This window comes from Aphis gossypii, unplaced genomic scaffold, assembly GCF_020184175.1.
Source record: "Aphis gossypii isolate Hap1 unplaced genomic scaffold, ASM2018417v2 Contig00251, whole genome shotgun sequence".
NCBI classification, from domain to species: Eukaryota; Metazoa; Arthropoda; class Insecta; order Hemiptera; family Aphididae; genus Aphis; species Aphis gossypii.
Window position 1 is genome coordinate 91,493 of NW_026083040.1, and position 64,041 is coordinate 155,533.

Here is a 64,041-nt window from a genome sequence, read left to right on the forward strand (position 1 = left end):
CATGTAAATCACATAAAGAGTGAATGTTATTTAAATTCATAATATTGTCTATAAATATAGAACAGCATAATATTAATTATAACCATTTATTTATTATACACAACTATATAATATATACATAAGTTTGTGTTATAATAGTATTAAACATTTTTTCATTCATACTAATATAATAATATTTACGTATAAATGAAAAATATCAAAATATTTTTAACTTTTTTTTTTTCCAGGTTGAATCGACGACCGGGAAGGGACCGCTTTCGCATTGCTTCCTCCCGGCCGCCATCGTTTATTGAAATCAAATACACAAGATTTGAGGGAAGAAAGGGCTAATCTCCCTAACTTTCCCCCTTACAGGCATAATGTACATGGTAATACTTAAGATTAGCTGAATAATATATACAAACACGAAAAAACATCGTATTAAATTTAAATTTAACAACTAATTAACAACATTGAACAGATAATTAATTAAACAAATTATTAATAAACAAAACTAAGAAAAACAGTCGTATCTTGATATGTTACGGAGCATTAGTCTGGCACACCTCCCTGACGAATCCTTTCCTCTTCTTCCTTAGTGGATAGAAACCTTTCCACCAGCCTGTACAAGAGCCACAATGATTCCGTTGCTTCCTCGATGGCAGCACTCCTACCTTCTGCATCGGGGGGAAGATCTACCTCAGCCGGACCACAGATAATCCTTAAAATATCTTCTACTGTTAGCTTGCGCCCCACGCGATCCATCAGCTCAGTTCGGAACGGTTCCCAGTAGGGACAATCCAAAAGTGTATGTTCCGCCGTGTCGACTGCAATTCCACACTGGACGCACAATGGACTAGGGGTCCTTCCAAATCGGTGTAGGTAATGCTGAATCATGAGACAGTATGTGTGATAGTCTCTGACTTTTACAGTATGGACACAAAGTGATGTCTGGAATCTATTAACTATGTTGTCATGTGGGTCAGTCAGTTTGGTCATTAGTACGAGACGTGTGTACATCTGTCCTCTACTCTGGTAGTGTTCTTTCATGGATGAGGTCAACATCTCTCTCGTGCATGAATCCAGTCTGTAGTGTCTCACTAATCTGCCTGCGGACAGAGATGGATAGTGTCTTGTTGCATCTCCTTACGTCGGGATCATGGACGTAGTAAGTCAGTGTAGTGTCCTCTAGAGTGCACTTCCTATGGAATGTCTGCACTACGGTGCTTAGTGACGCTTCATCTCCAAAAGGTCTGCCGGCGGCATACAGGAGAGGACTAGAGACGCCTCGCCCGACACGGTTCTGTAGGCCCTTATAACCCTAAGGGCGATGGATCTCTGGTGGTTCTGGCAGACGCCGAGACCGTGGCCGACCCGGTTGGGGCTGCATACAGAAGCTGGCTCTCCACCACAGAGGACAGAAAGCGCCTCTTCCACTGCCCCGGACCGTTAATGTTCGGCATAAGTCTGGCCAAAGCCGTCGCTGAAGCCATAGCCTTTCTGGCCACAAATTGTACGTGGTCTCTGAAAGTGAGCCTCGTGTCTAGTCTTATCCCGAGGTATCTAATCTCACTACTAAGCACGATGAGATGGCCTCCGATCCTGAGGCGAGGACGGGCGTACGCCAATTTCTTGGTCACTTTTGTGATGGGCCAACTTAAACCCTCGGCTTGTCATCCACCTGTCTACGTCCTCCAATACTTTATTCATATTTTCTTCCAGCTGAGTAGAAGTTACCGCTCTGCCAACCACAGCCAGGTCGTCCGCGAACCCAACTAAGTGTACGCCAGGAGGGACACTGCGACTAAGGAGGTCATCGTACACCACGTTCCATAACGTTGGACCTAATACGGAGCCTTGCGGTACTCTGCAAGTCACCTGTCTTGTCAACAGAGCTTCGCCCACTAGCAGACTCCTTCCCGACAACCAAGATCTGAGCATTAGGATCAGGTATTCGGGAGTACTCTTCCGTCTCAGCGCCTCGTCGATGACTGGCCACCTCAGAGAGTTGAATGTGTTCTTCACGTCCAAGGTGACCAGAACACACAACTCCTTGTCTCGACCAACGCCCGCCGCTACGCGCCTCGCCACAGACAAGACACTCTCCGCATGCCACCACGCGCGTCAAGGTGAGCTTCCAGGCGCTGGAGTCTCTGGAGTCTGGAGGCGCTTAGCCTCTCCAACAACTTTCCCGGCTTGTCCAAAAGGCAGATAAAAAAAAAGTGTGAAAGCAAAAAAATAGAGTGAGAAAGTGCTTTAGATCATGACAGTTTCGATTTATAGCTATATCCATGAACCATAAGCAATGAACTCAAGACATAATATGGTTCAATCACGGCTTTTCACTACACCAAAGTCATACCCGTACACCAATCCGAGGACAGACATGGTAACAGACATCTCTAAATTCCACACAGGTTTAAAGGCTGGTGGCACCCATGGAAATGGACATTTCTAATATTCGACTGAACGGGTTCCAGGAAGAATGATATTTAGACTGATTAAAATTGAATAAAAAAAAAATATGTAAATTTGTTATAGATTCATTATGGGATGTAAATGTATATAATATGGGTATGTATATATGTAAGAAAAAATATGAGAAAAAGAATACTTACGATAATTATTAAAACAAAGGGAAAGGGTTTTCGTAAATAATAAAAATAACAAGATCAGTTATAAACTGGCTGAAATTTTACAATGAATAAAAAAAAAAAAAAACCAAAAAACATGTTGTTGACATTTACAAAATATTGCGTAGATTCGTTAAAATATTATATACATACACGACTGTGAGAAACTGATGAGTCAAATAAAATAGATAGGGCGTTCATTAATAATAAAAAAATAAAATATGTGTGATCGTATTTGTGAGCCCTGGCAAAGCACAGAAAAACGAATTAACTATACAGATATAAATATAAGTGCTGCAGTGTATGTATATTATAACGAACATCTCGTAACAATGATATATGTATAAGTATTCGGATTCTTGTTAAAATTGTAATTAATTAATTAATTAAATTTAAAAAAAAAAAAGAGAAGGGGGGTAATGTAACGATTGTTACATATTTATTTATAAACATAATAATATTATACAACCGTATAGGTACATATTATATACTTACACATATTATATATTATATAGTATACGTGCATATATGTATATAGGTATATGTATGTGTATCGTAGACCAAAACATGTAAAATATATTATGATGAATGTACATTATGCCCCTCCTGTGCTGTCTCATATTTAACTATTGTAAAGCTACGGCTAAATAAGAATATATGAAAGAGACAGCCAGTTCCTCGCGTTAACACCAGCGCACACGAACTCCAAGCCAGCCCAACAGCTTGTAAACGTTTTAGTTAGGTAAGAATAAACTGGATATATTTAGAAGTATTTGGATCAATCCACATTTATTTGTATCCTGAGTACCATTTGCTCCCGAGCTACGGTTAACTTATATTCATAAGAAACCAACTTCTTCCCTGAATATCATATATTTAACGGGTCATCCCCGATCACGTTACAATAGGTTTCTCCAAACCATTGGAATACCAATTTTAAACTTCTTCTCTTCCCATTACTCCATCGCAGTAAGTGCTCTGTACAAGTTTTACATACAATATAAACAAAGCCCAAACGTTGTCTTGATCACCAAGTCCAACACCAAAGTACCCAAAATAAGCTCTTTTAACAAAATCAGAAATGGTCTTCCTGTTCTCTTTAAGAGTGTACTCACCACACACGTAGCAAAATACATCAGGATGATTGACACAACTACTTCGACTAGATGCCATTATTAAATTTCATTAACTGCTATACAAAGAACTTGGAACTGTCGAAATAGTAAAAAAAGAAAAAAATGTAGAAAAACAAACGAAATACTGCTCACGTACACAGGCTACACACTGATTAAAATTAAATTAAAATCGATTAAATTGATTCGCTCACGTTTTGTTTATCACCTATGTTTAATATATCAATCTATTTTTATATATTTTATAACTTATTGAAAATAAAATATAGTCACCAGTTAATCTTTGCAATAACGAAAAACAGATAAACACGGTGTGTATATTAACATTTGGAAAACACAGTTTTTAGATTTTAATCGTGACTAAACGAGCTAAAATTAAGCCGTCGCGATTTATCGCGTTCACTCGTGACAGAACGCATCTGTGTATTCCATTTGAATAGGTATAAACATCAAAATACCCATGTTCTATTTGGTGCGATTATTTGCCGCGATTGGAATCGCGTTCGAATTACTCTGTGTGTAACCAGCATTAGTCCAATACTTACTATAGACACTTCCAAAGATATATTTATAGTCATAACAAATCTCAATTAATAGAGCTGATAGAAAAAAACTAATTACATAATTGAAATCAGCACACCAAATATAGTTTTAATCAGTAAAAAAATTACAGGCACCAAAAAAAAAATTTTTGTTTGTTGGGCTGTGTAATAATTAGAAGCCCGGTGTAACAGGCGATTTTTACCCCCCTGTAAATTTTACCGAGGGGGTAAAAATCGCCTGAGGTAAAAATCGCCTACCGTAACAGGCGATTTTTACCCACCTACAAATTTTACTGAGGAGGTAAAAATCGCCTAACATAACCGGCGATTTTTACCCACCTATGAATTTTACCGTAGGAAGGTAAAAATCACCTGAGGTAGAAATCGCCTGTTATACTTAACTTAAGTTAAGTAAGTAATTTTTACACCCTAGCCACCCCTAGGGCCTAGATAGTTATAGCTCCTTTTCTTACTTGAAACAGTTACTTTATTATTTTTAAGACTTCAATTTAAGGTAATTTAAGGTAACTTGTAGGTACTTATAAATCGTTTCATCAAACTTAAATTGCAATATCGAAAATATGCCATCTTAGTACCTAGCCTTTATATAGTAAAATAGGTACCTACCCATATAATTACATTTATTTATTTTTACATATGAATAATTCTTTTGAAAAATGTTTACCATACGAGTATAATCATAAAGTATTTTACCTTTATTACCTTATTAGTTATTAACAGGGTTTGGGACAAAATTTGTCCCAATAGAAAATTGGATATCCAATATCCATCATAGATTTAGTGAAACATTGTAGATTATTATACAAATGCGTTTTATAGTGCGGGAAATTCAACTGTACAATTTTACTTGTTTATTTTTGATTTATTTGCTATATTGACGCATATTTAACTTTTTTTAACAATTTATGAATACCTAATAGAATTGTTTAAAATATATTAATTAAACTGTGAACAATTAATTCCAAAAATTTGTTTTAAGCATAGTTATACTATTTGTTAATTATCTGACGCAAAAATATTACACATTAATGTGATCTAAAAATACTCAAAAAAAGCAATTTGAATTAAACGATAAAAATAATGTAGTTATCCGAGCTGGATATAATCTTAATAGGAGAGCTTTCCTGTTTGAAAACATTAGAAAACATCGAATACTTCAATACAATCACAAAGGTAAAAATTGTATTAATAACAACAAATTTGTAGTTAATATTTACGCACATATAGTAATATTATATTATAAACAAATTATGTAAAACAAGAATTTTAAAATTAAATAACTATACATAAAATATTAATTATTGGAAAATACATCATAATAATATAATAGATATGAATTGAAAATAATAAAATAACGAATATCTCTTACATTTTTTTTAAGTTTGATTTGATTTTTAAACATCTAATTAATAAGCTTACTTTAGCATATTTGTTCACTTAATAAATTAATTACAAATTTTTTTATACAACACTTAAAACCACATCAAAGTGTACGTTACCTATATTTCTTATATATATACATCTTTCTGTATGATAAATATTTTTTTTTAAACTAAAGTTTTTGTTAAAAAGTTGCCAAGTGTTCGTTGCTGTGTATATAAACGTAAATTGATGTTTTAATAATTAAGTTGCAGCAAAAATCTCTACATCAGTACCCCAAACACCTACGAAAATAAAATTTACATGATCCATAATGTTATATTATATACTTAAAAAATGTATATCCATAAAACATAAGTTCTCGATAATTCTGTTGTATTTGGTTTGTATATAATACATTAGTAAAATAAATCTTACCATCATTATATATTTTATTTTTTTTTAGATAAATATAAATTTCATCCTCCTTGCCAACGTATTTATGGATATTTGTATTAGTCTTGACCACCTAGAGTAATTTAGAAACAAAATTGCTTAAAAAAAATATTATTTACATAGATTTTTTCTATTAAATTTGTACATTACATACCTCAGCAATATGTTTACGTATTTCTTTATGGTTTTCCTCTGTGCCTGTTATCCAATATGATAATGCCCTGTATAAACATTACCATCTCCTAAAATGTTTTTTGTTTCTGCGGGTTCACTTAAAAATTTTCCTCTTCCTTTGAATTTCAAGACTTCAGTTAGGTTTAATTTAATTGTTCGCATTTTAAAATCTGCCATGGTTTTGCAATTGGATTAAAAACTCGACTTTTATTCATTCCTGAAAGGCTCACCGTGTCATTATTTTAAAACCATTTGACTATTTTCTTGTTTTTCAGTATCATCTTTATCTTCATTAACTTCTGTATTCATATTTTCCTCTAATATCTGTCCTTCTAAATTATTTTTTAAATCAACTTCTTTCATATTATCAGATTCTTTAAAATGTTTTAGGTTACTAAGATGTTGTGTTTTGGCTAATGTTTTATTTTTGGATTTTAATGTAATGTATTTCCGTTGTTAATTGACACAATTGTATAAGGTCCTTCCCATGGTACATATTTCCAACCACCCTTTCTGTCATCTCTCTTTAAATTTCTTACCAAAACTTTGTCATTTTTTTTAAATATTTGACCTGTGTTATGCCGCTTTGAATATGACAGTCGTTGACGTTTTTGGGTCTCTCCGATATTTTTATGTGCGTGATTTTCCATAACGTTCCTCATGTTTATCATTTGATTTAACGTCTTATCAAAATCGTCTTTATTGAATGGATCTTCTGTCTTACATTTATCTTCTTCTTTTCCTTTTTCAATACTATCATCTAAATCATTGGTAGTATAGCTTCACGTTGGTATAGCATTTAAATGGGAATAGCCTGTTGAGGAATGCTGAGCAGTTCGGTGAGCAAATAAAACTCCTTGTAAAATAGAAGGCCATTTATTTACATTGTCTTGTAAAACTTTGAGCAAGCAATTTTTAATTGTTCGGTTTTGTCGTTCGACTAGACCATTTGCCTGTGGATGGTATGCAGATGTAACCCTTTGTTTAGTTCCTGTAAGCCGAGATAGCTCGATGTTAAGTGAATTCAAAAATTCCCGTCCTTGATCGTTGATTTGAATCCTGGGACACCCGTGTCGACAAATAACATCGTCATACAAAAATCTTGCTACCGAAACCGCAGTTTATCATATAACGGCCTAGCTTCGGACCATTTTGAAAAATAGTCGATAGCCACTATAACATATTTATAACCGTCCACCTCAGGAAGTGTCATTAGATCGACTCCAATTGTCGGAACACCTATAATAATATTAAATTATAAATTTATATTTCTCAATATAATTAATTTTTAAATTGTTGTTTTGGATTAATAATGTATTATTGTTATTTTTTGAAACACTATGCAATAAAAAATAGTTTTATTTTAGTGTCGAACTTATAAAATTTCAATTTACCTATTTATTGAAAATAATATTTTCCATTTTTTAATGGATACTTAGGTATAATAATAATTAATCATTAAAATATATAAAGTTACAAGTTCAACAAATTATTTACCTACTATAATATATTAAAAATTATTTTTCTTCCAGACTATCATATTATTGGGTCACATAAATATTGAGTTCTCATGTGAAAACCACAGAATATAAAAACATAAAACAACCAACCAAAAATATTATTATACAATAATATAATACCTAACTATCACGGTCCGAGATTAAACATTTTTTTACATATTATTTAGTGGTGACCATATGTTTTCATTTTCCAACAAGGCTTTAAATTTCATAGTTTAAATTTTGAGTGAAATGATGAATGTATTGATTATTTTAATGATACCTATGTTTTTTTCTGTTATCATATTTTGGGGCAGTAAAATTTTTTTGATTTTCTACTTCAACATAATTTATGGTAAAAAATTAAACAAAATAATGATATTTAGGAATAGTTAAAAAAATTCCTATGAAATTTGTTTTAACAAAAAAATTGTGTTTGTGTTTTAGTATAACTAAAAAAAAAAAATTATATTAATAATACCCATAAATATATGACATTTTCTTCAAATATTCATATTAGCTGTTTATATCTACCATGAAATTTTCTAAATATTTTGACTCTTTTTGAGCTAGTATTGTACATAATCAAATGTTTTTATTATTTTATTTTTAATTTAATTATTATAGATAAAACAAAATTCCACTTGGTTATAAAACTTGAAAATTTAATACAAGGTTTCTAATTAGATTTAATTTACGTAAAAAAGTTGAACGTAAATCCATAATATTTTTTATGATCATCCAAAACTAGAATTTTAAAAATATTCGCCAAAATCGTGAAAATTTGTAATTTATTTTGAAGTTGAAAATTTATAAAATGTACAATCAATTTGTATAACCTAGGATTGAAGAATTAAAACAAGGTTTCTTATAAAAAAAAAAATACTGCAACCAATAAATCTAAAAAAATTGTTTACACAATTTTTGTGTAAACAAAGTAAATATAATATGATCGGTGGCGGAGAAATGCATTATTGCTCTCTTGTACTCCAATGAACCTCTGCACCAATAACTACATCGAGGAATATTTTCAAAATATTATTTTGTCTACATTCAGGTCTGACAATATAACTTATAAATTTTTATATGTATCATATAATCTTAACTTGTTATCACATTACCTGTTTTGGAACTTCGATGGATTGCATTTCTGGAACAACTTTCAAAGTAGCTGGATTTACTTTCTGACAAGCAGCACATTCTTGAATGAAAGTACGAACGTCTTCTGCCATATGAAGCCAATAGAATCTAAATATTTATGTAATATAACAAAAAATTACATTAAAAATAACAGATTATGTATTAAAATATGTAAATACATACTGTATAAATATGCATTAAAACTTAACACTAACATATTTTCTTTAATATTTCGTAAAATATCAATTAAATTATGTGAAAGCAAAAATTGCTTATGTTGAGTCGTATGTAAAAATTAATTAATTTAATATTTCAATAAAATGTTAACCTTTTTTTTATCAAGCGTTGTGTTGTGTCTCGTCCTCTGTGAGATGATAATGCAGATGATTCTTCACTTTCGTTGGATCCGCAATGAATCATTTTAATTATTTTAATTTTTTCGGTATTATCGAATACAACACGTGCTTTAATTTTCTTATAAATTAATATTCCATCTTCAATAGCATAAGGTTTGCACTGTTTCCGAAAATTTGATTTATCATTCCGTTTCTGTATGTACGGTGGATAATTATTATTTATTAAAAATTGCATCACATCTCTTAATTCGGCACGCTTATACTTTCGTTCCGTGTCAATATCATTATTCTTTGCAGCATCAATGTTATCGTCAAATTCTAATAAAAATACATTAAAATGTTATAATATACGGTATTATATAATTAAACTACTTTAAAATTTAGCAGGTCACGTGGGATAATTAATAACATCTAAAAAAAAGTAGAGTGTATATTATAAATATTTGGTAAAAATATCAGGTGTATATAACAATTAATATTTTCTGAATTAAAACAAGAAAACTAAATTTATTTTATCGAAAACCGATGTTGAATAAAACAAGGCTGGGCAAGTTAACGATTTTTTTTAACTCGTTAAGTTATTTTAAAATAATAAAGTTAAGTTAAATTAAAATTTAATCATATTTTTTTCGTTAACTCGTTAAGTTAAAAGTTAACTTTGAAAAAAAAAGTAACTTAACTTAGTTTAAAGTTAAAATTTTCTAATTTGCAAATATAAAAAATTACACACATAATATTAGTTTTTCTACGCTCAAGAAAATTACTGGGGAAATTTTGTACAATGAATAATATTTGATACATAAAATTATTAACTAGCTATCAAAAAACCTACTTTTCCAAAATAAACCTCATTAATAATTTGCATTATTCTTTGCATTAAAATTAACTTAATTTAGATACTTTTAAATAAAATTAACTTTAAGTTAACACGTTATTTTTTTTAAAAAAATAACTTATTAAGTTGAAAGTTAATTTGTAAAAAAGTAACGAGTTAATTAACTTAATTAAAATTAACTTAATTTTAACTTTTAACTCGTTAATGCCCAGCCTTGGAATAAAATATACTCAGGTATTTCTATTTTTTTTCTATTTAAATTTCCCTGATTCTTTTGAAAAATATTAGAATTTTCTACTTTTTACATTTTTTTTGCCCCAGACACCAAGCTATTAATCCATCCTATTTACTCCTCTAAAAGCTTATACAACACTAAAATTATTTCAATTTGATAATTGTTCAATAATTATGTGTATTGTGTAGCTGTAGTATATCATTATAGTTGAATTTAATATTTGAAAGAAAAAAAAAACAGTTAACATTATTATATAATTCATACATTTTTGAAAAGTATTTACATTAAATCTTTAAACAAGACGTAAGTACTTACTTTTAATTCATCTAACCTATAGAAAACGAAAACACTCTAAATAAATAATATTTATTCCCATTTTTTTTAGTAAAATAATTTATCGATATCTTCTACTTCTACATTATTTCTATTTATAATTGCATATTTTGTATCTTTTTCCATGAATACACAATTATTATTACCTTTCTTATAATTGCAATCTTCTAAATTTCCATGTAGCACATCACTATACATATCACAATCGACAAAATCCAAAGAATTTAAATTCTCCCCTTCATTTTCATTTGTTTGATTGATATCATCCCATGGACGAAACATCCTGCTGAATCTTTATAAAATTAAAATAGAAATTTGTACTTGAATACATCCATTGAACCACTACATTACATCATCTTTATATACATTATAATTTTCAAACTATTTTGTTCAATCTTAAGCTAATAAATTGATAAATCATAATTTTTGTCAATATTTAAAATTGTACCTATGTTTTCTTATAATTTTTGAATCACTATAAAACTAACTTATGAGGAACTTATTATTACATTTTCAAGTATTTTGACTACTTTGTTTTTACCAAAAAAATGTTATCGATATTTATGATAAAAAAAATTATAATAATAAAACGAATATTTCAAGTGCCTATAAATAGCATTAAAATAAGCGAAATATTTTGAAAATTAAATCATGTGAAGAAAACGCCAATCTAAATAACTCATGAAATTATCCAGTATCTACGATTTATTCTTTTTAAATAATAACCAGGGCTCATAACTTTTAGCATTTGCATACATTTTTTTGTGAGGTCACACATGTGAGCTATAAATTTGTTTCTGATAACCAACAAGCTAGATACGAAATTTTATGTTGCATATTTTTGCATATTTCAGAGTATAAGTACTATTTTGCTTTTTATAGCTTTTTTTTGGATTTTTGCATGATTTTTATCATTTATTTTTTTAAAGTTTTTTTTGGTAGCCTTAAACATTTTTTCTTAAAAATAACAAGAAATTAAAAAATATATAATTATAAATTTCTGATTTATTTTAGATTGTGAATGGAGTGAGGAATGTATTGATTTTACAATGATGTGTTTTTTTTTTGTGTCTGTGGACAGCATTACTAGTCGAAATAATGCTTCAATTTAAAACTTCGGGGGTGGTTTCCGATGACAAAGTGAATATCCTTGGTGCATTATAGAGGTCATAATTTAAAAATTTCCAACAGTTTTCAAAAAAATCGAGAATAACAAAAAAAAAGTGACGGAAAAACGGGAATTTTTACGCAAAACCAGTTTTCGACCAAATCGATTTTCTTATATAGTTGTAACTCAAAAACTAATCACTGTAAATACTTGAAAATTTTACCAAATGTTTATATTAGTGTTATCTATATACAGTTAACTTTTCAAAATATTTCGCTTTTTTTTTGAGCTATTTATAAACCACTGAAATTTTTAATTTTTCTGAGAACATTTGTTTGAAATGTCGATAACCTACCTAACCTAGCCAAAAAAACTTGAAAACTTAATACAAGGTTCCTTATGAGTTGTTCTTATTGTAGTTAAAAAAATCAAAAATCGTTAGTCACAATTTTTTTTTTAAGCGTTAATAGTTAAAATTTTTACGAAATATGTCAAAATCGCCAAAATTTGCAAGTAATTTTGAAGTTGAAAAATCATAAAAATTTTTGTGTTTATATCTAAGGATAAAAAATTCAACACTAAGTTTTCCATAAGTTTTCCTTCAAGTAGCTATAGAGAAAACTCTGAGCGTCATTATAGGAAAAATGTTTTGAGCATTTGAGTTTTAAATTTTTTTGAAATCGCGTAACGATAACGGTTTATCCTCAAACGAGTCAAACAAATCATCTCCGTTCAGAATCATTTTTCGTATACAATGATACCTATCATTGCATTCAAATTTAATCCCATCCATTACAGTAACCTACTGTACGGCAGAGCGACATCTACGACTTACCCGCTTTTTTTTAGTATGACGCTTCCAGTTTTTTTTTTTACTATTTGAAGAAAAGCTTATGGAAAACTTAATGTTGAATTTTTTAACCTAAGATATAAATACAAAATTTTTATGATTCTTCAACTTCAAAATTACTTGCAAATTTTGGCGATTTTGACATATTTCGTAAAAATTTTAACTATTAACGCTTAAAAAAAAAATTGTGATTAACGATTATTGATTTTTTTGAACTACAATAAGAACTACTCATAAGGAAAGTTGTATACAATTTTCAAGTTTTTTTGGGCACCCAAAATTTTTTTATTGACACTTCAAATGCAAATACTTAGAAAATCACAAATTGCAGTTGTCTATAAATAAATCAAAAAAAAGCCAAAATATTTTGAAAATTTTACTTTATATATAAATTACACTGTTATGAACATTTGATGAAAATTTTAAGTATTCCCATTTGGTAATTAGTTTTTGAGTTATAACTAAATAAAAAAATTGATTTTGTCGATAACTGATTCTGCGCTAAAATTCCCGATTTTTCTTCATTTTTTTTTTGTTTTTTTCCGATTTTTTTAAAACTATCGCAAAATTTTTACTTTTGACCTCTGTAATGCACCAATGATATACACTTTACGTCTTTACATAATTTTAAAATCTCAATACATTCATCACTTCGTTTGAATCTAAAAATCAGTCTATCCGAATTTGGTATTGAAAACACCGGTTACTATTTAATCCAAATTGTATGGTTTATGCATTTACCGAAAGGGTTAAATATTTGAAATTTATTTGAAAAGTGTATTTATATATCATTAGCTCGTAAAAATATCGATTTATTCCAATATATTTCGGCCGAGAAATTCAGTGTTTCCGAAATTATTAGTGAACACTGCGGTATACTATGCCTATAGTATAATGTGTACAAGTACAATTCTATAAGCCCCAGCTAATAATGCCTTTGAATTACAACGATTACTTTCCATTAAATATAATATAAATTTAACACTTATGACTTTTACATACATAATGGTAAGGATAAATATGGGCTCGGGATAATTATTTACGTTGCTATAATAATTCACTGAATAAGTGTATAATTTTAAAATTGTTTATTGAATACCTCATAGGTACTATATTATTTTTAAAAAAAGCCAAACTGTTGAATTGGAGGTCTTTGGATTTTTTTAACATTCAGCATATTCTATACGACTATACCTAGCAATTAAAATTTTTACGTATTAAAAAATTATTTTACTAAATAATTGATTTAAGGGTAAATAATCAAAAACTATTTTAAAATATGCAATAAAAATCAATAAATCTTAAAAATATGCATTTGTAGAAATAAATCCCAAAATATGCAAAAATATGCACAATAAAGTTTTAAACTTTAACTCCAAACACCACAACACAAATTTTTACTAGATCAGATTTATTCTTTTTACTTCCCGAACAAATATGCAATTGCATAAATACCCGATCCCTGGTTATTACTTATTTTATTTAGTTATATTAAAAGTACATTAATTATAATATAATACCTAATTAAAATATTTTTATTTAGGTACTTACCCTTTACGGAGATTATAAATGAAGATTCTGATAAAAAAAAATCGATAATTTAAATATCGTACGCACAACACATATGTTTACATTAAAATATACACATTAAAAATTTGTAACACCGTGTTGAAGTCTTCAGAACGAAGGTGAATACGGGAATGAAAATAATAATCTGAAATTAGTCTAAAATGTCTTTAATGGGTCCTATATTATTATTTTTTGTCCCCTTCTTCCCTCATCTCTAAGATATCAGATATTGACATTGCATTACTTTTTTTTACCAAGAAGTTATAAGCTGTTAACTATAGTATAGTTGATATGGGTATGGGTTTAATGTTTATCAACATTTTTTGGTATGTTCTTTATGCATACTAAGCGCGTCTAACGCGTATGGCTCTACTTACTGTATAGTGTATTGTCACAAGTAACAATACATAACAATAGTCTATCTACCTGTCTAACTATTACGAACCGTTGAGTAGTATACGTATAGTAACGTTTTGGTTATCGCCAACCGCCATTATCGGTTACCTTTGACAGACGGGTCACTGTGACTCATAGAGTATTCTATGCTGTGACTGCCGTACCTTTAATATAATCCAAATTAAATTTTAACCTTATACTATTCTTTGAATTCTTTTTCGTAATTTATTTTATTGAAGTAGTATTTGTGGCGATTTTATTATTATAATACAGGCACATAGCATTGCATAATGTTTTTCACTTTTAACTTGGCTTTCAATGATTACATTCTTTGACAAACAAGACTATAGATTTCTGTTGCGGTTCTCCAAAGTGTCTTGGACTGTTGGATATTAGTTAAAAAGTTATCTAAAACGTTTGCATTTGTTATATATCAGCTATAATACATATGCTTTTCCGGTGTACAATTAGTACACACTAGATCAGCGGTTCCCAATCTTTTTCCCATCACGACGCATTATTATTAGTTATTATAAGTCACGGCACACTTTGGATAAATATTAGATCGTATATAATCAAGGGTTAAGTATTATCTACTTATCGAATAATAAGTTCAAATTGTCACGGCACACCTTTCAAATTTCACGACAAACTAGTGTGCCACGGCACGCCCTTTGGGAAACACTGCACTAGATATAGGTATTATGTTATGCAGTTATTACAAAAGCCAAGGGATAACCATGTTAAATTTGTAACATTAATATGAATATTTATTTTTTTTTTTTTTTTTATTATGATCAATTTTATTTTATGTTTTAACAAATTTTATCATTTTTTTATCGGTAATTACTTACCTAAGTATAATATATTATTGTAGGTACCTAGATACCCTACCTACATAAAAAATCAAATTAAAATGTAACTAAATGTATAATATTATGAAAAAAAACCATAAAATATTAAGCAAAATGTTAAAATATTAAGTAAAATTGTGTTCTTAATTTTAACATTCTAAACTTCAATAATTGATGTTATAAAAAAAAATTAAGTACATGAAATATACTAAAAAAAATATTAAAAACGGATAAGTTAGTTATAAGTTATAACTTTATAAGATAAGTTGGATAGCCACAATAATAAATTTAAGTAGTTCGCTAATTCGATAATTAGGTACCTACTATTATTAGTATTATTCAAGTATTTGGAACACATTAATTAATTTTTGCAGTTTTGTATAATTTATTAATTTCTGGTAAGTAATTCAAAAAGAAATGATCTATAAAAGTAGGTTTTTCTCATAATCTTCTTAAACGTTTAAAAATTAATCGATTAAGAAAAAAAAATTTTTCCAGTGTTTTCAAGCTTAATATTATACCATACACTAATATACCTACACAATACACATAATTACATAAATACAAAATATAAAACTAATTTTAATTATTAGTTACTTTTATTTCACAGAACCGCATGTATTTATGTAATGATAATAATCACAAACGAAAAATATTTCAACATTAATGTTATTATAACATTCAATATTCAGAATTCAATAATACTATATAGTAATACGCATTGCATTAATGGATACGTAAAAAATACTCTCATTTCTTATATCTTATCAAAATTAATAAAATATACAAGTAGGTATGTGGCTGATTTTATCACACGGTAAAAATGTGTAGTCTTCTAGTTGAGTAACAACTACCAGTTACACCTGGTGGTTTTTACACTTTGATATTGTAGTCTTAGGTGTTGTATAAAAAGCAATTACAATAAAGTAGGTAATAAAATGTGAAAATAAGCCAAAATAAGCTAGTATATTATTAAAATCAAATTATAACAAATGTTAGAGATATTCGTTATGTTATTATATTTTTTAATTCATACCTATTAGTATTCTTCAATAATTCATAAGTTTACATACTTACTTATTTAATTTTAAGATTATCAGAAGAGCAATGATGCTTTTGTGTTTTGTCAATTAGTTTCATAAATTAGTATTTTTTTGTAAAAACAAAATATATTGTCATTTTTCACCAGTAACAACAAAGTGAATTAATATCCGTTAAATATCATTCATATAATATACTCTATATGAATAAAAATGTGCAAGTACATACTTTTATCATTAATTCATAACATTATCTACCTATATTGGATAAATTCAGTATTTGCTGATATAATATTATTATTATATTTATTGCATATTTAGAAATCAGGCACGTTAAAATCATGCTCAATTTCATTTCTCATGAAAGGTAATAAAGCCACTGTTTCAAGTAAGTCTACTTAGTACATAGGGTTGTCAGTTAGCACCTAGGTATATAAATATTGTATAATTTTAAAACTTAAACCTAAATATAATTATATAATAATATAAGAAAAGGGACTATAAGCCTATAATTATCTAAGCCCTAGGATATAAAAATTACTCAATTCTTCGGCTATGGTAAAATTTGTAGTTAAGTAAAAATTGGTAATTCCACCAGGCAGTTTTTACCCCCAACGGTAAAATTCATATATAAGTGGGTAAAAATCACCCGTTATGTTTGGCGATTTTACCTCTGGCAATTTTTACCTCCTCGGTAAAATTTATAGGGGGGGTAAAAATCGCCTGTTACGGTAGGCGAGTTTTACCTCAGGTGATTTTTACCCACTAGGTAAAATTTATAGGGGGGGGTAAAAATCGCCTGTTACGGTAGGCGAATTTTACCTCAGGCGATTTTTACCCACTAGGTAAAATTTATAGGGGGGGTAAAAATCGCCTGTTACGGTAGGCGAATTTTACCTCAGGCGATTTTTACCCACTAGGTAAAATTTATAGGGGGGGTAAAAATCGCCTGTTACGGTAGGCGAATTTTACCTCAGGCGATTTTTACCCACTAGGTAAAATTTATAGGGGGGTAAAATGTATAGGGGGTATAATTCGCCGGTGACACCGGATTTGTAGGTTTTTGCATATTTTTTCCTTTTAACTTTTTTATATTTTTGTTAATAATCTCCACGAATAATACTAATTAGAATTCACTGTTAAATTTTTATTTTGCATATTTTTGCATATTTGACTATAAATGCATATTTGTTGCATATTTCAATGAATGTGCTGTTGCGAACAATTTTTGGTCGGTATAGGACGCGGAATTAACGACACAGTTTTAGGTATCTCAATTTAAAATACGTATTAACCTATGTAACATATTATAGATACATAACCTAACCTAATGATATAAACAATATTCAAATAAAATAATAATTTTCAACTTTGATTTTTATATCATATTTTTTTTAATCTGATCGTGTTTTACTATGCCATACTTTAATAAGTCATATTTATTAACTTTTATTATATATATATATATATATTAAATATTGAATTTGAATTCAACCAATTTTATTTTTTTATATTTTATTAATTTTATTTATATTTTCATATTATACGTATCAGTGCCGTAGCCAGAATATTTTTTTTTGGGGAGGGGGGCACCTCAAATTTTGTAACAATAGTTTTTTTACTACACATTACCGTTTTTTATGACTACTATTATATTAAAAAACTATGGTTCCATTGATTCCCATACATTTAACATAACAATGTATAAATAATATTGTAATTGTAAAATGTTAACCATATATTAATGCATTAGTTAGTATACCTAACTATATAAGTATATTAATAACATTATATCAATTGTATGTTTTGTAAACACAACATTTTGTTTTTTGTGGAAATATTATTTCTATTTACTAACAAGAATACAAGTTCATAACTTTTAACTTTTATCAAACATATTATATAAAACTAGTCTTAGTTAATAGAAAGGGGATAGTTAAAAATAAAGGAGATTGTGATGAACCTGAAAAAAAATGTTAAATGATTAAATAAAAACTCAACAAAATATTTCTTTATTTTATAATATAACAAATAGGTTAAAAAAAAATGTAAGTATTAAAAATAACACATTATTCTTTGATATTATAATAAAGTAGTAACAATGACCAACTGATAAAATAAAATAACAACTTAGTTTTAAAATAAATTATCTACAGACATAATTTTTTTAAAATTATATTAGGTATCTACTATCTTGTATCTAACTTACCTACTTATAATTTAAAATCTAAACGTCTCTCTTTTTTGTTTGCAAAAACATCAATTAATGAGTCTATGTCTAAATCTTTATCTCTATGTACATTGAGTAGTGCTAGTCCATTAAGTCTATTTTCACTAGTTGAATTTCTCAAATAAGTTTTTATACGCTTAAGAGTTGAAAAACTTCTTCTGGGCAATTTAATAATGTATCAAGGAATGACTATTTCTGTTTCCCACTTCATTTGCCATAATTCAAACTCTCCCTTTAAGGTTGAATTATAGGAATCTATATTTAAGTCATCTTTATAAAATTCTAAAGAGGTTTGTAAATCATCAAATATTTTATTTTTTATTTTAGATGGTTATAAACAAGAAAGTGAAGATATTAAATTAGAATTTGAATTAAATCTTTCATTAAAAGATGAAAGCAAATCATCTAAATATGGACAGAAAATTGATACCCTATAGTATGTGCAACAATCACCATTATTTACAGTATAATTTGCCCGGTGTTTTTGAGTTCCTACAGTCTGTGGGATAATAGGAGTCACGCCAACCTTTTCAACAATTTCAATAACACTATCAAATATTGTTTGAAACTCTACTTCATTTCATAAATTCTGTAATTTTGTAATTGTTGTTTCTATTAAATTAGTAGCGGTTATAATATCTATATTTTCTGTCTGTAAATATTTGTAAATTGTATATGTTATACCAAGTACTCTCTCCATTATAGAGCATGTAATCAAAAATTGGAAATTGCATAATGATTTGTGTAATAAAATAGCATTTTTGTCATTTTCTGAAGTCATGAGATCCTCTAATGCTAAAACAATTTCTAAATAACCATCGACAAATATTGAAAGAGCTTCGTTCCTTTCAACCCATCTAGTTTCACAATATTTTTTTAACCCAGAAAATGGTTTATTTTCTAATTTTGTTTTTAATATATAAGTTCTTTTTGCTGACATTCGAAAGAAAGAACTTACTTCTTGAATTATATTTAATGTGTTTCTGATTTGTTGAACTTTAGAAGCATCATTTAGACATAAATTTAAACAATGGGAGAAACAATGAGTATATAAAGCTTTAGGATATTCTTTTAATATAAGTACTTGAACTCCTCTAAATACTCCACCCATATTTGCTGCACCATCATACCCTTGGCCTCTCATTTGCTGTAAATTTAATCCTAATGCAGTCAATGTACTTATGATTTTCTTTGCTAGCTCTAATCCTGTAGTACTGTATACTGGTACAAACTGTAAAAAGTCTTCTCTTATTTTACCTACATCAGCATCAAAGTACCTTATACAAAGAGAAAACTGTTCAACTTTTCCAACATCAATAGTTTCATCTGCTAATATTACAAAAAAAATTGTTTTTTTTTATTCTGTTACAAATTGTAGTCTGAATTTGATCACATATAATTGAAATTAATTCATTTTGAATGTCAGCACTGATGTAAGTAGAATTTTTGCCACAATTTTTAATATGATTTAAAAATAAATCATCACCACTATCAATACGATAACATAATAGAGCTCTGAAATTACCATCGTTATGTAATGGCAAATTCAAATCTAAACTACCTGAATCACGACCACCTCGAAGGGCAAGTCCTTGACGCCCACAAATATTAATGTTTTTATTATAACTTTTAAAATATCCCTGTTCCTTTTTATTTCACTCTCATTTCTTTTATGTAATTGGATGTAGACATCGTTTTGTTTTTTATCAACTATTTTTAGGAATTCAGCAACTTTAACCATAGAAAATTTATGATACTCATTACTTTCATGTATTTTTAAGTACTCAATAGCATCTTTCTAATTAACGAATGGTTGATGAACAAATGACTTTGGAGGTGAATGCATACCTTTACCAGCTCCTTCTTTTTTGTAAAACAACACACAATATTTACAAAACACTCCATTTTCATGATCTGAATAGGCCAACCAATTCCAACGTTGTAACCAAGATAAATTAAATTTTCTTCCTTTTTTTTCAAACATTTTTATTGGAAAAGTATAATTGCTATCTGGTGTCCATGTATTTAATATAATGTCTCGACATTCAACATCCTCTATTTTTTTTAAACAATTCTTCTGGATGTATTTACCAATATCATTTTTGAAAATTTGCTTCCCCAAAGACATATCAGGTAACAGTAACTAAATATATACAATATACATTAACAAAATTACAAAAACATTAATTTACACACAAACACACAATCTCATATTTCCATTAATATATTAAAATAATAAATGGGAATATATCAGAATGACAGAATATATTTATGGATATTATACTATTCAGTGTTCAGTATTTGTTAATGTTATAAGTATTTATAAATGCAAATATAAATACATAGGTATATGTATATTATACATAGAATAGTAGAATATAATATAATAGAAATTAGTATAACTATTGAGTAATAAATGCAATTTATAAGAAATATCACAGTACAAATTATAAAACAAAAGAACACTGACACAGCTGACAACACAACAAATCACTAAAAACTAAAAGTGCAATTTAAGTATTCTTAATTTAAAGTAGTAATAGGTCACATATAATACTCAGTAGTAGGTTAAAAAGTGTTGTAAATAGTAAATCTTTAATGTGTTAGATTGTGTCCTTACTTAATTTATATAAATATGTAGTGCTATAAAAGTAGGTAGGTAATACATTACATTATAATAAATACTCAATTATTGAGTATTTATTAGTTTTCAAACATTATTCTTACCTGTTGATCATTTGTGATGAGATTATCTGAACAGACAAAATCATGAACTGACTCATTATTTTCAACTTAATCATTATTTGTACCTACATCATTATTTTCACCATATTTTGTTTGCTATAAAGTAAGTACATATTTGGGAAATTTAAATCTAAATTCTATTATAATAGGTATGTTGATACATTTCATTAACTATTAATTAGGTATTATTAATTATATTACAATTACCATTACCTCAAAAACGTTAGTATTTTGTACATTATTTGGTTTTTTTGCAAAATAGTTTAACAAATTGTTCGAGGTCCTTTTCATTATGATTTGATGAGTATTGCCTACTTTACTAATTTAACGTCTCGAATGTATATTTCAATATTCAATATAATAATGAATGAATTAATATAAAAATATTATAAACAAAAATCAAAATATATGAAATAACAATAAGCATTTGAATTTCTTTTGATTTAAGACATAATATCTTAATTGACTTAATTATTAGTCCGTGATTATAATATCATTAATTATTATTGTAACTGTGATTAGTGTGATTAGAATGATTAGATAATAGATAATATTGTTTTACAATATGGTTAAATATATACATAATAATCAAACTATAACCGTGTTCACAATAAAAATGGAATTCACTGGTATTTCTTATCTAAAGACCGTCACGACATCGTATGGTCGGTATTTATCACCACAATCACAGATAAATCTTTAATCAGTTTGGGCAGTGCAGGATTTAACCATTGTGCCGCTTAAAGCACAAAATAAATTGCCGCCTTTTAATATAAATATTTTTCTAGTCTAAAAAATGTTATTAAAACATACAATTATAGTTTTTTTCCTTTATTACTTAAAATTTTTATGATAAAAAATAAAAATATACAGTTGTTATAAAAATATATACATATACATTCATACAAAAAAATTTAATGATCAAAAACATGGTAGTAATAAATACTTAAATAGTTAATTATTATATTCAAAATTAAATAGTTAATGTCTAGTACTCATCGCCTTTCTGCGCGACTTTTGAGTCGCAAAATCATCTATAATGGCATCGAAGTCCATTTTGTTCACTAGTTCAGTTTCAATTGCCAATAAACTCAACGAATTTAATTTATTCCCTTCCATACTTGCTCTCAAATAATTTTTTACACGTTTTAATGTGGAAAAAGACCTCTCGGCTGAACAGTTAGTTATTGCCATACATAAAAGCATACGTAAAGCAATATCTACGTTAGGAAAAACTGTATCTAAATTATTACCGCGTAAGTGTAATGATAATTCGATAACTCCATCAATATTTTTATTTAAACTTTGAAGATATGCTCGAAAATGAACACATTCACAAGCGAATGATTTTTCTAAATCATCGTTATAAAATTCTTGAAGCTTGTTAGCTTTTTGAGTTATTTCTTCTGATGAAAGTAGTATTAAATTAGTCAAAAAGTCATATTTGTCAAATGTATTAATATAAGCAGCGCATCTTTTTTCAAGTTCACTCTTCACTCGGTCCAGTATGGTAAAATATGTTTCTATTCTTAACTTATCACTTCCAGTCATATTAACTTCATTTTCTCTTGTCTCGTCTGCTTGAAGTTTGCGTTTTTTAGTCCTTACTTTATCAAACTCGTACTCTTCAATCTTTATTTTTTTTGCCAAAGTTACATATTCATTAAAAAATTTATCATTTCGAATAGATGTTATGAAGTTAATTAAAGATTTATAGAGTTTGACAACTTTTCCCAAATCTGTATTTATTTTTTTGAAGCTCTTTGCTTGTGTTATTAAAACTCTCCAAAATTGCATTCCAAAATACAGTCATAAAAACTGTTTCAAAACGGTCAAGTTGATGTCTTAAACCAGCTGCCTCACAACGCGTCTTCGCCTTTTCAAAATTATCTTCTTCTAATAAACTTAAATTTCTTATAACACCGTCATAGTTTTGATACAAGCTGTCACAAGCTTCATGCCGAGCAGACCACCTAGTTCCATCTGCTCTTTTGACAACTTTTTTACCGAGCGTTAGGCTGGACTTTAAAATATCCCATCGTCTAGTAGATGCAGAAAAAAAAGAATAAAGATGTTTTATAGTGTTAAAAAACGATAATCCTTCTTTTACGCATTCAGCTACACAAGTCCCAACCAAGTTTAGCGAGTGAGCAGCACATGGTACGTAATACGCGTAAGGATTTTTTTTTATTATCCTTGCCTGTAAACCCGAGTAAATTCCAGACATATTGGCGGCGTTGTCGTACGATTGGCCCCTACAGTTATTTATGTCAATATCATGTTTAGTTAAAAAAGATAATACGGCCGTTTCAAGTGTTTCAGACTTATGCCCAATATTTGGTAAAAAACACATAAAACGTTCGACAGGGAAACCGTCATCTCTAACGTAACGAATAACGTATGCTAACTGGTCTGTGTGGCTGATATCAGGAGTTGAGTCTATCACAATCGAAAAATATTTTGCACTTTTAATTTCTTTTATAATTACATTAGTAACTTGTGTTGTCATTAATGTAATTATTTCATCACATGTTGTAGAAGAAAGGTAAGATGTATGACCACTACCCGGGTTTCCATGTTGAACTATATGATTGCTTAGAAAAGGGTCAAATTCAGATATTAATTCTAAACACATCATAAAATTACCATTATTTTGACTTCCAAATTTTTCTACGGAACCTCTAAATGGAAGACCACGACTTCCCAATTTTTTTATGACAGCAATAACCCGTTTCAACACATTTTTCCAATAATCTATTTCATTATTTATTTGAATACAGAGATCACTATCTATTCTCCCAACATTATTGCTCCTACGTAAAAATACTATTTGACAGTTAGTATGTTCCTTAGAGACTTCATGTTGTTTTACAATTTTAATAACATTTCTCCAGTCCATTAAACCTTCTGTAGCAAGTTTAGTAGAACCTCCAAACATTCGACAGGGGATACAAAATAAAGCATTTTTACTACGAGAATAAATTAAAAATTTTCTAAGCTGTTGTTCTCCATTTAAAAGTTTCCGATAAAATACACTTTTTTTTAAGTATCGCGTTTTATTCCCAAACTCTAATTTTGTTGATAATAAATCATAGTCAATATTTTGTTTTATTTCTTTTATTAATAAGCGATCAATTGTCAAATCATTAATTACCCATTCTGCAGGATCCTCGCTGATTAAATCGACTATTGGTACATCATCTTTTTCAGTAGTATTATTTGAACAACTTTCTGAGGATTTGACGTTTTGAATATAAGTGATGTCCGTAGTACTAGTACCCGAGTTTGAACAACTAGCGAGCATTTTCTGTGTAGTCTCATAATTTTCAACTTCATTTAAAATATTTGTTGGTTTAAAAAAAGAATCAATTTTTGGGATTTTTCGCACTAAGTTATTTAATTGATTTTTTTTTTCTTCCGCGATTTTTTTATACTTATAGCCACTTAAACGTAATCGATCGTCACTCATTTTACTATAGTTTTATTGAAAAAGTTACAAATAAAAATTAAAGAAATCAAATATTCATACAAATAAGAAAAGTGTGAACTTCGTCTGCACTAAAAAAAAATAACACCGAACACGTTTGTTACTATAATACTACAGAACATGTCACAATATAATAATCGCTCGTTCGCGATTGCATTGACTAATAATTGGGTTTTTTTTATTGTGATTAGGTACAGATAAACACACAATCGTCAACCCATGTTATATTAATAACTTATTTTACGGTCGTCGTATCCACTTGTCTTGTCTATTGTCAAGTCGTAGATTTACAACACGATAACGAACAATTTACAAATAATGCAGCAATGCTATTTATTATAATAGGGCGATAAACTCTACGATTATGATATTGAAAAACATAAAATATAAATATTACCACAATCCCGTTGGTCTAAAAACATTTTATAATAAGTTGCATTTATTTTAATAAAAATGATTTGCCGCCCTAAGCACTAGCTTATAGTGTTTACTGGTAAATACGGCACTGAGTTTAGGCCCGGTTTTTCAATCATATTTCGTGCTTATCACTATTTAATATTAATTGATATTTTTGAAAACAAAATACAAATTTGAAATTACAAATAATTTATCGTTATTATAGATTTACTTTGAATTATACAAATATGTATATTAATGATATAATTTTTAAAAATGTCTGTAGTGGCTCTGTACAAGATAATAGAATACTACGGATTTCGGGGGGGGGGCACGTGCCCCCGGTGCCCCCCCCTTGGCTACGGCACTGATACGTATGTATTAATTTATATTTTAAGTATTTCATTATTCATCTGATTTTTTATTTCACTGACATTTTGTAAATTATTAAAACATATTTATTTATAATTAATTATATTTGTATTTTATCTTACTTATTGTTTTGCTGCATAGTTTGATGAATACCTCGGTCCATGTTGTTGCGTTGAATAAGTAGGTTTTAGTTTATCAATTAAAAATGAATTAAGAATCAAACTGTTTCTTCAAATTAATACTGTATTTAATTTAGATTAATTATTAATAAAACTTAACTAATATCAAAAACCTTGCTTGATGATAGTGTTGTAATAAAGTCAGCGACTTACACAAGTACTGAAAGACTGATGCCCGGTTGCATGAAAACAGTTCCGTAAATTGTTGGGCCGATAATATATTGATAGTATAATAATGGAAGTTAAAGAACAGATTGCGTTTCATGAAAGATGTATAAATTGTATCAAATTATCAGGTTATAACCAATTATCAGGTATTCAGTAGTACAAGGTTTCCCCATAGATATATTAATACGTCTATGGTTTTTCCCATTTGTTCTTGTCCGTTACTTTGATTTTTTCAATTCTCTTTTTTTTTGTTCGAGTGATTTACGTTACATTATAATTTTTCTATTGTATTTTATACTTTTTTACGTCATTGAATTGATTTAATTTACTTTTCTATAGTAATTTATTGCATTAAATAAATAAATAAATTAAATAAATATTTTTTATTGATTTAATTTAAAAATATTATTTATATAATTAATATGGAAGACGACAAAAAAAGGGGCAAGAACTTTTCTGAAACAGAAAAATCAATTTTAATTGATCTTATTTTGCCATACAAACATATTATTGAAAATATCAAGGTAAGCATAACATGCTTTATTATTATTTACTGTTTATTGATTATATTTTCTACCTATATGATTCTTACCTATACATGATTAAAAAAAATATCCTAATATTTTTGGTCTCACTCCTTAAATGTGTGCGTATATGTATAAAAATGAAGTGCAAAAAATTTGATTCTATAAAATTGTTTATTATTACTAATCGTTACTATGTTACTCGTATTTCCAAAAATTTAGTGCTTTTTTACAGTCGAGTCCATATACTTCACGAAACATTGGATATATTAAAAAATGTAATATTATAAAAGTTATAGCTAATTTAATTTAATTTAAAATATATTATAATATAGAAAATGTCGATATTTCTAAAAGTTAACAAAATACTTACGGAAATGTGAAAAATTTTCGTAAATATTGAAAAATTTAAGGAGTTCAAACTTAAACTACAAGTCGGCACGGGTTAACCTTAACCGATTGGTTTCAAATTTTTTTGCAATTCATTTTAATACATATACGCACACATATAGGGGAGGAGACCAAACATTTTTTAAAATCAAAATTAAGGAATACCCTATGACATAACATATTATATCTTTAGTACAAACCTACTTACTTGAGTATCATACTTTATACAAATATTATGATGTAATATAATTATAATACAATATTTAGACCGATGGTGCAACAAATAAAGAAAAAGATGCAGCATGGAGTGAAATTGCAAATTCATACAATTGCCAACAAATAACTGGCATCAGAACCATTCGCCAATTAAAATCGGTGTATGATGTTCAAAAAAGAAAGGCTCGAAAAGACAAAAGTGATTATAAGGTACTTATCTAAAATTATTTCAATTAATTTATTGTTTTGAAATATTATGTAAACTAAAATATTGAACACTTTAGGTTGAACTTTATAAAACTGGTGGGGGTCGTAATTTATCAATGTTGTCAAGTACAACAGACAAAGTTATTGGACTCCTAGGTGATCGTTTAGAACCTTTATCTAACCAATATGATTGTGATTCTGACTATCCAAGTATGTATAATAAATTTTATTACAGTTATTAATTCTTAACTGTTAATATTGGTATATTTTACTATTATTTTATAACTTTTAGATGCTAATAACCCACCAGATGAATTCATAATTCAAACATTAAATGAAGAGGATCCATCAGATGACTTATTTAGCAACTCTGATGAAAACTCTTATTTAATTGAGAAACCAGTGACAAAAAAAAGATCACCAGAAATACTTTTAGCACCGAGCAACAAATTGGTAAAAATATTGGACAAACAATCTGTTGCTCATAACGTCAGCACTAGTCATCCTGCAACTGTGGAACAAAATATAAAAAAAAAGCACGAGTCTTCTGCAAAAAAGGTTTATGAAGGACTAAATCTTTTGACTTCCAAACATTTAGATATTATTGAAAATAAAGAAAAGCTAAAGGACAATTTAAATTTGTTAGCATTAAAAAAAATCAAAACTACAGTTAGAGATTACAGAAATGGAGCAAAAGATTATGGTCCTAAAATATGATACTGAGCAACAAAAGTGTGCTTCAGAACTCAAGCAAATCAAATTAAAAGAACAAATTCTTGAGTCTGAACTAAGGCAGAATAAAATGAAAGAAACAATTCTTTCAAAACAATTAATAATTAATTTATAAATAATTTATAAGTTGTTCATTTATGTATGTTTGTTATTTTATTATATAGGCATTGCAAGTTGATTTTTATTTAAATTTTATAAACAGAAAATTACCTAAAAATTTCAAATAATCTTTTATTAAGTTATAAAAGAAGTACAAAAAAAATGATGATAGTTTATAGTAACAATAAGTTTTATTATGTTGATTAATTTATAATTTTTATTAATTATTTTGTTTAAATTTTTGTGAATAGGATGTTATTAACATGATTTATTTTTATTTATACATCTAGTTTTTACTTAATTTTAGTTTGTTATATTATAGGTATTTAGTTAATTTTTATTTAAATTGTTTGTTACAAGGAGTTATCTAAAAAATAAATAATAAACTGTTTAGTCCAAAAAATGTTTTAAAAATTAATGATTATGTCAAGAAAACACAGTATTTATTAAATGTGATCTTTCAGCATTTCCTAACTGATGAATGGGCAAAGTTGGTATCTCTTGAAGTAATTCAATATCAATTACATGATTATCAAATTCTGGAGGTATCTCATCTTTTTCTTTTAGAAGAAAATTATAAAGAACTGCCGTAGCAACGATAGTAGCCATAGTAGTACTTAGTTTTGTACGAACTCCAACTGCTAGAACAGGAAATCTTCTCTTTAAAACCCCAAACAATCTTTCCACCACATTCCTTGAACCAATTTGAGCTTTCTACGATATCAAAACAAATAATAGTTTTTTTAAAAAAAAAAGCAGTGGCGGTAGGCATAGCAGTAGCCATGTAGATACCTATAGACTATAGTTGTAAGTTATAAATTAGAACACTTTTAGGTAAAAGCACAGAATAGATTGAATGTAAAAGTAAATCAAACTTAACCTGACCACACAAAATAGGAGGTCTAAATTAAAGTGTGGCAATTGCTAGCGTTTAAATGTATTCAAAATATACTTGATATTTGCGTTCTGCGTCAGTTCTTGGATTCAATAAAGGAGTTAGGAGATAATTTCGACAAGGATAACCTCCATCACCAAGCAAATAAGAATTTCCAAACTCATTATTTTCAAATTTTGCTCGTATAAAACTATTATCAAAAATAGTACTATCGTGGACAGATCCAGGCCATCTAAATAGAAATAGGAAAGTAACAAATAACTGAATTATGGATGATTATTTTAATGAAGTTAAAAAAAATTTTAATATACCTCGCTACAATATCCAATATTTTTAAATTGCTATCACATATTGCTTGGACATTGAAAGAGAAATACTCTTTACGATTACGGAACTGCTCGCCGATATCACTTTTAGGTGATTGTATTCTGATATGCGAACAATCTAGTGCACCAATAACACGAGGAAATTGATGTAATCTAAAAAATCCTAACTGGACTTTTTGTTGCTCTGCAACATTACTAGGGAATTGGATAAAGTGTGGACGTAATCGAGCAATTTCTATGGACACTGTTTTAATAACTCTACAAACAGTAGATTTATGAACCTGAATATGATCACCTAACACCATCTATAATTAAAAATTGTAGGTACTGTATTTCTTATTTATAAATTATACAATTTTTGTTTCTAAAAAATACTTGGAATGCTCCAGTTGCATAGTAACGCAAAGCAATCAAAAGTTGAAGTACAGGTGATAGAGATGAACTTCTATTTGTCTTATGTTTAATAGAGTCACCGATCATATGCAAAAGTATCATAAATGTTTCTTTCGACAATCTATTAACAGCGAATGACACAATTAATTAAAAAACTATAAAACTCAACAAAATGAGAACACAAAAGACTTAAAAAAATTTAAACCTAAAGCGATACTTGAAGTCCAAGTCGTCATAGTCCTGCAACGGATTAGACCTATCCCTAAACAGCCTTGGTCTTGGAAGATTTATTAAAATTTGAAGAATCATATCTTCATCAGAATCATCAGACGACGATGACGAAGACATTGCAATTAATTATTTAAATTAAAAATTTTTTGAAACAATAAACAATATGGAATTTAATAAAATTATTAATTAATGTTGAAAAACTTGAAAATAATTTAACAAATAAATAGATAACAATAATTTTAAGTGATAACATATTTTAAATTAAATGATAAGGAATCTTTTAAACAGTTCTGCAAATTTTACAGACCCGAATTCAGACCTATAACTTATCGAACTGATAACGGTTTATCGGTCTTTTATTTATCGATTTTACAGAACGGTTTTATTTTTACAGAACCGATAACGACTTATCGGTTCTGTAAATTTTCATGCAACCGGGCATGAGGATAATAGACTATAACCTACTCAAGAGCACTTTGTAAATGACTATAAGTCTAAAAACATTGAATGATTATGAACCAGATTTATAGTCTGATCCAGTGGTGTGATATGTGATCACGCCATATTTCACTTTGATCACAGATATTTTTTATAGATTAGGTAAAAATATGATCACGCTATATTAAACTTTGACTACAGTAATTTTTTATAGAATAGGTTAAACTATGATCACGCCATATTACAACGCTACCACAGTTATTTTATAGATTAGGTAAAACTATGATCACACCATATGATACCACAACCTTACAAATCTGTATATAAGTGATCAGTAGACATTGATTATAGTTAGTGTTAAATCTCAACATTGTCTATAGATTTTATGTTTCGTCGTTTCATACCGTAATATATCCGTTTGCTACAAGTCGATAACAAACCAAGTAATATAATTTGATCCGGTAAATATTTTTAAACAATCTTTTATATTAAAAATTTAACTTTTACTGATTATCATTTTTATTTAAGGTATATTTAAATATATATATATATAAAATAATATGTCGTACTATACTAATGTATCTGCAGACGAAAGCTCTTCAAATGATGATCTAAGTACCTATACCTATTTGTTTATGTATGTGTGTGTATGATATTATTATATTAATATATTATTATTAAATAATAGAATGAAAGAAGTATACCATCAACACTATCATCTTCTTTAAAACCGGTAAAAAATGCAGAATAAAAAAAGAAAAAATGATACTGAACCAAAAGTTAAAATGTCTAAGGCAGGAAAGGTAATAATTTGCATTGTATTATTTTTTTAAATATTACACACACACACACACACACACACACACACACACACACACACACCACACCACACCACACATACATTTTTAAAATAAATATATATGAATGTATAGCTGCGAACAGAATCAATAGAGACGTACAAGAATGCCTTAACTAGTGTAGTATGTCACTAATAGATAATGAACATTTTAGTCTACAAATATTTCCACAAGCTGATTTTATTTTTTTAGCATCTATTAATTTTTTTTTATTAGCTGTATAATACGACTGACCCAAATTTCTTTTTCTTTTTGATGCCTCTTTTTGTGAACCAAAACTATGCCTTTTTTTACTTTTAAGAAGAACAACGTCATCTTCAATTTGATCAGAATTAGAATTATGGTGTAGAATATTATTTTCAATAATATGAGTCAACACAGGAGTTTGATCAGAAATATTAGCTAACAAATTTACTTCATCATTATCTGTTGCATTGTTGATTATAATAATGTTGTCATTATTATGATTTTCATAATCAGAACATTGATTAGGAATATTATCTTGAAATACATTGCCAAAGTCAGAGTTGTCAATTTCCTCAATCAAAATATTATTATTTGAAGTTATTGAATTAATATTAATTTGATTTCCCACATTATGACTTTCTATTGCTCCATCATTTATTTCACCAAAAACTATATTACCTACATCTGAAATTTTCCATAGATCTATATTTTGCTCTTCTCCCACTAATTTGCATGGTGTAAGTGTATGGTAAGATTTTGGTGATGATGGGGGTATATTTTGAGGGTCTTGTAACCATGCCTCTACTTTTTCAACCTTAAAGTAATTACATTTTATTATTAATACCTTGTTGTAATACCTAGTATTTAATATTAATTATAATTTATTAAGTTTAAAATGTGTTATTAGGGGAAGTCACTCTCAATAAATATACAATTTAAGAACATTTCTGACAACCATGTATAAAAACTTGTATCATGGTACTTTCTTTTTAGATATTTAATATTTATTCTTTGCTCAAATGACTTAAAATTTTAGTACCTACCTATTATATACAACATTTAATTTATTACATAATTTACACTTACAAAAAACAAATGTTATTTTTTTTTAAATACATTGCATTTAAAATTGTAAAGAACATGATATGTATTTGAATCTAATTTTATTTAATAATAATATCAGAGGCTCAAAATAATTTATTATAATACATTAATACATAAATAATGATACATTTTATACATCAGAAAATGTACTTACTGTATTTGGTAGCTCATAGTTAATTATAAATGATGGTATTTTCTCTGATCTCTTGAAATTTATACTGTTATTTTACTCCTACAGATCAATAATAATTATAAAAATGTGCTAGGTACTTTTTATCTATTTAGTTTAGTAATTAAAATATATTAGGTATAACTTACTTGTGGGCAACTTTGGCCAAGTTTGACTATACGTTTAGCTCTACTACTTATAATAATATACGATTTATACAATTAAATACTATTTAAATTAATAATCAATTATTCATATAATAAAACATAGAAATTAGAAAAGAAGAAATATAATATTTGTATTAAAAATAAAATGTTATTTTAATCGAATAATTGAAAAAACAAGATTTTTTATTAGCAGATATTAATCGTTACTAGCGTGTACACTGTATACTAAAATTATTATTAGTGGTTATAAATTATTAAAAAGATTATATAATCTTTTTTAATAATAAAAAAAAAATAAAGACATAGATCACAGTAAATATCAAGATATTGATAGTACTAAAACCAATGATGGTATTATGTCTCATAATATTATTGTAATTATAATATCTGATTCATGCTATTTATAGGATTTAAAAAATTTAATTCTCGAAATTGAAGATAAGGATACGTATACGTCGTATATTACGTACTAGGTCCAAGTCACTAACTACAAATTACCCAGACACCCAGTTGTAAAAAAACAATGTGTCGTTTTACTGTAAATAATATTGTGTCGAATGAATCAGGAATAGTGTCACAACTCAAAAAATAAAATTAATTTTGAGTTGTGACACTATTCTTGCACGAAAGTAATTAATTCGTTCAGCAAGAATAATGGCATATTACAGTTTTTAAGTCAGTTTGAGTGAAATAACATATTTTAATCACATAAACTAAAATAAAGAGCAGAGAATTTTATATTAGAATCAATGAAAATCCGAAAAACAACAATTTTGAGTTGTGTCACTATTCTTTCAGCAGTGCGATATAAACATGAACTTATGATTATTATCTATACAATCGCTTGTCAGAACTAATCGATTGATTTTATCATAATAAAACCCTGTTCCTGTAGGCTGTATTCCTATTTGATGTTTCTCAGGTTTCTCTAGGTACTCGTTTTTCATGATTTTATTACTGCGATTTAAATAATTTTATGTACATTTTCTTATATTAAAAATATACCTATTATAATGCCGGTGTGTGAGTTTTTTGGGTGTTACAGTGGTGGTAGCAAAAAAAAAGGTTTACCAAAATATCCAAAAGTTATTTTACATAGGTTTCCAAAAGATCCAAAATTAAGAATTCTATGGCAAAATAAAATCCTACCAGGTCATCAGAATTTAAGGCAAATTAATTTTAATTCAAGTAAATTTAAGTAACTACATAGTTACATAGTTAAATATGAAAATTGGTTTTTACCATTATTACATTGATTACCAAAAACCTACGATTTTTGTATTGAATTACCAAATAAACTTTCTGTATAAGAGACCTGCATAGTATATTCATTCAGGCTTACTATTGCAATTAATTTTATTTTATTGGTAATTTAAATTATTTTTTTTACTGGAAATATAATTTTAATAAAATAACAAAAAATATTTAGTAATAAATGTTGTATGTTTTATAAATAATTTGTATTTTAGCTGTAGTTTGCTCGTTGCATTTTGCTCCATACCATTATAATCATAATGATATAGGTGCACTCAATTTAAAATCAGACGCTGTACCATTATAGTAAGCATTACATGGTTTTACTTATTATATTATAGAGAAATAAACTGTTAATAATATTTAATTTTTTAAGTTCTTCTGGTTTTGATGAAAACATTGAATGTGGTACAAATGGATGTGATATGGGTACCGAAGATGGGATAGATGAAATAGTTATGAAGTAATTTTTTAATTTCTTATAATATAATCAATATTGAAGTTTTTCTAATTTTTTTATACCTACCTAACTTGTTTTGTTTAAGTCCAGTCCAATTGTGTGTTCATCACAAGAGAGGTCTACTACTCCAGCGTTATTACCATAAAAGACTACAGCTGGAACATTTTCTAAGTAACTATTTTTTTTTAGTCTAAATTGAATTGTATTATTAAGATCGGGATCCCTTTTTTTCCAGAATTAATATTTGCAATTGATTTTTTTTTTTAAAGAAAAAATATTAGTGTGCCAATTTATTTGTTATTATTTTCAGTGAATCTGTACCTAATTCAATCGACCCAGTAATTAGACGTCCTAAGAGATGCAGTGTTAAATTATTTGGATTTGATGATAGTTGCGATCTGGGAGTAAAGCCACTTATCGATAATGATAATGCTGAACTTGAAAAAGATGAATTAATTCTTAAGTAATGTATTGATATTGTTGATTTTAGTTGATTCTTCTGAAGCCTTTTGTGAACAAGACAATTCATCTCTACTATGCTCAATTGATAAAACCTGTTCATTATTTATGTAGGGTTATTAAAATAAAACCTACTAGATAGTATGAACATGTTTTACATTTTGAGGATCTACAATGTAATATGAAGCACTATATTTTTTACTCTTTCATATTTTAAATTCAGTAAATTCAGCTTTAATTTTTTTTTATATATACTATATCTTTTTTTCTTATGGTACCGAGGACCGGAGAAGGAACTATGTTTCCAATACTTTTCCTCCGGCCCCTATCATTTATTAAAACAAATCAAATACAACAATAATTAGCAGTGGTTGGCCAATCTCCCACTCACTACTATTAAAACTCATAATTTAACTATTATATAATATGGTACATTATATATATATATATATATATATATATATATATGTATAACTCTAATTCGTAGTATAATGAAATAAACTAAATATGTTTTATTTATTTATTTAAAATTAATACAACAGATGTAATAGAATGCTAAAAATGTTTTGTATCAGTACTAGTTTTAATATTTGTTTTTTTTTATTTGTATGACACTAAATAAAATAATTCTTTATATGTTTTTTACACTGTGTTTACATAACTTATTTATACCTATTCAGTTCTAAGTACATTTTGAACAAGTTAAATATTATTTTATTTAGATTGAATAATGAGATAGAGAATTGTAAAAAAGACAATCATGATTTAGAACAATATATTTCTTTGGAAAATTCCCGTTTTGAAATTCGGTTTTTTTAAATTCTCTCAAAATATTTTACACCAACTCAGGTTAATATGTTTCTTTACCCTACAAAAAAAGTGTACCGGTGGACACCTGAAGATATTTCAAGTGCCATTACATTAAGGAGTGTTTCTCCTAAGGCATACCGATATTTGAGAGTCAAAAAAAATTTTCCGCTACCAGGTTAATAAAAATGGTTTAGTTTCTTACTTAAATTTTAAATTGATTTACATATTTACATATAACATAAAGAATAATATTTTAAAGGCCTGTCTACGCTAAGAACGTGGACTGCAAGATTTTGTATTGAAGATGGAATACTTTTTAGTGTTCTATCCTTAATGAAAGCAAAAGGTAATAATATATTAACTTAAGTATTTTATAATGATAAATTATTCGTTTTTTCTTTACTGATTAAAATTCTTAATGTGTTAATATTAAAATACACACCATTTTAATATTTTAACTGAATTACTTAATACATTTTTTAAGGAGAATTCATGAATGAAACTGAAAAATTATCAGTTATATGTTTCGATGAAACCTTTATATCAAATAGAATATGTTTCGATAAGAAACATGAACGTGTTATTGGACCTCACAAATGTATTCAAACTGTTGTTGTTCGTGGTAAATATAACATTTCAATATTTCATCATAAATAAATGATCATATATTTTTATTACTAAGATACTATACATTTTATTTGTTTAATAGGGTTGGTTAATAATTGGAAACAGCCAATATATTATGGCTATGATCAAAAAATGACAAAAGAGTTACTATTACAAATTATAGAACAATTGCATAATATTGGGTTTAATGTGATTTCTATCGTTAGTGACATGGGTTCAACTAACATGAGATTATGGAATAATTTAAATATATCTGTAGATAATACATCATTTGAACATCCTATTACCAAAAATCAATTGTATGTCTTTGCAGATGTACCACATTTGCTTAAATTAGCAAGGAATCATTTACTTGATAAGTATGAAGTTAATTTTTAAGTCAGTAAATTTAATCATTAAATATCTAAACGCTAATATTTTATTCAGAGGTTTTATTCTTCCTAATGGTAAATACATTGGGAAAAATATATTTGAAGAATTAATAAACCTTAACTCTGGACATGACTATAAATTAGCTCATAAAGTTACTAGTCGCCATTTATTGGTTGAGGGAACAGGTCGGATGAATGTGAAACTAGCTGCTCAGTTGCTTTCAAATACTGTAGCTAAAGCAATAACATTTTGTGAAGACAGGGGAGATTTAAATACATATAACTGGAGAGATGTGAACAATGTTTTCTTTGTGGATTAAGGGAAAGCTTAAGCTCATACATAGAATAGTATAAGTATTATCATACTATACACTAAATACTAAATTAGTTTGCTTACATATTTAATGTTTATAATATGAAATAGGCTGAAAATATCATTTCATTATTTAATCAATGGTTTGATTTATTATATACTCAAAATAAGTATGATAAAGGGGTAGAGAGTTATGGCCTTAATGAACAAACTCAAAACGAGCTAATTGAAAAAATGAACAATTTCATTAAACATATGCGAGTTCATGGCAAAAAATCACTACTTCCTTTCCAAAAGGGTAATATTTTTTCTTATAATTTATACCTAATAGTTTATAATTAATTATATATTTTTATTTGTTAACCCTGCTATTATCCATTATACTTGAAGGAATTTTAGTTAGCAACATATCCCTCAAAAATTTGATGAAAGACATAAAAAATTTACATGGAGTTCAATATATCTTAACAAGAAAGCTAAATCAAGATATTTTAGAAAACTTGTTTAGCTTTTTAAAGGGAATGGCCGGGAGTTCCAGTAACAATATAACCGTTTTAGATTACTGGTAAATACTTACATAATTATTAGTATAAGTATATAAGTATAAGTAACAAATTTAAGTAAAAATATAGGTATAATTATGACATCTATGATACTTTTGATAATACTCTATGATAACTATTACTATTGTATATATTATAGCTTGCGATGGTATATATTGTGTAAACACTCAGATTTAGTGTTCACTGAAAACACCAAACTGAAGGTAGTCTTGAAACCAGTCTGTTAACTTTAGATGATCATGAGTGTTTAACTTCACAAATACATACAACATCCTTCAGAATTTGAAAATACAGCTGTAGTAGAAGGACAATTAGGCACAATGAAAACAGTTGTTTCAACATCAAATTTTGATCTCCTTAAACAGTTTGAGGCATACATTAAAAATTCATAGTTTTAAAATACAATTATAAAATTTACCTCATTCTTTTCAGATGGAATCTGAAGAACCATTCAGTGGATTGGAGAAATAATGTGCTCAATATGTTGCTGTCTATGTAGCTAATCGTTTTTCATGTAAATATCCACATTTGATCAGCCACACTGATAATAGCCAGCAATCAAACAATTGGACACAAAGCATTTCAAAAGGCAATCTAAAAATGTCTTTATATAGCCTCGAAAAAGCGATTGAACAACTAGAAATAGACTTCAATGCGTTTCATGGAGACAGCCTTTTGAAAACATCTAATATAATAAAAAATTTAAGTGATGTATTAGCAAAAAATATTAAGCATTTAAACATACCAGTTGAAGTCGTCCAATGTCTAGTTCGAACTAGGACTTACATAAGGTTAAATAATTTAAACAAAGAAATTCTAAATAAACAATTTAAACGATGTAATAAACATAAAATACAAAAATGTATTAAATAGGTAACTTCTCGCGTAATATTTTTGGTATGTAACCGTACATGATAACTAATAAAAAAAATTTACAGCCAAATATTTAAGGTATACTGTGTACATCTAGGTTTTGGAGTCGATGTTTGCGAGCCAATAGAAGTATTAACTTAACATATTAACATTTTTTTTTTAAATTTGTGAGTAACTGAGTATCCACACCACTGACAATTAATAACAATCACTTGACATAATACAAATTTTGTCATGAACAATAATTATTACTACATATTATATCTAATTTGGTACAAATATTTAAATATTATACAAAATTGAAAACTCGATGATAACGATAAGTCGATAAATGATAACTTGGAAATATCAAGTATAATATATACGACCAATGAGAGATGGAGAACGTAATACACGGTAAAAAGTGTGGGTACTTCCCGAGGATATGCACAACACAAAGTTGCTGACATACCTATATATTTTTTCATGATTGTAGCTAGGATTGTAGTTATCTCATATTATATTATATTATATATTATTATCTACAATCTTGGTTTACACAAAAAGGAATACCATAATATTATGTAGTTTGTATAGTACACGGAATTAGATATAATCACATATTATTTTAATATTGTTGTAATGATAGTGGTGCTGTGCCGCACTATCAATCAACAGTTTTATTTTATCTTAGAATGTTCGTATTTGTTCGTATTGTAGTAATCCGACCATATTACTTTATTTTTATTACCTTTGAGCTGATACTGTTTGCAATAATTTCATATATCCAATTTATAGATCTAGTATTATATTCTTGTTATATGAATTCGTAGAATTAAAATACGTATATTATTTATATTATTTATAGATCTAGTTATATGAATTTTTAGAAAGCTAATACGCATTCAATAATCGTGTCTTAGTAAACACGAAACTTGTGTTCCGGTTTACCATGACACACACGTATATTCTGGGACTACGTCCATGATTAGTTTTATATAAAAAGGGTTGTGACTTGTGGTAGTATTAAGATTCAGACATAGTTAAGCCTCAAGTACGCATGGACCGGTGGCGTTGTTCTATACTTAACAACACATCGGGCTAGTCGTTAATATTATTATTTTACTCTGTCTCAGTTAATAAATAACTTGATTTTCAAACTTATAACAAACGAGTTGTTTATTTACTACAAATTTCTTACGCTCTCCGAAGAAGATAGACGACAAAGTGGACTTCGTCGTTAAATCGTGTTGAGCCATCTTCACCATGACCGGCTCACTACAGTATTGTGAAAATTTTATGACGGGACGGACTGGTATAATATATTTCCCAATTTTGATAACGACTGATAACAGTGACATCAGATATTCAGATTAGACAGATTATCTCAAAAATTTATTCAATTTATTCATTAAAACAATAAATGTCAATCACAATAATTATATAAATAGTAAAATCAATAAATTGTACATGGGATAATATACATAGTCAATCACAATTCACAATACTAATATAAACAGGTAATAAAATGGTAAAATAAATAATAGTATATATAATAATTAAATAGAATTCATACAAAATACATATTTTATACTCCTTCAAAACAAAACTCGTCATTACTATTTTTGTTGTACAGGTTACTTGTAGTCATAGAATCTATCATTTTTTTTGAGGGTTTAAAATTAATACATGTATCATTTTTAATTTTTATTTGTTGTGAGGCCAACAAGCATCCTTGAATTGTATCATTATTTAATCGGTTCCTTGTTTTAACTTTAATTAAATTTACTTTGCTAAAGATTCGCTCACAATCAGCATTTGAGTGTGGGAGAGATAATGCCCCAAGAGCAAAATTGGATAAATGTAAAAATGGATACTCTTGATTACCCATCTGCAAGTTGGATAGCTTAAACCAGAAGACATCTGGTTCTTCTAAATGATTAAGAACATCAGTTGGAATATTAAAGTTATTCACTAATCTCCATTCATCGTCAATATTTTGTAATAATTCATCATTTGATTAGGTTATTCGAGGTAATAGTTTTAAAATAGGAAAAATAGTACTATTATTTTCTCTTGTTTTTGATATAGCAACTTTAGGATCAATTAACTTTATTTTTGACATTAAGCCATTAAGGGATTACTAAAATCATACCTTTTTTTAATTTGTAAACATGCTATTTTTAAGAGTTGTTGTGCCCTCAAATAAAAGTCCTTTAACAATGCATTATTACTATTAACACTAGGTTTTTCAATTTCCTTCAATACTTTTATACCAAGGTATATTTGTGTATTTGGTATATATTGTTCAACATTTTCAGGATTAATTAAATGTAAAGGAGTTTTGTTTACATAATCTTGTTTCATGAAACTTAACAATAAATCTTTGTAAGTGGAAACCATTTTATCGTGTAATTGAGTTTTAACCACAGAAGAACTTTGGAAAAATGAATTAAGAGAGGTAAATTTGGGCAAGATCCAATCTAAAAATAAAAATATTAGTTTTATGAGAGGATCTGTTAATGCACTATAAATAGTTTCTGCTATTGTGAGACGTTCAGTTAAATGTTTATCTTGGAAATATAAAAATAATGGATTCCATTGTTCAATTAGTCTTGATACAACTAAGTGCAAAGACAACCACCTAGTCTGACTTGGATGTAAAAGTTTATGTACTGGAGTGGAACAAAATTCCTGAAATTGCACAAACTGAGCACTTCTTTTAGAACTCATTGAAAAGAAAAAATAAACACTACGTGCTAAAACTTCACAGCGTTTGGGAAGGATTTTGCAAGCTTCACTTGCGCAAAGGTGCAAAGAATGGCATATACAAGTGAATGTTTGAATGTGATAGTTTTGTGCCACCCGTAATATTCGCTCCCGAGTTTTTCTCCGACCGCCTCTCTAATAATGGACAGTTTTTTACGTTCTTGATCTCTACAGACTCATAAAAAGTGCGCGTTCGGATCGGTGCCGTTTTCGAGTCAATTCGACCAAAATTTTCCCCACAAGGGCAGTTTTTAGTGACTCCGAATTTACACACATTCGTAGCAGAATCACGAAACATAAGTCTAATCTTTATTTTAATCGGCACAAAGGTCGCAAACTTGTAACACCGAACGTGTTATCTTGCACCGCAAAGCAATTACCTTATCGGAGCGATTACATACATGTCCCGCACGCTCTATACACTGCGCGCACAATAAGCCATTGTATACAGCGCGTCGCAGTGACCATCAACTCGCATTAATCATTTGTATACAGGGTGATTTTTTTATCATGAACCAGTTAATATCTCGGGAAGTAATAGGAATTTTGAAATAATTTTTTTTTTTAACTTTCTAAGTTTTACTATTTTACACTTTGTTACAATTTTGATAATTTTAACTTCCTCCCTTATTTGATAAAACACTATCAACTTTCGATTTTCAAATTGCAATACCTATTTTCGATAACGAAAATCTATAAACACACTGAAAAAAATAATTTTAACATTTATAGAATTTAATTTGAGTAATCCGTTTGAGACTTATTAATGCTTCAATATTCGTTTAATTTACTGCTACTGGGCAATTTAACAATACCTACTCGTATAACGGTCATAATCGATAATAACACAATAAATAAACAATACTATGTCCAATCTTCACTCCCACCGGAACACCGAGTGTCAGTGAACGACTAGCTAGCAGCAGCGCGGCTGTATCAGCTATAAAGTATAAAAATAACATTTTATAATTTACCATCATGGTTACACATGGTTACTGATTCGTGGTATAAGTTCTTATCACGTATTAGTAGATAGACGATAATAAATGACGAGCCTACAAATGCCATAAATCCGGTGGCAAGTATTGCTGTTGCGGAGCCACTGTCGTTCATGCATTTATTCGATATATTCTACGTCGGTGATAAGATAACATTCAAATAATTACCGCGTGAATTTAAATATTATAATTATCAATTATATTCACAGTTTCAATTTTTAATTTAAAATATTTAAATATATATTTTTTCAATTTTTTTTTTTTTTTTTAATTTTTAATTTTTAGTTTCAATTTATATAATAATAATAATCATTTATTAAACTTTATCTAATACGTCCTACAAAAATATAATACAACTTAATAATAATTAATAATTCAAATTTAATTGCTAAAAAATCCTAAGATTAAAAAAATTCAGTTTTCTTTATTTGCCTTGTTTTTTGGCACCTGTAATACACAAAAAAATTAGTAGTATCAAATTAATGTATTGGAATTAAAAATCAATGTAGACCTACGTCAAAAATTCTCTTTTGTGGTTTCATTTTACCCCTTTCCAACTTATTTTTTTGTTTTAAAGGCACAGTTTCAATTTTTGAAGCAGCAATGGAAACATGGATGGGTGCAACCAGTTTTTTATTTAACTGTTGTAATTGTTCTCGTGATGTTATCTGCTGTAACGATTGCTCAATTTCTTTTAATATATTCTGCCTTAATTTGTGTAATAAAATATCTGAAAAAAATTTTGAAAATATAAATTAAATAAACGTTTTTTAATTAATTCTTATTACCATCATCATCATGGTGTAATTGATTTTCCTCGTCTTTACATGTTGTCTCCATCGGTTCATCATCTTTACATGTCATCTTTGTTTGTATACTACTTCTTTTTGTCGTTTGTGTACATTTACTGTCGGTTTTTTGGCTGAGGAGTTTCATTGCAACGGCGTGAATATGCTTACACATATTATTTTTGATTGAATGGTCCTGGCAATTACACGTATAATCGTGGAAACACGCATTACATTGTGTGCAAGGAAGTAAACAGATCTCACCTTCATACAATGTACACTCCTTTACTTCTCTTTTAAGTACATTGTACATAATTTTTTCATCGTTAAACGATTGAACATACCAAGAGTTATAGTCTAATGAATTGATAACCATACTTTTAAATTCACTTTGTTTTTCCATTTTCTTATGATTTGCACGAAGACATTTCAATTTATTGGTACGTTTAAAACGTATTTGTTTTTTTTGTACATCATTTTCTTTCATTACTAAATATTTCTCCAAGTAGCATAAACAATCGTACACGCTTCTGACTTTTAATCTACACATAATTTTTTCTTTTAAAACTCTATGGAAACTTTCTAAGTTCATATTTGTGTTACAACCAGCATTCTGCCTGTAACAGTATGCCCAGAATTGTTGATTTTGGCCATAATATTTGAAAAAATAATCTAAAAAACATTGAAGATCGTCATCGTTGTTTGACAGAAAAGCGTGTAGTTTGTTTTTAAATTTTCCAATATCTAATTCAGTAGATAAATCATACAGAATTTTAGTGACTATAACTTTTTTTTCTTTATTTTTTATTTTGGACAAATTTTTACGCCAGGCTTCGTGCACATGCCACGTGCAAAATAGTTTGTGATTCACAGGTCCCATTATTTTTATCCAACTGTTAAAATATGAAGTCTGCATATCTGACATAATTGTTTTTGGCCACACACTACTCAGTCGATCTTTGATTTTTTCAAGCAGAACACTAATTACCACTTCGTCATTCCTGTTGGTTAGTAAAAAGGCAACTGGGTAGCCTTCGCAGTCTACATCGGTTACTAACAATGTATGTAAAATAAAATTATTTGGATTCGTTCCATGCGTGCCATCAAAACATATTGTTTTGTAACCATAGCGTTTCAAATTACGCTCTTGGTTTTTATTCATGTATCCTAAAGCAAAATCTTCCTTCTTTAATGTTGGAAACTGATCATTTTCAATTCCTTCTTCTTTATAAAAAAATATTGAATTGTTGTTCTTTAGGACAAAACTTGCAATATTTTTAGAATCGTCATTAAATAGTTTAGGAAAAGGGTCGTTAAGATTAAATTGCTTTGCAATATTCGTCACATCATTATAATTTAATAAATTAATACGACTATGTATTTCCTGATTCTCTGTTGATTCGTATTGTCCCAATATAATATTACGTGGTACACCCAATGATAACTTCTTGGCAATATTTAATTTATCTTCTGCGTTTAAATTTATATGAGGTAACTCACTTTTATTACATGGATGGCCTACATGTAATTTTTGATACATAACCGAACACGTGCCATCATTTTTAGAAGTTTTTATATTTATAAGCGCAGGGCAAATACCACCTAATTTTTTAGAACCTATCAGTTTTGGGATAATTTTTGGAGCAGTTTTCAAACGTTTTTCTCCCGAACGATGACATAAATATTGTTTTACAATAACTGTTTTTGTATTCCACGACATAGCTATAGGAAACTGAATAAAATTCTTTTGTTCTTCATTAGTTTTCCATTTCTGAAATTCACCAAAAGATTTGAACTTTAAATGTTCATACACAAAGTCTAAGTTGTGGTATTTTTGGTAGTGTTCATTTATGAGGATTCTTGTACTAAAATATTGTTCACATATAAGACACTTAAAATGTGTAGCCTGTATAATGTAAAATATTAAAAGTATTAGGTAAAAAAAATACAAATGTTGCAATAGGTTAAGAAGTATCCATGATAATTCGGACTTATTACCTTGGGATTCGAATTTCCATTTAAAATTATATGTTTACTTATATGTTTAATTAAATCATTCTTTCGGGTATATTTCCTTGAACAATGAGCACATTCCTATAGAATTCAAGAATACGAATTACCATGATGATATATATTTCAATGATACCTAACCTAACTGGTAATAATATATTTCTATGTCACACTTACAAAATCATCTCGTTCTAACAAGTGTTTTATTTTTATATGTCGCCTCAAGGTATCTTTCCGGAAAAATTTTTTATTACATTCATGACATTCCTATAAAATTATTAAAAGAAGAAATATTTTACACGCCATTTTGAAATCTACTTATAAGTGACTTACAAAAAAATCATTGACACGGAAAAAATTTGTCCCTTCTAAGGTACGTTTTGGATGAACGCTTTTCTTATGAATTTTCAACCCTTCAAAACTGGCAAAGTCTTTAAGGCAGAGATTGCATACCTGTTCAATAATATGATGAAGACATGAAGTTTATAATTTATTAAGGTAGGTATACTAGTAAAGTCGCATAGGGCATAGGTATCTAAACATGGTATGCCTATATAAGTACCTAATAAGTATATTTAATAACGAAATTATAGCTTTTAAATATATTTATCATTTTAATGTCATAAAAATCTTTAAAATTCATTAAAAATATAAACGTCAATGGTCGATTAGGAACGTGAACGCGCCTTGAACGACGTTCTTTCCAAAAACTGCATAACAAAATATACATACCTTACAGTCTTCATAAGGTTTTTTCTTCTCAGTCCGAGAGATGTTTTTAATATGTGCAATTCGAATGTGCTGCGCTTGACTATATTTGTTATTAAATATCTTTGAACACTGAGAACATTTCTAAAATATTCAACATATAAATATAAAATAAGTTACTGACATCAAAAAATATATACAACAAATAGGTACTGCAATATAAATTATAATTAACTTACAAAAGAATCACTTTTGCACTTATGTAGAATCTCTATATGACGAATTAAAATGTCTTTGCGGTTGAACTTCCGATTACATTCATTGCATTCCTACAAATTTAAAACAAATAAATTTGTATCAAAAAAAAATATACCATTAGTTATAATTCTTGTCTCTTAAATACTTACGAATTTATTGTCAACGTCTTTATTTTTTTGATGGTGAGTTGATTGATGTCGGTTTAAATTAAATTTTTTGCTAAAATTTTTATTACATTGTTTGCAAACAAAAGACATATTATACAAAATAATTAATACTATAAGTATATTACTTCTAAAATTTTTAAAAATTGTATGACAACTATACACTAGCAACAAAGTAAATACCTGTAGCATTAATGTTCAGATACTACTATTGAAATAGTAAAGATAAATAGTAAAGATCATTGATATTAAACAATAATTAAAGATACAATTATATACAACGAGGGAATTCCTATACATGGACAATGTACAATGTACATAGATAAAGTTTGATAAATTATTATTGTTATAATTTTTTTTTTTTTTTTTGTAAGACGTGTTAGATAAAGTTTAATAAATTATTATTAAACTGGTTGCACCCATCCATGTTTCCATTGCTGCTTCAAAAATTGAAACTGTGCCTTTAAAACAAAAAAATAAGTTGGAAAGGGGTAAAATGAAACCACAAAAGAGAATTTTTGACGTAGGTCTACATTGATTTTTAATTCCAATACATTAATTTGATACTACTAATTTTTTTGTGTATTACAGGTGCCAAAAAACAAGGCAAATAAAGAAAACTGAATTTTTTTAATCTTAGGATTTTTTAGCAATTAAATTTGAATTATTAATTATTATTAAGTTGTATTATTTTTTGTAGGACGTATTAGATAAAGTTTAATAAATGATTATTATTATTATATAAATTGAAACTAAAAATTAAAAATTAAAAAAAAAAAAAAAATTGAAAAAATATATATTTAAATATTTTAAATTAAAAATTGAAACTGTGAATATAATTGATAATTATAATATTTAAATTCACGCGGTAATTATTTGAATGTTATCTTATCACCGACGTAGAATATATCGAATAAATGCATGAACGACAGTGGCTCCGCAACAGCAATACTTGCCACCGGATTTATGGCATTTGTAGGCTCGTTAATAAATGCCGGCAAACTGTTTCTGAAAACATGTGGTTATTGGTTAATCGTTAATGTTAGTTTCCCATTATCAAATATTGAATATTAATTATTATTTATTAATTAATTACTATTCTTTGAATGTTTAACCAAAGTATACGTTTTAAGTAAATACTAAATTATGTGTACCTATTACCTATTTAAAATATAAATTTAAAGCCAATTATTCTAATGTATACCTATTGTATATATTTTTTGATGGCGTTTTAATGTTGTAATTTGGTTAACAATTTGAAGTTAATTACTTCTGTTCAATCAGCAATATTATTATGTATACATTATTTATGGAAATCAGATTTCATACTTTGCTGAAAACTTTATTTGTATAATTTATTGGTAAGTTCAATTTAAAATTAATATATTAGAATTTTATTATTTTTTTTTTTTAAGTGATTTATACATATTATTGACAATAATAACCATGGTTTAAATATTTTAATTTTATTTCAGTGGCAATTAGTAGAGTTTATATAATTAATCAAAAAATACAGTGAACTACATGATAAGGCAGCTCAATTTGACCAACAATTAACGCAAATTTACATTGCTTGCTACTGGTATCTAATGACTATAAAAGAATAAAATATTCATGTTTCTTTACATATTATATTTTAATCTTCAAACAAACTAAACAATTTATTATGTAAGTATGAATTTATTTTATGAAATAAATAATTTGATGTTAATCATAATTTTTGCTTATTTTTTAGAAAATTAATTTTGTTTTCTTTCAAATTTCAACTGTAATTAGTAGTACTAACTTTTTATTCAAATATCTATAACAACATTGGATGAACAAATACAATTTGTTATTTTGGTTAGTCACAGCAAAGTACATTTCACCTGATAACTTAATAAGTATGAATAAATATTTTTTTTATATATAATATGTAGAATAAATTATTTCTATAAATAATTTAATGTTTTTTTTTTTTTAGTTGCATTCAGATAAAAAAAAAAAAAACATCGCAACAGCATCAAGACCAACTACTTCTACATTTGTAAAATTTGTTGATTGTTACATTATTAGATAATTATATGTTTAAATAATTAAGTTAAGTTATTGATTTACTATTTTCCATAATTAGGGCTATGGAGTTTTTATTAACCTAAATTGGCAAATTGAATTTTTTTTTTTAATAATTATTATGATAGTGTCATTTTTTATGCAATATTAAAAGATTTTTGTTCCATAAAGTATTAATTAAAAATTAACATAGTTTCAAAAAAAGTGTGAAAATGAATAATTTTTTAGGACATCCATAGCCCTAAGAATATGTTGTAATCTAGAATACATAATATAAAGTATGTTCAATGTTCATTTAATTTTTATTAATTTATCTAGGGTAGTGGACATGTTAAGTGTTAATATTTTTTATTAGTTATGACCTTACCCAAATCCTGCAAAAATTTGCACTACGGAAATTTGTTCATACTCTAGTAAAATTATTGACAACTAATGTGTTTATTGCCTTTGATAATTTAGTATTGAATTAATGTCCATTATTTGGTCTATTCACACACAAGATAGTTTTGATATAAAATGCAAATTATACATTATACAAAAAATATATCCCAGAATACCTAATATTTATAAATGGAAAGTCAGGTAGGCACTATTAACAACTAGCTCTGGGCTTATAGCCTCGCATCAGATTAACAATACAGGACTCACTTCTTTGATGCACAAAACATTGTAATATCAGTCTGCTGTAGGTTAGTTATTTGTTGTGTCACTTTATTTGTGTAATCAAAATGACTTAAATATTCTATTTTTTTTTAACGAAATGAAAACTTTAAATGATAGGGGCATTGTAAAAAAGTATAACTAAAAAAAAAAAAAAGAAATGTGTGAATAGACCTTTAACTACTTTAGTTTTGGCTCTAAATCCTGAATCTAAGTATATAAATTATACATTTGTATCTGTATTTATGAATTATTTTTCTAAATACATCTTCATCAAATGTATTACAATTACTATTAGATTTGCATGTAATAGAATTTTTTATTAAAATTTGTTTAATAGCAGTCTTAAACTGAAATGCATTTGGATTATTGTTTAAACCAAATCTCATTCTGATACGTGCAAATAACAATTCTATATGATCTTGCGAAAACTTGTATGTTAGTATATATGTGAAATTTGTTTCGTTGAACATAGATTTTGCAATTGAAAACATTGATTTTACAGCTGTTGCAAAACCGAGAACAAATGTTTTATTTTCTGATACATGTAATGGTTTACGAATATTATTTTTAGTTATGTCTAGTGTATACAAATAATTAATTAATGGAATTATAATACTTTCTAAGGTTGAAATATTTTTTTCAAAAATAGCAGATTTAAAACCTTTTGAATAAGGATTTCTAGAATTTAAAAAATCAAAAAGCCTGTCTATAGTTCTTCAATATTCACTAGTGGCATTTGAATTTAAAAAAATTGGATTATTAATACTTCTTAAAAAATCTAGGGCATCTGATGTCGAAGAGCTTAGAGTTTGGGCTGCATATTTTACTTTCATAGCACTATTTTTCCATTTTATGTGGGTCTTACTTAATTTATTTGCGAGTTTTAATGTTAAATTAGTTTGTAAATTATATAAATCCTCAATATAGCACCATTTAATGTAACCAGAATTTGATTTTAAATTATTACTATTGCCAAATGTATTTCTTGCAAGTTTCAACATATGGCATGCATCTGGAATGTAATAAATTTTCATAGAATTTACAGGATGTTTAAACCGACATTGAATATCACTATAATTATTTTCTAATTTGCACCCTAAAATTTTTAATGATGCAAAATTTGTGTAGGCTCCATCACAAGTTACTACCCAAACTCTAAGTCCAGCTCCATGAGATAATGTTAATGCAGATTTAATTAATTCTGCTTGTGTAACAGCTGAGATTTTATTTTGGAAAAAATAACCAATAGGTATTTTTCATTTTCCATTTATGCTAACTAACATAAAAACTAAACATTCTGTTGCGGGTGAACTATTTCTTTCATTTTCAATTTCTACGTCATGTCCAAAGTCACAATATCCAATAAATTTATGTCCTACTTTATCCCAAACTAATTGTTTTCTTATACATATGGCATCTAATACTAAATTACAATGTTTATCGTCACTACTTAAATTAGAGAGAGATTTAAATAGTTCTTGAAAAAACCCTGGTTCAGCATTTACAGATGATGTCCAATTGCGAATGGCTGAATGACTTGGAAGTTTTAATATTGACCTAACAAAAATAATAAAAACATATTAAAAATTAAATATAATATGAATAGGTATAAGTTATACTAACCTACAGTAATTAAAAGCCTTAGGAGAATAATAGTTTAAGGTCAGGGCAAATTGTTTAATTTCTTTAGAATATCGCTGACCTTCAACTTTTCTTTTTTTGTTTTTTAATTGGTTTTTGAAAAGTTCTAAAAATATACCATCAAATTTATTTGTCATCATAGATTCAGCATTCGAGTCAATAAGTCCTTTCTTCTTTATTTCTTTAAATAAATCTGTCATATTATTAATTTTAGCTTGTTGTCGTCGAACTTTTTGCTGCAACACTTTAATTTTGTTTTTCATATTTCTAATTGGAGTTGTTATTTCAACTGACTTCATTTTTCTTACTGGAGTGACTTGTTCAGTAGGAATTGCCTTTGCTTTTGTAGGAGTAATCAAGATTGGTAATGTTACTTCAGGTATTTCATTTTCAGAATTATCCTCAACAACATTTGTTTCTGTTGTAACAATATTACTCTCACTATTACCGCTTTCATTAACATTTTCTAATATATTCGGTACTTCATCTAGGACATGAATTTTGACCGGAGGTAATGACGATGATGGTAAACAAACCGTTGGAACAGCATCATCTTTAAGCCTTAAAACATAAGTGCCACCAGGAGGTTGTTTATAGTCACTGTGTAAAAAATGTTTATTACACATTTTACTCCATTTACTTGGAACAAAATTGGTTTTTTTTGTTGCCAGTATCCATTGTTGAAGTAATTCAGGATTCTTTAATGGAAATCTGAAATCAAATACATAATTTAAAATTAATATTTAGCCTTAGTCACTAAGGTATAACTGTATAATGGTAAATTTTTAAAACTTACGAAAAAAAATGTAAATCACTATTAGTGGTATACTTTGAATCACAAGCAAAAACTGAACATTTTTGAACCATTTTGATGTATTCTAAATGCACTATACACAATTTGTATTTAGGAACATGAAATAAAAAATATTTAAAAAAGAAAGAATTCCAAAAACAAATACTTTTTGTGACAATTAAGACGTGAATGGCGTAGTTACGTATCCGTTAGAAAACGTTAACACACTATAAATTATAATAACTGAGTAATAAATATTAATTGACCGTTGATAATGTTATTATTCTTATCATTTCTAATATCAAAACATCACTATCGATAAATAAATCGATAATATTATTATCGATATTTTACTATCGTTTGAGCCCAACCTGCAAATGGTTGTCGACTTCAATTTTTTCTTAATGGATTATAGGGAGTTAGCTATCTAGTTTATTATCTATATCTATATGATTTATTAATATAAATCACTTAAAAAAAAAAAATAATAAAATTCTAATATATTAATTTTAAATTGAACTTACCAATAAATTATACAAATAAAGTTTTCAGCAAAGTATGAAATCTGATTTCCATAAATAATGTATACATAATAATATTGCTGATTGAACAGAAGTAATTAACTTCAAATTTGTTAACCAAATTACAACATTAAAACGCCATCAAAAAATATATACAATAGGTATACATTAGAATAATTGGCTTTAAATTTATATTTTAAATAGGTAATAGGTACACATAATTTAGTATTTACTTAAAACGTATACTTTGGTTAAACATTCAAAGAATAGTAATTAATTAATAAATAATAATTAATATTCAATATTTGATAATGGGAAACTAACATTAACGATTAACCAATAACCACATGTTTTCAGAAACAGTTTGCCGGCATTTATTATCGTCTATCTACTAATACGTGATAAGAACTTATACCACGAATCAGTAACCATGTGTAACCATGATGGTAAATTATAAAATGTTATTTTTATACTTTATAGCTGATACAGCCGCGCTGCTGCTAGCTAGTCGTTCACTAACACTCGGTGTTCCGGTGGGAGTGAAGATTGGACATAGTATTGTTTATCTATTGTGTTATTATCGATTATGACCGTTATACGAGTAGGTATTGTTAAATTGAGATAAAATTTCGTTTTGACTTCTGGTTTTTACTGTTGGGTTTGTGAAATTGCCCAGTAGCAGTAAATTAAACGAATATTGAAGCATTAATAAGTCTCAAACGGATTACTCAAATTAAATTCTATAAATGTTAAAATTATTTTTTTCAGTGTGTTTATAGATTTTCGTTATCGAAAATAGGTATTGCAATTTGAAAATCGAAAGTTGATAGTGTTTTATCAAATAAGGGAGGAAGTTAAAATTATCAAAATTGTAACAAAGTGTAAAATAGTAAAACTTAGAAAGTTAAAAAAAAAAATTATTTCAAAATTCCTATTACTTCCCGAGATATTAACTGGTTCATGATAAAAAAATCACCCTGTATTGGCAATTCGAACTTCAGCAGACGCTTCAAAACTGAAAACACCAGGCTCAGGACAGAATGGATAGTGATCGTACAGCAGCGAGCTCCAAACCAAAAACGGAATGCCCAGGCTGCGGTAAGAAATTCGTTTCTATAAACGGCCATTTAGCCAGGGCATCCGGTCCATGCGCGATAATCAGAGCACAAAGAATAATTGATAATACACCTGGGCCATCCAACCACTCTAACCAACCCGAAAACATATTTACACTTACACACTAGCTTCAGAATGTTTCCATCTATTATAAAAAATCATTATTTAATAATATTCGTAATATGTTTTATTATTTAATTATGTTATAGTTAAATATCAACGATAAAATCCTCAATCTTATTATTTTAATTAGAATTTAATAATTTATTTGTGTTGAATAATAATAGGTAACGGTCAAATTAAAAAAATAATCTGGTGATCAATAAATGATTGTATCGCTGTTGTTTAACTATAGTTCATCATTTAATCATTGGTTTTTTTATTATGGTTTTTACCTTTCAAGTGACGGAATGTCCTTTATAACACTAGTTTTATAATGTTGGATGACGTAGTAGTCATCGCATTTTGGCGCTACTGGACACCGAATCGTATACGTGTAATTTCCTTCCGTCAATGTTATTGAGTTAGAAACGTTATCTTCAATATTTCCTTTCGAAATTACACTAGCTAAGGCATCCTTGTACGTCTCTATTGAATCTGTTCGCTGCTATACATTCATATATATTTATATTAAAAATGAATGTGTGGTGTGTGTGTGTGTGTGTGTGTGTAATATTTAAAAAATAATACAATACAAATTATTACCTTTCCAGCCTTAGACATTTTAACTTTTGGTTCAGTATCATTTTTTCTTTTTTTATTCTGCATTTTTACCGGTTTTAAAGAAGATGATAGTGTTGATAGCATACTACTTTCATTCTATTATTTAATAATAATATATTAATATCATACACACACATACATAAACAAATAGGTATAGGTACTTACATCATCATTTGAAGAGCTTTCGCCTGCAGATACATTAGTATAGTATGACATATTATTTTATATATATAATATATTAAATATACCTTAAATAAAAATGATAATCAGTAAAAGTTTAATTTTTAATATAACAGATTGTTTAAAAAACATTTACCTGATCAAATTGTGTTACTTGGTTTGTTATCGTCTTGTAGTAAACGGATATATTACGGTATGAAACGACGAAACATAAAATTTATAGACAATGTTGAGATTTAACACTAACTATAATCAATGTCTACTGATCACTTATATACAGATTTGTAAGGTTGTGGTATCATATGGTGTGATCATAGTTTTACCTAATCTATAAAATAACTGTGGTAGCGTTGTATATGGCGTGATCATAGTTTTACCTATTCTATAAAAAAATTACTGTAGTCAAAGTTTAATATAGCGTGATCATATTTTTACCTAATCTATAAAAAATATCTGTGATCAAAGTGTAATATGGCGTGATCACATATCACACCACTGGATCAGACTATAAATCTGGTTCATAATCATTCAATGTTTTTAGACTTATAGTCATTTACAAAGTGCTCTTGAGTTGGTTATAGTATATTATCCTCAGCCATTCAGTACTTTTGTAAGTCGCCGACTTTATTACAACACTATCATCAAGCAAGGTTTTTGATATAAGTTAAGTTTTATTAATAATTAATCTAAATTAAATACAATATTAATTTGAAGAAACAGTTTAGTTCTTAATTCATTTTTAATGGACAAACTACAACCTACTTATTCAACGCAACAACATGGACCGAGGTATTCATCAAACTATGCAGCAAAACAATAAGTAAGATAAAATACAAATATAATTAATTATAAATAAATATGTTTTAATAATTTACAAAATGTCAGTGAAATAAAAAATCAGATGAATAATGAAATATTTAAAATATAAATTAATACATACGTATAATATGAAAATATAAATAAAATGAATAAATATAAAAAATAAAATTGGTTGAATTTAAATTCAATATTTAATATATATATAATAAAAGTTGTAAAACACGATCAGATTAAAAAATATATGATATAAAATCAAAGTTAAAAATTATTATTTTATTTGAATATTGTTTATATCATTATAGATTAATTAAGCTGCTAGTGAATCGGTTAGTCTTAGTGAACAAATATAAAAGATATGATCGTATTTATTTATATATTTTTTTAAAAATAATAAGTTATGTGTCTATAAAATATTTATATTATTGATTATAAATAAATATGTTTTAATAATTTACAAAATTTCAGTGAAATAAAAATCAAAATTAATTATGAAATATTTAAAATAAAATGAAAACATACGTATTATATGAAATATAAATAAAATATAAAAAAATAAAATTGGTTGAATTCAAATTCAATATTTAATATATACCTATATATTATATAATAAAAGTTAATAAATATGACTTATTAAAGTATGGCATAGTAAAACACGATCAGATTAAAAAATATATGATATAAAATCAAAATTGAAAATTATAATTTTATTTGAATATTGTTTATATCATTATAGATTAATTAAGCTGCATGGTGAATCTGCTAGTCTTAGTGAATAAATATAAAAGATATGATCGTATTTATTTATATATTTTTTTTAAAATAATAAGTTATGTGTCTATAAAATATTTATATATTGATTATAAAAAATATGTTTTAATATTTTACAAAATTTCAGTGAAATAAAAATCAGATGAATAATGAAATATTTAATATCAAATAAATTCATATTACGCATGAATAAAAAAAATAAATCAATAAAATATATAAAGTACATTCAATAATCTAAATTTTATATAAAACTAGCTGGCTCCGTGCACTTCGTTGCCCGTTAAAAATGCCAATTCTATATAATATGATTCGAATTTTGATTAATTTGTTATTTAATATTCGGTTTAACGGTGTTCAAAACTTATATATTTTCATTGACCGTTTTGATTCTCAAAAATCTTGTGAAACCACCACTTTAATATGCGAATTTTGTAAAATGCTTTCTTTTTGCACACTAAATTTGTGGTACGATTTTACGAATGTACCGTGTAAATTTTAAGCATCGATCTATCATTGTTCAGGCTCTACGTTTATTAGTCAGTGAGTTACTCAAGTCATAATATTATAGTCATTCTGCTTGCCGTTGCCGTGAGACTCTCTTATGATTATGCGAGCAGTATATTATCATGTAGGCAATCCACACATGGTGGATTGCGGACCCCGCGAGATGTGTACGTAAGCTTATAATTTCTAACACTTAAGTTTCAAAGTTATATCATTTTTTTATTTTACTACGGTGGGTAAAATACAATAATGTGCCATCTCGTAATTTTTATATTGTTGCCTGTTGGTAAAACAATAAAACTTGGTATAACTTGTTATGTTAGTTTATTGCTGTGAATTTTAAATTTACTGTAGACATTGACTTATTTTGCTAATTCTTATTTTTGTTGTTATGGTTTTAACAAAATATAACAACAGGTCTATAATTATTATATTCAATCATAATCAATAGTGACCTTAATATAGTTTATTTTCTTGCTGGACTGCAGTGACAGTTGTTGTTTTTTTACATCTCGATTCCGAAGTTTTCTGGTGGATTTTCCTAAAATTGTACTACATAAGCACCTTCTCTTGCGACCAATAGGAGCGAATCATCAGTGAAAAATGTTACAAAAATGGGGAAAATAAATAATAATAACAAAAAAATTGTTACCATGATTACCGAAAATAAAATAGTAATAATAATAACAGTAATAGTAGTCATCAGTATTTTTTTTTAATTTTCCGTGCAATTTTCTTAACTTTTTCTTACATAAGAACCTTCTCCTGGAATTTACGACCTAAACAAAATAAGATCCAGCCGTTCTCAATTGATGAAATGTTATACATTTTTGTCTCTATTTTTATATATATAGAAGATAGAAGATAGATAGATTATTGTGAACTAAAAAAAAATTCACTCAACAAATTTCAAATTTCCAAACTAAAATAACTATAGAAACCATAGATTATATTGATTGTACATCGAGCTGATGTTTAGATGTCTACGTCTACTATAGAGTAAATAAAGACAATGGTATCGAGTTCAAATCCCAGACATCAATGAATTGATTTTGCACTTTTTCTACTTATTCGGTTGACTTTTTAAAAATTTTCTTTCGTAAAAACCTTCTCCAGACAATAACAAATACTCCTAAAAAATAATTAGCGAAATCGGTTCAGCTGTTCTAATTGATGAATTTTTATACATTTTTGTCTTCATTTTTATGTATAAAGATTTTTAATTCTTTTTTTACTATGACAACAATTTAGGTTTGTATGTCTATTTGCATGCATTTTTAAAAACATTTTAAATAAATGATTTATTTTATTTAAATGGTTGCCATGACTACCAAAAATAATTTAGTTGACTATTGCTGGATAGATGGCGCTTCTGTATTTTCATCACCACCTAGTCATATTTCTCTAACCCGATAACTTTCTCAAATTTTTCGTCCGTAAGAACCTTCTCCTGGCAATTACGGCCCAACAAAAAAAGAATGAGCGAAATCGGTCCAGGCGTTGTTGAGTTATGCGCTTACCAAATTTTGCGATTCATTTTTATATATAAGACTAGCTGACCCGACACGGCGTTGCCCGTGTGTTACTTTCTTTTTTTGCATTTTCGTATGCCGTGTGTTAATTTTTAATTTAATCTTATTGATAGTGCTAATATTACGTCGAATTCACGACGAAAGATTTGTAATGTGGCAGTTTTTGTGCCTACGTATTTTAAAAAATTCTCCTGAACAGAACCGTCACCCTGGTGATAGGGCGTTGTGAATAAAAAATAATTAAATAAAACATATATAATGATTTAAAAGTAAGTAGTTATAGTTTTAACTGTTATAGTTTTATTTAATTATTTTTTATTCACAACGCCCTATCACCAGGGTGACGGTTCTGTCATGATTTAAAAGTAAGTAATCGCTTTATTGTTAATCATGTGAATCATAATTATTATTATTATCATTGTAGTACTTTGTGGTATACGATGTTTCTTGTTTGATTACCTGGCGCATAGATAAACAAATCTGATGGTTTTCCAACACGGGAACAGGCAACATACAATTGACCATGTGAGAAACATGGGTTTTCTAGATTAATACCACAAACACTTAATGATTGCCCCTGTGACTTGTTTATAGTCATAGCAAAAGCAAGACGCACTGGAAACTGTAGTCGTTTAAACTCAAATGGCACATCAGTCGGAATCATTGGGATGCGCGGTATGAGAACATCTTCTCCTTTATACTTTCCTTTGAGTATAGTTGCTTCTATCACATTGTTTAGTAATTTTTTATCGCTAACCGTGTACCGTTGCAAAGACGCGGTTGGTTGATATTTCGCAACATTATAACCACCGATCCAACCTTTAATTGAAGATTGTGAGGTGGCAATCCTGGCAAATCCAGCGAGTTTAAAAATTCCGGTGGATAGTTGACTACATCATCTTGATTAGTAGCCGAATCAACTGATTTATATATCATCAATTCGCCTGTAATTTGTTCTTGAATTTTGAAATTTAATTCATTTACATCTATGTTTTTTGCAGCCAGTATAGCTCGTTCGCTCAACCAATCATGGTTTCTGTAATTTTGAGAAACATCTGGAAACACCTTCTGAATAAGTTCATCTTTTGATCGAGTTAACTGACAAAAACTTAGAGGAAAGTTAATGCAGCCAGTCAACATGTCTATAGGAAATTTGCCATTACCAATGTCAATGAGTTGTTTAGAGAATATGTTTCCAGATTGGTCATTTTGCAACTCGACACGCATATTCTTGCTTAAATGAAGTACTTTGACATGTTTCCACAAACTGGAGGACTTTAGACATGCATTGAGTTCATCAGCTGGCGTTGATCGTGGAATCACCGGCAATGTTTGACGAAAATCTCCTGCTAATAAAATCATTGCACCACCAAATCGGTTATTATTGCTCCGTAGATCTTTTAAGGTTCTGTCCAAAGCCTCCAAAGATTTTTTATGTGCCATCGTGCATTCATCCCAAACAATCAATTTACATTGCTGCAAAACCTTTGCCATTGCAGAGTTCTTCGAAACGTTGCAGGTTGGAGTTTCATTGCTATGCATATTTAATGGCAATTTTAGTGCTGAATGGGCTGTTCGACCACCTTCAAGCAAAGTTGCTGCGATTCCCGACGAAGCGAGTGCAAGTGCAATTTTATTTTGTGAGCGAATTGTTGCTAATATTAATGAAATCAAAAAAGTTTTTCCTGTACCACCAGGTGCATCTAAGAAGTAAATCCCTCCAGTTTCATCATTTGTTACTTTCATAAGAGTTTCAAATACATACTTCTGTTGTTCATTTAACAGTGGAAGATTTGTTTGAATTAATTCTTTCAAATCGTTGAGATCATACAGTCTTTCTCGATGCAACTCTTGGTTAAAAGCGTCATGCATTGGACGATTGGGCGCGGTCAGGCCTAATTGAATTAATAGTTTGTTTGACATTATCAAGCACATGTCCTCAATTGAAATCAATGCTTCATTGTAAATTTCTTCACTGATTTGTATATTTGGATTTCCCATTCTATTCTGTATTTGATAAAATATCATCACACATATAATCTTTGTACTTGATCCACAAATCAATTGGGTTGATGGGAAGCATGTAGATATGATTATAGAAAACAATGTTCGTATTTGATGAGCGTGTGATGATATTACAGCATCATTGAGAGTTTGATCCCAATGAGCGTCATTTTCAAGCAATTGCAAACGTTGACAGGCTTCTCTGTAGGATACACACAATTCACCATCAACAGTTCGTAACTGTTGGAATGATGTTGGGCCACGTACATTGACTAATAGCAGTCGTAAGTAAAAACATTCATCATTGCTTGGATGTACTGAATAAATCCGGCCAATCGCATCGGTGGAATATACATCTGTATATCCTGGAACTGGTTTTCCTTGTTTCCGTCGTATAAATCTCCTTGAGGATTGATTCCAGGTATAATATTTTGGCATTTCAGAATATAGCAATGTTTGTGCGAAATCATCGTTTTGGCATGTCTCAAAAAAACTGGTTAATGTAGTAGATGGTGGCTGAGCAGCTCTTTGTACTGCGTTCTGTGCTGTAAAATACACTCTTTGTCCATTTTCTAAATGCACAGCTAAGTGAACAACAGAAGGGTGTCTCTCATGAATAGGAAAAGAAAATATTCGCCAAACTGCTTCATTACTACTGACATAGCGGCCCATTTGGTATTGGGTAACTTCATCATTGGAATTCTCTGCACCAATTCCAATCACAGCCATATCACTCCCTTTGGCTACATATTTGCAAATGTATTTAATAGATTTCACTGAATGGCAAGATTCAACGTTGATGTGTGCTTTGAATGTCTTTGATAAAATGGGTGAATATGGAACAATCCAACGATTATCTATTTCAATATCTTGTTGATTTAATTTGACAATTGTTGATTTTCCATTGTCTGCTGTCGATCTGCGACGATACAATGGATAACCGTCATTACCAGTAATTGTTTCCGATATTAATGTCCGTGGATATCGTTTTGAACATTTACCATCCATCATACACGGTGAATTTTGATTAAGAGTTCCACAGGGACCATGTATCATGTTTTTGATAACTACCTCATGCAATCCAGGATCTACTTGTACATTAGGGATTTCAGCTGATATCACTGCATCAACTTCATTTGGCCTTATATTTTCAACCAACCAAATCAAAATGTGTGCATGTGGCAATCCTCGTTTTGCCACTCCACAGAATACATCCAGCAGCGTGTCTCACCAAACACATTATGTTTTACGATGAAATCCATTAAAGATTTCAACTTTTGTCTAAAGACTCTGGCTGTAATATCATGACGATCAATGGGTGATTGCCCAGAGAATAACTCCTGATTGATTTCTATCCATTGCGGATTGCATGTAAATGTGATGAACAAATCTGCTGTACCATAATGACGAACATACGACATGGCATCTTGAGCATATTCGTGCATATGCCGAGGGCTTCCGATGTATGTTGCTGGAAGAATAGTCATCCGACCGACATTCTGTGCATTTCCATCAGTATTAATCGCATCTCGAAGGTGAATATACTCTTCAGATCGGAGTTTGGTTTGATTCAACCTGATGAATGTTAATCTTTCCGTTTCAATTTTAACATACATGTCAACAACATATTTGTGATATAATCGCCGACATTTCAATATGTGATTATCTTCATTTTCCCGAATCATTAGGCGGTATGAATAATAGTTCATTGAACTGACTTTTTTGTTGGTTTCAGAACCTGTAAATAGATTTTGTTTTAATAACATTCAAATATAAAATTAAAATACATAATATAATGACTGAGATATTATCGCCATAGCTAAACTAATATTTTAGTTACCTGCAATGGGATTTATCATTTTTATTGAGAAATCGTAGCCATCTTCACCTTGCCAAAATATAATGGGATATTGCAGTGCATCATATGAGCGGTGTGTTTCCTTTATACGTTGTAATTGATCATTCCGACGACGTAAAACAATATCACGGGATTCCAAGTTTTCTCCAACTACAACGATAGCAACTTCATCAATAGTTGGTGCATTAAAACGTCTTGTATGTTGACCTGCAGGTGTTTTATCAGCTCTGATTACAATTTTGTGATTATCGGATGGCATCAGATCCAGGGCAGTTTTAAACAATATAATCAATTGATTGTGCTGATGAAATAAAGTTTGTAATTGTTCTACAATAGACCTCTTTACTAAATTGTTATGTGCACAACGCAGATCAATTTCTTGTGGTGAATTGCCCATAAAATAAATTTGCAGGAATTTGTTGTCGCTATCTGACACTGGTAACAGTGAACCTGCTCTATGATATATTTGCCCTTGTATCTGTAAATAAAAAAAATATATTATGGTGTGGTATAAATTAATGGATTGTCGGTGATCAAACTTAAATAATATTTGATCTTAAAAAGTATATATTTAGTTTTAACTAATATCTATCAAATATAAAATATAATAAAAGTGTCACTGAAACTGAAACACCATAATATAATATGATGACTAAGTGATATATTTCGTAATGATTAAGAAATTGAAGATTAGTGACACATCTTAACTTTGGTGACAGAAAATTTTGTTCGCTAAAATAATTATGAGTAACTGCTATAATACATACCTTGAAAGTTGGCATAAAATTTTCCCGAACTACATTTGTTGCCCCAAATGAAGTCATTTGAAAGCAATTGTTATATTGTTGGATATTTGTCAAAAAGTGTATAGAATCTGTTCCTATTCCTGAAACCAATGAGTACAATGGTTCTGGTGGTGGATCCAATGGTATCAATTTCACTTTACCATTTGCGCAACACAATCCATTGGCTTCGTTTTTGTATTTTAATGCCTTACAGTGTGAGCAAACCGAGTTCATAGAACCAATAACAACACATTGGTAGTTACTGTAGTCAATTGACACATCGTAACTAAAAGCAGCTCGATTCAAACTTGCTCGCGCTTCACGCGTTTGTGAATTAGATCGGTAATTAGCTTGGTTTGTAGCATTTCTGGTTCTTCTACCTAAATTGCTTCGTCTTATAGGAGGCATATCAAATATAAATTATTTTTTCACTAATCACGAACTAAACAAACACTAACTAACTAAACACTCTGCACAAAACACGATTGTTGGTTGCCATGGATACGATCAGTATTATATTATAAATATTATAGGAAGGGCTATTTTAAAAAGAAAAGGGCTATTTTTAGGGTTTTTCCAGCAATAATTCTAATTTTTCTAGCCGTAAAAACCATCCTTGGACTTCAACGAACATTTGCGAACATTTGCGTTGTTTGTATGTCTATTTGCATGCATTTTTAAAAACATTTTAAATTAATGATTTATTTTATTTAAATGGTTGCCATTGACTACCAAAAATAATTTAGTTGACTATTTGCTGGATAGATGGCGCCTCTGTAATTTCATCACCACTCGTCATATTTCTCTAATCCGATAACTTTCTCAAATTTTTCGTCCGTAAGAACCTTCTCCTGACAATTACGACCCAAACAAAAAAAGAATGAGCGAAATCGGTCCAGGCGTTGTTGAGTTATGCGCTTACCAAATTTTGCGATTCATTTTTATATAAGATAAAAAATTATGAAATCAGTATTTTATTTTTATAAAAATATATTTTAGTAACATAGATAAAAATAATATTATGATACTATTAATGATGTAGTTTAATTACAGGCAAAAACAAAAAAATAAAATAATTATAATTGATTTTGAATTCAGCAACTATCATCGTACAGATTTAATACTTATTTCTGCAGCTATATCACAGACTCACGTAAAATCTGAAATTATTCGTCTACGAGGTCGACCTTTAATAATATCACCTGATGGAAGAATAAGATTAATGAATAATTATTCATATATAAAAACTAGAGATTTGCTACTAAAAATTTTTGAAAAGAAACCAGATCAGCTTCAAGTTATATTAAACGAATTACATTTAGCTATGAAATCAAAAACGTCGAACCTAACTACAAGCTTTTTAAAAAACTATCTTGATTTAATAACCAAAATGCAATTATTTTACTATGGAATGGTAATTCAGATAAAAATATTTTACAAAGATTAGGTTTTAATACAAATATAATGTTGAATATGACTGCATACGATACTGATAATAATAGAGTATTTTATTTAAAATTATTAATTTTAAAAGTAATGAAATTATATTAAACCATAAATTAGGTTATATAATTAAAAATGGTAGATTTTTATCGTTGAAGGAAACTTATGATTCAATTTGTAATCAAAACCATGATATAACTTATATACACGACATAGTTAGTGATGTAAAATTAACGAAATGTATTTTCAACTATTTATGTATAAAAAACAATTATCAGTTTATATTAAGTAAAATAATAAAATAATATAAGTTCTTACAAAATACTAATATTGAAAAATTAACCTCATCCGTTAAAAATAATTACAATCGATTTTGATTTTAACAAATATTAACATGTCGATTTAATACTTAATTTCTACAGCTATATCGC

The 64,041-nt window shown here is 28.1% G+C and overlaps 5 protein-coding genes and 2 pseudogenes across 5 annotated transcripts; 1 reads left to right on the forward strand and 6 right to left on the reverse strand.

Annotated features, from left to right (window-relative positions):
* Positions 1–18,725: 18,725 nt before the first annotated feature.
* On the reverse strand, positions 18,726–19,523 carry LOC126553477 (uncharacterized; annotated as a pseudogene).
* Positions 19,524–22,468: 2,945 nt separating this feature from the next.
* Positions 22,469–23,038, reverse strand: LOC126553478 (zinc finger MYM-type protein 1-like). The gene has a single exon (XM_050208634.1). The coding sequence runs from the start codon at positions 23,036–23,038 to the stop codon at positions 22,469–22,471; it is 570 nt and encodes a 189-aa protein (XP_050064591.1).
* A 160-nt stretch (positions 23,039–23,198) lies between these two features.
* On the reverse strand, positions 23,199–24,426 carry LOC126553479 (zinc finger MYM-type protein 1-like). The gene has a single exon (XM_050208635.1). It carries the CDS (start codon positions 24,423–24,425, stop codon positions 23,199–23,201), a length of 1,227 nt encoding a protein of 408 aa, XP_050064592.1. The 5' UTR covers position 24,426.
* Positions 24,427–27,260: 2,834 nt separating this feature from the next.
* LOC126553464 (uncharacterized) lies at positions 27,261–28,319 on the forward strand. Its single transcript, XM_050208623.1, has 3 exons — positions 27,261–27,429; positions 27,504–27,636; positions 27,719–28,319. The coding sequence occupies exons 2-3, from the start codon at positions 27,543–27,545 to the stop codon at positions 28,141–28,143; spliced, it is 519 nt and encodes a 172-aa protein (XP_050064580.1). The 5' UTR covers positions 27,261–27,429; positions 27,504–27,542; the 3' UTR covers positions 28,144–28,319.
* A 364-nt stretch (positions 28,320–28,683) lies between these two features.
* On the reverse strand, positions 28,684–30,219 carry LOC126553480 (putative nuclease HARBI1). The gene is made up of 5 exons (XM_050208636.1): positions 30,089–30,219; positions 29,854–29,992; positions 29,464–29,783; positions 29,210–29,384; positions 28,684–28,971 (listed from the first exon to the last, which is right to left on the reverse strand). The coding sequence occupies exons 1-5, from the start codon at positions 30,217–30,219 to the stop codon at positions 28,684–28,686; spliced, it is 1,053 nt and encodes a 350-aa protein (XP_050064593.1).
* A 9,882-nt stretch (positions 30,220–40,101) lies between these two features.
* Positions 40,102–40,916, reverse strand: LOC114120315 (uncharacterized; annotated as a pseudogene).
* Positions 40,917–57,935: 17,019 nt separating this feature from the next.
* Positions 57,936–62,853, reverse strand: LOC126553481 (uncharacterized). The gene is made up of 5 exons (XM_050208637.1): positions 62,150–62,853; positions 61,365–61,860; positions 60,722–61,262; positions 58,285–60,665; positions 57,936–58,243 (listed from the first exon to the last, which is right to left on the reverse strand). Exons 1-5 carry the CDS (start codon positions 62,573–62,575, stop codon positions 57,936–57,938), a joined length of 4,152 nt encoding a protein of 1,383 aa, XP_050064594.1. The 5' UTR covers positions 62,576–62,853.
* Positions 62,854–64,041: the final 1,188 nt, after the last annotated feature.

Bases quoted from the DNA above. Each gene is read 5' to 3' on its own strand.
- LOC126553480 (XM_050208636.1), bottom strand. From the start codon at position 30,219: ATGTCTTCGTCATCGTCGTCTGATGATTCTGATGAAGATATGATTCTT. The intron at 29,993-30,088 runs GTATCGCTTTAG...CGCTGTTAATAG, and splicing joins TATGACGACTTGGACTTCAA to ATTGTCGAAAGAAACATTTA. The intron at 29,784-29,853 runs GTATTTTTTAGA...TTTTAATTATAG, and splicing joins ATGCAACTGGAGCATTCCAA to ATGGTGTTAGGTGATCATAT.
- LOC126553478 (XM_050208634.1), bottom strand. From the start codon at position 23,038: ATGACTGGAAGTGATAAGTTAAGAATAGAAACATATTTTACCATACTG.
- LOC126553481 (XM_050208637.1), bottom strand. From the start codon at position 62,575: ATGCCTCCTATAAGACGAAGCAATTTAGGTAGAAGAACCAGAAATGCT. The intron at 61,861-62,149 runs GTATGTATTATA...TTTTATTTACAG, and splicing joins ATTTTATGCCAACTTTCAAG to ATACAAGGGCAAATATATCA. The intron at 58,244-58,284 runs GTACACGGTTAG...ACAATGTGATAG, and splicing joins CCAACCGCGTCTTTGCAACG to AAGCAACTATACTCAAAGGA.
- LOC126553479 (XM_050208635.1), bottom strand. From the start codon at position 24,425: ATGTTTGGAGGTTCTACTAAACTTGCTACAGAAGGTTTAATGGACTGG.
- LOC126553464 (XM_050208623.1), top strand. From the start codon at position 27,543: ATGTTGTCAAGTACAACAGACAAAGTTATTGGACTCCTAGGTGATCGT. The intron at 27,637-27,718 runs GTATGTATAATA...TATAACTTTTAG, and splicing joins TTGTGATTCTGACTATCCAA to ATGCTAATAACCCACCAGAT.